Consider the following 72,089-nt stretch of genomic DNA (forward strand, 5'->3'; position numbering starts at 1 on the left):
AAGGGCCATGGAGCATTGTGCTGACAAGTGTCGTGGAGCATTGTGATGACAGGGGTCACGGAGCATTGTGTTGACACGGTTATGGAATATTGTGATGACCAGAATTCTGTAGCACTGTGATGAAAATGGAATGGAGCATTGTGATTACAGGGGTCATGGAGCATTTTGATGACAAATGTTCTAGAACATTGTGATGACAGGGATCATGGAGCATAGTGATGAAAGGGGCCATGGAACATTGTGATGACAGGCGTCATGGGACATTGTGTTGACACGGTTCATGGAGCAATGGGGTGACAAGGCCATGGCGAAATGTGAAGACAGGTGTCATGGGGCATTGTGATAACAAGGGCATGGAGCATTGTGATGATATGGGTCATATAGCATTGTGATAACAGGTGTCATGGAACATTGTGATAACAAGGTTCTTGAAGCACTGTGTTGACACGGTTCAGGGAGCATTGTGATGAGAAAGGCCATGGAGCATTGTGATGACAGGGGTCATGGGGCATTGTGATGACAAGTGTCATGGAACATTGTGATGAAAGGTGTCATGGAACATTGTGATGACAAAGTTCTTGAAGCAGTGTGATGACAAGGGAATGGAGCATTGTGATGACATGGTTAATATAGAATAGTGATGGCAGGGGGCGTGGAGCATTGTGTTGACACGGGCATGGGGTATTGTGATGAGAAGTTATCTACAACATTGTGATGACAAGGGCATGAAGCATTTTGATGACAGGGCCCAAGGAGCATTGTGCTGACAAGGCCTTGGTGCACTGTGATGACAAGTGGCATGGAGCAGTGTGATGAAAGGGGCACAGGAGCATTGTGAGGAAGGGGTCATGGATCATTGTGAGTGGAAGAGCCATGGAACATTGTGATGACAAGGGTCATGGAGAATTGTGATGTCATGGATCATGGACCCTTGTGTTGACACAGTCATGGAACATTGTGATGAAAAGAGTTCTAGAGCATTGTGATGAAAACGGAATGGAGCATTGTGATGAAGGGGGTCTTGGAGCACTGTGCTTATAGGGGCCATGGAGCATTGTGATGACAAAGCCATGGCGCATTGTGATGAAAGGCTTCATGGTCATTGCGATTACAGGTGTCAGGGAGTATTGTGATGATAGGGGCATGGTGCATTGTGATGACAATGGTCATGGAGCATTTTGATGAATGGGGACATGTGGCATTGTAACGACAAGACCCTTGGAGCATTGTGATGAAAAAGGTCATGGAGCATGGTGATGAATGTTGTCATGGAGCACTGTGATGAAAAGCACCAGGGGTCACTGTGATGACAAGGGCCATGGAGCATTGTGATGACAGGTGTCTTGGAGCATTCTGATGACAGGGGCCATGGACCATTGTGATGACAGGGGTCATGGGACATTGTGATGATAAGTGTCATGGAGAATTTGATGAAAAGGACATGGAGCATTTTGATGACAAGAGTTCTGGAGCATTGTGATGACAATGGCAGGGAGTATTGTGATTATTATGGTCCTCGAGCATTCTGATGACAGTGATCATGAAGCATTGTGATGAATGTGGTCAAGGATGATTGTGATGGCAAGTGTCTTGGAATATTGTGATGACACCATTCATGTAGCATTGTGATGACAAAGGCCATGGCGAGTTGTGCTGACAGGTTTCATGGAGCATTGGGATGACAGTGGTCATCTAGAATTGTGAAGGAAGATATCATGGAGCACAGTGATGACAGGGGACATGGAGCATTGTGATGACAGGGGTCTTGGACATTGTGATGACAAGTGTCATGGAGCATTGTGATGACAAGGACATGGAGCATTATAATGACAAGAGTTCTGGAGCATTGTGATGACAATGGCAGGGAGCATTGTGATGCCAAGGGTCATCGAGCATTGTGATGACAGGGGTCATGGGACATTATTATGACAAGGACATGAAGCATTATGGTGACAAAGCCATGGTGCATTGTGATGAAAGGCTTCATGGTCATTGCTATTACAGGCGTCAGGGATTAATGTGATGATAGGGGCATGGTGCATTGTGATGAAAATGGTCATGGAGCATTTTGATGAAAGGGGACATGTGGCATTGTAACGACAAGACCCTTGGAGCATTGTGATGAAAAAGGTCATGGAGCATGGTGATGAATGTTGTCATGGAGCACTGTGATGAAAAGCACCAGGTGTCACTGTGATGCCAAGGGCCATGGAGCATTGTGCTGACAAGTGTCGTGGAGCATTGTGATGACAGGGGTCACGGAGCATTGTGTTGACACGGTTATGGAATATTGTGATGACCAGAATTCTGTAGCACTGTGATGAAAATGGAATGGAGCATTGTGATTACAGGGGTCATGGAGCATTTTGATGACAAATGTTCTAGAACATTGTGATGACAGGGATCATGGAGCATAGTGATGAAAGGGGCCATGGAATATTGTGATGACAGGCGTCATGGGACATTGTGTTGACACGGTTCATGGAGCAATGGGATGACAAGGCCATGGCGAAATGTGAAGACAGGTGTCATGGGGCATTGTGATAACAAGGGCATGGAGCATTGTGATGATATGGGTCATATAGCATTGTGATAACAGGTGTCATGGAACATTGTGATAACAAGGTTCTTGAAGCACTGTGTTGACCCGGTTCAGGGAGCATTGTGATGAGAAAGGCCATGGAGAATTGTGATGACAGGGGTCATAGGGCATTGTGATGACAAGTGTCATGGAACATTGTGATGAAAGGGGTCATGGAACATTGTGATGACAAAGTTCTTGAAGCAGTGTGATGACAAGGGAATGGAGCATTGTGATGACATGGGTAATATAGAATTGTGATAGCAGGGGGCGTGGAGCATTGTGTTGACACGGGCATGGGGCATTGTGATGAGAAGTGATCTAGAGCATTGTGATGACAAGGACATGGAGCATTTTGATGACAGGGGCCAAGGAGTATTGTGCTGACAAGGGCATGGTCCTTTGTTATGACAAGTGGCATGGAGCAGTGTGATGAAAGGCACACAGGAGCATTGTGAGGAAAGGGGTCATGGATCATTGTGAGTGGAAGAGCCATGGAACATTGTGATGACAAGGGTCATGGAGAATTGTGATGACATGGATCATGGACCCTTGTGTTGACACAGTCAGGGAACATTGTGATGACAAAGTTCTAGAGCATTGTGATGAAAAGGGCATGGAGCATTGCGATGAAGGGGGTTTTGGAACACTTTGATTACAGGGGCCATGGAGCATTGTGGTGACAAAGCCATGGCGCATTGTTATGAAATGCTTCATGGTCATTGTGATTACAGGCGTCAGGGAGTATTGTGATGACAATGGTCATGGAGCATTTTGAAGAAAAAGGACATGTGGCTTTTTAACGACAAGACCCTTGTAGCATTCTGATGAAAAAGGTCATGGAGCATGGTGATGAATGTTGCCATGGAGCACTGTGATGAAAAGCACCAGGGGTCACTGTGATGACAAGAGCCATGGAGCATTGTGATGACAAGTGTCGTGGATCATTGTGATGACAGGGGTCATGGAGCATTGTGATGACACGGCCATGGAACATTATGAGGACAAGAATTCTGGAGCATTGTGATAAAAAGGGCATGGAGCATTGTGATTAGAGGGGCCATGGAGCATTCTGATGACAATGGCATGGAGCATTTTGATGACAAGTGTCATCGAGCATTGTGATGACAGTGGTCATGAAGCATTGTGATTAAGGTGGTCATGGATCATTGTGATGACAAGTGTCCTGGAATATTGTGATGACACCATTCATGTAGCATTGTGATGACAAGGGCCATGGCGAATTGTGCTGACTGGTTTCATGGGGAAATGTGATGACAGTGGTCATCTAGAATTGTGAAGAAAGATATCATGGAGCACGGTGATTACAGGGGCCATGGAGCATTGTGGTGACAGGGGTCATGGGACATTGTGATGACAAGTGTCATGGAGCATTGTGATGACACGGCCATGGAACATTATGATGACAAGAATTCTAGAGCATTGTGATGACAACGGCAGGGAGCATTGTGATGACAAGTGTCGTGGAGCAATGTGATGACAGGGGTCATGGAGCATTGTGATGACAAGGTTATGGAATATTGTGATGACAAGAATTCTGTAGCACTGTGATGAAATGTGAATGGAGCATTGTGATTACAGAGGTCATGGAGCATTGTGATGAAAATTGTTCTAGAACATTGTGATGACAGGGATCATGGAGCATAGTGATGAAACGGGCCATGGAGCATTGTGATGACAGGGGTCACAGGGCATTGTGATGACACGGCTATGGAACATTATGATGACAAGAATTCTGGAGCATTGTGACTACAGGGATCATGGAGCATTTTGATGACAAATGTTCTAGAACATTGTGATGACAGGGATCATGGAGCATAGTGATGAAAGTGGCCATGGAACATTGTGATGACAGGCGTCTTGGGACATTGTGTTGACACAGTTCATGGAGCAATGCGATGACAAGGGCCATGGCGAAATGTGAAGACAGGTGTCATGGGGCATTGTGAAAACAAGGGCATGGAGCATTGTGATGATATGGGACATATAGCATTGTGATAACAGCTGTCATGGAACATTGTGATAACAAGGTTCTTGAAGCACTGTGTTGACAAGGTTCAGGGAGCATTGTGATGACTAAGGCCATGGTGCATTGTAATGTCAGGCGTCATGGGGCATTGTGATGACAAGTGTCGTGGAGCATTGTGAGGACAGGTGTCATGGAGCATTGTGATGACACGGTTATGGATTATTGTGATGACAAGAATTCTGTAGCACTGTGATGAAAAGGGAATGGAGCATTGTGATGACAGGGGTCATGGAGCACTGTGATGACAATTGTTCTAGAATATTGTGATGACAGGGATCATGGAGCATAGTGATGAAAGGGGCCATGGAGCATTGTGATGACAGGCGTCATGGGACATTGTGTTGACAGTGGTAATGGAGCATTGTGAAGAAAGGGAACATGGAGCAATTGGATTTCAGGGGACATGAAAAATTGTGAATACATAGGCCATGGAGTATTCAGATGAATGTGGACAAGGATCATTGTGACGACAAGTGTCCTGGAATATTGTGATGACACGGTTCATGGAGCATTGCGATGACAAGGGCCATGGCGAAATGTGAAGACAGGTGTCATGGGGCATTGTGATGACAGTGGTCATTTAGAATTGTGAAGAAAGATATCATGGAGCACTGTGATGACAGGGGCCATGGAGCACTGTGATGACAGGGGCCATGGAGCATTGAGATGACAAGGGCCATGGCGAAATGTGAAGACAGGTGTCATGGGGCATTGTGATGACAGTGGTCATCTAGAATTATGAAGATATGTATCATGGAGCACTGTGATGACAGGGGCCATGGAACATTGTGAGGACAATTGTCTTGGTGCATTGTGATGACAAGAGGCATGGAGCATTGGGATGAAATGTGTTCTGGATTATTGTGAGGAAAGGGGTCATGGATCATTGTGATTACAGGGATCATGGAACATTGTGATGCCAAGTGTCATGCAGCATTGTGATGACAGGGTTCATGGAGCATTGTGATAACAAGGGCATGGAGAATTGTGATGACATGGGTCATATAGCATTGTGATAACAGGTGTCATGGAACATTGTGATGACAAAGTTCTTGAAGCAGTGTGATGACAAGGGAATGGAGCATTGTGATGACATGGTTAATATAGAATAGTGATGGCAGGGGGCGTGGAGCATTGTGTTGACACGGGCATGGGGTATTGTGATGAGAAGTGGTCTAGAGCATTGTTATGACAAGGGCATGAAGCATTTTGATGACAGGGGCCAAGGAGCATTGTGCTGACAAGGGCATGTTGCTTTCTGATGACAAGTGGCATGGAGCAGTGTGATGAAAGGGGCACAGGAGCATTGTGAGGAAAGGGGTCATGGATCATTGTGAGTGGAAGAGCCATGGAACATTGTGATGACAAGGGTCATGGAGAATTGTGATGTCATGGATCATGGACCCTTGTGTTGACACAGTCATGGAACATTGTGATGAAAAGAGTTGTAGAGCATTGTGATGAAAACGGAATGGAGCATTGTGATGAAGGGGGTCTTGGAGCACTGTGCTTATAGGGGCCATGGAGCATTGTGATGACAAAGCCATGGCGCATTGTGATGAAAGGCTTCATGGTCATTGCGATTACAGGCGTCAGGGAGTATTGTGATGATAGGGGCATGGTGCATTGTGATGACAATGGTCATGGAGCATTTTGATGAATGGGGACATGTGGCATTGTAACGACAAGACCCTTGGAGCATTGTGATGAAAAAGGTCATGGAGCATGGTGATGAATGTTGTCATGGAGCACTGTGATGAAAAGCACCAGGGGTCACTGTGATGACAAGGGCCATGGAGCATTGTGATGACAAGTGTCTTGGAGCATTCTGATGACAGGGGCCATGGACAATTGTGATGACAGGGGTCATGGGACATTGTGATGATAAGTGTCATGGAGCATTGTGATGAAAAGGACATGGAGCATTTTGATGACAAGAGTTCTGGAGCATTGTGATGACAATGGCAGGGAGTATTGTGATTATTATGGTCCTCGAGCATTCTGATGACAGTGATCATGAAGCATTGTGATGAATGTGGTCAAGGATGATTGTGATGGCAAGTGTCTTGGAATATTGTGATGACACCATTCATGTAGCATTGTGATGACAAAGGCCATGGCGAGTTGTGCTGACAGGTTTCATGGAGCATTGGGATGACAGTGGTCATCTAGAATTGTGAAGGAAGATATCATGGAGCACAGTGATGACAGGGGACATGGAGCATTGTGATGACAGGGGTCTTGGACATTGTGATGACAAGTGTCATGGAGCATTGTGATGACAAGGACATGGAGCATTATAATGACAAGAGTTCTGGAGCATTGTGATGACAATGGCAGGGAGCATTGTGATGCCAAGGGTCATCGAGCATTGTGATGACAGGGGTCATGGGACATTGTTATGACAAGGACATGGAGCATTATGGTGACAAAGCCATGGTGCATTGTGATGAAAGGCTTCATGGTCATTGCTATTACAGGCGTCAGGGAGTAATGTGATGATAGGGGCATGGTGCATTGTGATGAAAATGGTCATGGAGCATTTTGATGAAAGGGGACATGTGGCATTGTAACGACAAGACCCTTGGAGCATTGTGATGAAAAAGGTCATGGAGCATGGTGATGAATGTTGTCATGGAGCACTGTGATGAAAAGCACCAGGTGTCACTGTGATGCCAAGGGCCATGGAGCATTGTGCTGACAAGTGTCGTGGAGCATTGTGATGACAGGGGTCACGGAGCATTGTGTTGACACGGTTATGGAATATTGTGATGACCAGAATTCTGTAGCACTGTGATGAAAATGGAATGGAGCATTGTGATTACAGGGGTCATGGAGCATTTTGATGACAAATGTTCTAGAACATTGTGATGACAGGGATCATGGAGCATAGTGATGAAAGGGGCCATGGAACATTGTGATGACAGGCGTCATGGGACATTGTGTTGACACGGTTCATGGAGCAATGGGGTGACAAGGCCATGGCGAAATGTGAAGACAGGTGTCATGGGGCATTGTGATAACAAGGGCATGGAGCATTGTGATGATATGGGTCATATAGCATTGTGATAACAGGTGTCATGGAACATTGTGATAACAAGGTTCTTGAAGCACTGTGTTGACACGGTTCAGGGAGCATTGTGATGAGAAAGGCCATGGAGCATTGTGATGACAGGGGTCATGGGGCATTGTGATGACAAGTGTCATGGAACATTGTGATGAAAGGTGTCATGGAACATTGTGATGACAAAGTTCTTGAAGCAGTGTGATGACAAGGGAATGGAGCATTGTGATGACATGGTTAATATAGAATAGTGATGGCAGGGGGCGTGGAGCATTGTGTTGACACGGGCATGGGGTATTGTGATGAGAAGTTATCTACAACATTGTGATGACAAGGGCATGAAGCATTTTGATGACAGGGCCCAAGGAGCATTGTGCTGACAAGGCCTTGGTGCACTGTGATGACAAGTGGCATGGAGCAGTGTGATGAAAGGGGCACAGGAGCATTGTGAGGAAGGGGTCATGGATCATTGTGAGTGGAAGAGCCATGGAACATTGTGATGACAAGGGTCATGGAGAATTGTGATGTCATGGATCATGGACCCTTGTGTTGACACAGTCATGGAACATTGTGATGAAAAGAGTTCTAGAGCATTGTGATGAAAACGGAATGGAGCATTGTGATGAAGGGGGTCTTGGAGCACTGTGCTTATAGGGGCCATGGAGCATTGTGATGACAAAGCCATGGCGCATTGTGATGAAAGGCTTCATGGTCATTGCGATTACAGGTGTCAGGGAGTATTGTGATGATAGGGGCATGGTGCATTGTGATGACAATGGTCATGGAGCATTTTGATGAATGGGGACATGTGGCATTGTAACGACAAGACCCTTGGAGCATTGTGATGAAAAAGGTCATGGAGCATGGTGATGAATGTTGTCATGGAGCACTGTGATGAAAAGCACCAGGGGTCACTGTGATGACAAGGGCCATGGAGCATTGTGATGACAGGTGTCTTGGAGCATTCTGATGACAGGGGCCATGGACCATTGTGATGACAGGGGTCATGGGACATTGTGATGATAAGTGTCATGGAGAATTTGATGAAAAGGACATGGAGCATTTTGATGACAAGAGTTCTGGAGCATTGTGATGACAATGGCAGGGAGTATTGTGATTATTATGGTCCTCGAGCATTCTGATGACAGTGATCATGAAGCATTGTGATGAATGTGGTCAAGGATGATTGTGATGGCAAGTGTCTTGGAATATTGTGATGACACCATTCATGTAGCATTGTGATGACAAAGGCCATGGCGAGTTGTGCTGACAGGTTTCATGGAGCATTGGGATGACAGTGGTCATCTAGAATTGTGAAGGAAGATATCATGGAGCACAGTGATGACAGGGGACATGGAGCATTGTGATGACAGGGGTCTTGGACATTGTGATGACAAGTGTCATGGAGCATTGTGATGACAAGGACATGGAGCATTATAATGACAAGAGTTCTGGAGCATTGTGATGACAATGGCAGGGAGCATTGTGATGCCAAGGGTCATCGAGCATTGTGATGACAGGGGTCATGGGACATTATTATGACAAGGACATGAAGCATTATGGTGACAAAGCCATGGTGCATTGTGATGAAAGGCTTCATGGTCATTGCTATTACAGGCGTCAGGGATTAATGTGATGATAGGGGCATGGTGCATTGTGATGAAAATGGTCATGGAGCATTTTGATGAAAGGGGACATGTGGCATTGTAACGACAAGACCCTTGGAGCATTGTGATGAAAAAGGTCATGGAGCATGGTGATGAATGTTGTCATGGAGCACTGTGATGAAAAGCACCAGGTGTCACTGTGATGCCAAGGGCCATGGAGCATTGTGCTGACAAGTGTCGTGGAGCATTGTGATGACAGGGGTCACGGAGCATTGTGTTGACACGGTTATGGAATATTGTGATGACCAGAATTCTGTAGCACTGTGATGAAAATGGAATGGAGCATTGTGATTACAGGGGTCATGGAGCATTTTGATGACAAATGTTCTAGAACATTGTGATGACAGGGATCATGGAGCATAGTGATGAAAGGGGCCATGGAATATTGTGATGACAGGCGTCATGGGACATTGTGTTGACACGGTTCATGGAGCAATGGGATGACAAGGCCATGGCGAAATGTGAAGACAGGTGTCATGGGGCATTGTGATAACAAGGGCATGGAGCATTGTGATGATATGGGTCATATAGCATTGTGATAACAGGTGTCATGGAACATTGTGATAACAAGGTTCTTGAAGCACTGTGTTGACCCGGTTCAGGGAGCATTGTGATGAGAAAGGCCATGGAGAATTGTGATGACAGGGGTCATAGGGCATTGTGATGACAAGTGTCATGGAACATTGTGATGAAAGGGGTCATGGAACATTGTGATGACAAAGTTCTTGAAGCAGTGTGATGACAAGGGAATGGAGCATTGTGATGACATGGGTAATATAGAATTGTGATAGCAGGGGGCGTGGAGCATTGTGTTGACACGGGCATGGGGCATTGTGATGAGAAGTGATCTAGAGCATTGTGATGACAAGGACATGGAGCATTTTGATGACAGGGGCCAAGGAGTATTGTGCTGACAAGGGCATGGTCCTTTGTTATGACAAGTGGCATGGAGCAGTGTGATGAAAGGCACACAGGAGCATTGTGAGGAAAGGGGTCATGGATCATTGTGAGTGGAAGAGCCATGGAACATTGTGATGACAAGGGTCATGGAGAATTGTGATGACATGGATCATGGACCCTTGTGTTGACACAGTCAGGGAACATTGTGATGACAAAGTTCTAGAGCATTGTGATGAAAAGGGCATGGAGCATTGCGATGAAGGGGGTTTTGGAACACTTTGATTACAGGGGCCATGGAGCATTGTGGTGACAAAGCCATGGCGCATTGTTATGAAATGCTTCATGGTCATTGTGATTACAGGCGTCAGGGAGTATTGTGATGACAATGGTCATGGAGCATTTTGAAGAAAAAGGACATGTGGCTTTTTAACGACAAGACCCTTGTAGCATTCTGATGAAAAAGGTCATGGAGCATGGTGATGAATGTTGCCATGGAGCACTGTGATGAAAAGCACCAGGGGTCACTGTGATGACAAGAGCCATGGAGCATTGTGATGACAAGTGTCGTGGATCATTGTGATGACAGGGGTCATGGAGCATTGTGATGACACGGCCATGGAACATTATGAGGACAAGAATTCTGGAGCATTGTGATAAAAAGGGCATGGAGCATTGTGATTAGAGGGGCCATGGAGCATTCTGATGACAATGGCATGGAGCATTTTGATGACAAGTGTCATCGAGCATTGTGATGACAGTGGTCATGAAGCATTGTGATTAAGGTGGTCATGGATCATTGTGATGACAAGTGTCCTGGAATATTGTGATGACACCATTCATGTAGCATTGTGATGACAAGGGCCATGGCGAATTGTGCTGACTGGTTTCATGGGGAAATGTGATGACAGTGGTCATCTAGAATTGTGAAGAAAGATATCATGGAGCACGGTGATTACAGGGGCCATGGAGCATTGTGGTGACAGGGGTCATGGGACATTGTGATGACAAGTGTCATGGAGCATTGTGATGACACGGCCATGGAACATTATGATGACAAGAATTCTAGAGCATTGTGATGACAACGGCAGGGAGCATTGTGATGACAAGTGTCGTGGAGCAATGTGATGACAGGGGTCATGGAGCATTGTGATGACAAGGTTATGGAATATTGTGATGACAAGAATTCTGTAGCACTGTGATGAAATGTGAATGGAGCATTGTGATTACAGAGGTCATGGAGCATTGTGATGAAAATTGTTCTAGAACATTGTGATGACAGGGATCATGGAGCATAGTGATGAAACGGGCCATGGAGCATTGTGATGACAGGGGTCACAGGGCATTGTGATGACACGGCTATGGAACATTATGATGACAAGAATTCTGGAGCATTGTGACTACAGGGATCATGGAGCATTTTGATGACAAATGTTCTAGAACATTGTGATGACAGGGATCATGGAGCATAGTGATGAAAGTGGCCATGGAACATTGTGATGACAGGCGTCTTGGGACATTGTGTTGACACAGTTCATGGAGCAATGCGATGACAAGGGCCATGGCGAAATGTGAAGACAGGTGTCATGGGGCATTGTGAAAACAAGGGCATGGAGCATTGTGATGATATGGGACATATAGCATTGTGATAACAGCTGTCATGGAACATTGTGATAACAAGGTTCTTGAAGCACTGTGTTGACAAGGTTCAGGGAGCATTGTGATGACTAAGGCCATGGTGCATTGTAATGTCAGGCGTCATGGGGCATTGTGATGACAAGTGTCGTGGAGCATTGTGAGGACAGGTGTCATGGAGCATTGTGATGACACGGTTATGGATTATTGTGATGACAAGAATTCTGTAGCACTGTGATGAAAAGGGAATGGAGCATTGTGATGACAGGAGTCATGGAGCACTGTGATGACAATTGTTCTAGAATATTGTGATGACAGGGATCATGGAGCATAGTGATGAAAGGGGCCATGGAGCATTGTGATGACAGGGGTCATGGGGCATTGTGATGACAAGTGTCATGGAACATTGTGATGAAAGGTGTCATGGAACATTGTGATGACAAAGTTCTTGAAGCAGTGTGATGACAAGGGAATGGAGCATTGTGATGACATGGTTAATATAGAATAGTGATGGCAGGGGGCGTGGAGCATTGTGTTGACACGGGCATGGGGTATTGTGATGAGAAGTTATCTACAACACTGTGATGACAAGGGCATGAAGCATTTTGATGACAGGGCCCAAGGAGCATTGTGCTGACAAGGCCTTGGTGCACTGTGATGACAAGTGGCATGGAGCAGTGTGATGAAAGGGGCACAGGAGCATTGTGAGGAAAGGGGTCATGGATCAATGTGAGTGGAAGAGCCATGGAACATTGTGATGACAAGGGTCATGGAGAATTGTGATGTCATGGATCATGGACCCTTGTGTTGACACAGTCATGGAACATTGTGATGAAAAGAGTTGTAGAGCATTGTGATGAAAACGGAATGGAGCATTGTGATGAAGGGGGTCTTGGAGCACTGTGCTTATAGGGACCATGGAGCATTGTGATGACAAAGCCATGGCGCATTGTGATGAAAGGCTTCATGGTCATTGTGATTACAGGCGTCAGGGAGTATTGTGATGATAGGGGCATGGTGCATTGTGATGACAATGGTCATGGAGCATTTTGATGAATGGGGACATGTGGCATTGTAACGACAAGACCCTTGGAGCATTGTGATGAAAAAGGTCATGGAGCATGGTGATGAATGTTGTCATGGAGCACTGTGATGAAAAGCACCAGGGGTCACTGTGATGACAAGGGCCATGGAGCATAGTGATGAAACGGGCCATGGAGCATTGTGATGACAGGGGTCACAGGGCATTGTGATGACACGGCTATGGAACATTATGATGACAAGAATTCTGGAGCATTGTGACTACAGGGATCATGGAGCATTTTGATGACAAATGTTCTAGAACATTGTGATGACAGGGATCATGGAGCATAGTGATGAAAGTGGCCATGGAACATTGTGATGACAGGCGTCTTGGGACATTGTGTTGACACAGTTCATGGAGCAATGCGATGACAAGGGCCATGGCGAAATGTGAAGACAGGTGTCATGGGGCATTGTGAAAACAAGGGCATGGAGCATTGTGATGATATGGGACATATAGCATTGTGATAACAGCTGTCATGGAACATTGTGATAACAAGGTTCTTGAAGCACTGTGTTGACAAGGTTCAGGGAGCATTGTGATGACTAAGGCCATGGTGCATTGTAATGTCAGGCGTCATGGGGCATTGTGATGACAAGTGTCGTGGAGCATTGTGAGGACAGGTGTCATGGAGCATTGTGATGACACGGTTATGGATTATTGTGATGACAAGAATTCTGTAGCACTGTGATGAAAAGGGAATGGAGCATTGTGATGACAGGGGTCATGGAGCACTGTGATGACAATTGTTCTAGAATATTGTGATGACAGGGATCATGGAGCATAGTGATGAAAGGGGCCATGGAGCATTGTGATGACAGGCGTCATGGGACATTGTGTTGACAGTGGTAATGGAGCATTGTGAAGAAAGGGAACATGGAGCAATTGGATTTCAGGGGACATGAAAAATTGTGAATACATAGGCCATGGAGTATTCAGATGAATGTGGACAAGGATCATTGTGACGACAAGTGTCCTGGAATATTGTGATGACACGGTTCATGGAGCATTGCGATGACAAGGGCCATGGCGAAATGTGAAGACAGGTGTCATGGGGCATTGTGATGACAGTGGTCATTTAGAATTGTGAAGAAAGATATCATGGAGCACTGTGATGACAGGGGCCATGGAGCACTGTGATGACAGGGGCCATGGAGCATTGAGATGACAAGGGCCATGGCGAAATGTGAAGACAGGTGTCATGGGGCATTGTGATGACAGTGGTCATCTAGAATTATGAAGATATGTATCATGGAGCACTGTGATGACAGGGGCCATGGAACATTGTGAGGACAATTGTCTTGGTGCATTGTGATGACAAGAGGCATGGAGCATTGGGATGAAATGTGTTCTGGATTATTGTGAGGAAAGGGGTCATGGATCATTGTGATTACAGGGATCATGGAACATTGTGATGCCAAGTGTCATGCAGCATTGTGATGACAGGGTTCATGGAGCATTGTGATAACAAGGGCATGGAGAATTGTGATGACATGGGTCATATAGCATTGTGATAACAGGTGTCATGGAACATTGTGATGACAAAGTTCTTGAAGCAGTGTGATGACAAGGGAATGGAGCATTGTGATGACATGGTTAATATAGAATAGTGATGGCAGGGGGCGTGGAGCATTGTGTTGACACGGGCATGGGGTATTGTGATGAGAAGTGGTCTAGAGCATTGTTATGACAAGGGCATGAAGCATTTTGATGACAGGGGCCAAGGAGCATTGTGCTGACAAGGGCATGTTGCTTTCTGATGACAAGTGGCATGGAGCAGTGTGATGAAAGGGGCACAGGAGCATTGTGAGGAAAGGGGTCATGGATCATTGTGAGTGGAAGAGCCATGGAACATTGTGATGACAAGGGTCATGGAGAATTGTGATGTCATGGATCATGGACCCTTGTGTTGACACAGTCATGGAACATTGTGATGAAAAGAGTTGTAGAGCATTGTGATGAAAACGGAATGGAGCATTGTGATGAAGGGGGTCTTGGAGCACTGTGCTTATAGGGGCCATGGAGCATTGTGATGACAAAGCCATGGCGCATTGTGATGAAAGGCTTCATGGTCATTGCGATTACAGGCGTCAGGGAGTATTGTGATGATAGGGGCATGGTGCATTGTGATGACAATGGTCATGGAGCATTTTGATGAATGGGGACATGTGGCATTGTAACGACAAGACCCTTGGAGCATTGTGATGAAAAAGGTCATGGAGCATGGTGATGAATGTTGTCATGGAGCACTGTGATGAAAAGCACCAGGGGTCACTGTGATGACAAGGGCCATGGAGCATTGTGATGACAAGTGTCTTGGAGCATTCTGATGACAGGGGCCATGGACAATTGTGATGACAGGGGTCATGGGACATTGTGATGATAAGTGTCATGGAGCATTGTGATGAAAAGGACATGGAGCATTTTGATGACAAGAGTTCTGGAGCATTGTGATGACAATGGCAGGGAGTATTGTGATTATTATGGTCCTCGAGCATTCTGATGACAGTGATCATGAAGCATTGTGATGAATGTGGTCAAGGATGATTGTGATGGCAAGTGTCTTGGAATATTGTGATGACACCATTCATGTAGCATTGTGATGACAAAGGCCATGGCGAGTTGTGCTGACAGGTTTCATGGAGCATTGGGATGACAGTGGTCATCTAGAATTGTGAAGGAAGATATCATGGAGCACAGTGATGACAGGGGACATGGAGCATTGTGATGACAGGGGTCTTGGACATTGTGATGACAAGTGTCATGGAGCATTGTGATGACAAGGACATGGAGCATTATAATGACAAGAGTTCTGGAGCATTGTGATGACAATGGCAGGGAGCATTGTGATGCCAAGGGTCATCGAGCATTGTGATGACAGGGGTCATGGGACATTGTTATGACAAGGACATGGAGCATTATGGTGACAAAGCCATGGTGCATTGTGATGAAAGGCTTCATGGTCATTGCTATTACAGGCGTCAGGGAGTAATGTGATGATAGGGGCATGGTGCATTGTGATGAAAATGGTCATGGAGCATTTTGATGAAAGGGGACATGTGGCATTGTAACGACAAGACCCTTGGAGCATTGTGATGAAAAAGGTCATGGAGCATGGTGATGAATGTTGTCATGGAGCACTGTGATGAAAAGCACCAGGTGTCACTGTGATGCCAAGGGCCATGGAGCATTGTGCTGACAAGTGTCGTGGAGCATTGTGATGACAGGGGTCACGGAGCATTGTGTTGACACGGTTATGGAATATTGTGATGACCAGAATTCTGTAGCACTGTGATGAAAATGGAATGGAGCATTGTGATTACAGGGGTCATGGAGCATTTTGATGACAAATGTTCTAGAACATTGTGATGACAGGGATCATGGAGCATAGTGATGAAAGGGGCCATGGAACATTGTGATGACAGGCGTCATGGGACATTGTGTTGACACGGTTCATGGAGCAATGGGGTGACAAGGCCATGGCGAAATGTGAAGACAGGTGTCATGGGGCATTGTGATAACAAGGGCATGGAGCATTGTGATGATATGGGTCATATAGCATTGTGATAACAGGTGTCATGGAACATTGTGATAACAAGGTTCTTGAAGCACTGTGTTGACACGGTTCAGGGAGCATTGTGATGAGAAAGGCCATGGAGCATTGTGATGACAGGGGTCATGGGGCATTGTGATGACAAGTGTCATGGAACATTGTGATGAAAGGTGTCATGGAACATTGTGATGACAAAGTTCTTGAAGCAGTGTGATGACAAGGGAATGGAGCATTGTGATGACATGGTTAATATAGAATAGTGATGGCAGGGGGCGTGGAGCATTGTGTTGACACGGGCATGGGGTATTGTGATGAGAAGTTATCTACAACATTGTGATGACAAGGGCATGAAGCATTTTGATGACAGGGCCCAAGGAGCATTGTGCTGACAAGGCCTTGGTGCACTGTGATGACAAGTGGCATGGAGCAGTGTGATGAAAGGGGCACAGGAGCATTGTGAGGAAGGGGTCATGGATCATTGTGAGTGGAAGAGCCATGGAACATTGTGATGACAAGGGTCATGGAGAATTGTGATGTCATGGATCATGGACCCTTGTGTTGACACAGTCATGGAACATTGTGATGAAAAGAGTTCTAGAGCATTGTGATGAAAACGGAATGGAGCATTGTGATGAAGGGGGTCTTGGAGCACTGTGCTTATAGGGGCCATGGAGCATTGTGATGACAAAGCCATGGCGCATTGTGATGAAAGGCTTCATGGTCATTGCGATTACAGGTGTCAGGGAGTATTGTGATGATAGGGGCATGGTGCATTGTGATGACAATGGTCATGGAGCATTTTGATGAATGGGGACATGTGGCATTGTAACGACAAGACCCTTGGAGCATTGTGATGAAAAAGGTCATGGAGCATGGTGATGAATGTTGTCATGGAGCACTGTGATGAAAAGCACCAGGGGTCACTGTGATGACAAGGGCCATGGAGCATTGTGATGACAGGTGTCTTGGAGCATTCTGATGACAGGGGCCATGGACCATTGTGATGACAGGGGTCATGGGACATTGTGATGATAAGTGTCATGGAGAATTTGATGAAAAGGACATGGAGCATTTTGATGACAAGAGTTCTGGAGCATTGTGATGACAATGGCAGGGAGTATTGTGATTATTATGGTCCTCGAGCATTCTGATGACAGTGATCATGAAGCATTGTGATGAATGTGGTCAAGGATGATTGTGATGGCAAGTGTCTTGGAATATTGTGATGACACCATTCATGTAGCATTGTGATGACAAAGGCCATGGCGAGTTGTGCTGACAGGTTTCATGGAGCATTGGGATGACAGTGGTCATCTAGAATTGTGAAGGAAGATATCATGGAGCACAGTGATGACAGGGGACATGGAGCATTGTGATGACAGGGGTCTTGGACATTGTGATGACAAGTGTCATGGAGCATTGTGATGACAAGGACATGGAGCATTATAATGACAAGAGTTCTGGAGCATTGTGATGACAATGGCAGGGAGCATTGTGATGCCAAGGGTCATCGAGCATTGTGATGACAGGGGTCATGGGACATTATTATGACAAGGACATGAAGCATTATGGTGACAAAGCCATGGTGCATTGTGATGAAAGGCTTCATGGTCATTGCTATTACAGGCGTCAGGGATTAATGTGATGATAGGGGCATGGTGCATTGTGATGAAAATGGTCATGGAGCATTTTGATGAAAGGGGACATGTGGCATTGTAACGACAAGACCCTTGGAGCATTGTGATGAAAAAGGTCATGGAGCATGGTGATGAATGTTGTCATGGAGCACTGTGATGAAAAGCACCAGGTGTCACTGTGATGCCAAGGGCCATGGAGCATTGTGCTGACAAGTGTCGTGGAGCATTGTGATGACAGGGGTCACGGAGCATTGTGTTGACACGGTTATGGAATATTGTGATGACCAGAATTCTGTAGCACTGTGATGAAAATGGAATGGAGCATTGTGATTACAGGGGTCATGGAGCATTTTGATGACAAATGTTCTAGAACATTGTGATGACAGGGATCATGGAGCATAGTGATGAAAGGGGCCATGGAATATTGTGATGACAGGCGTCATGGGACATTGTGTTGACACGGTTCATGGAGCAATGGGATGACAAGGCCATGGCGAAATGTGAAGACAGGTGTCATGGGGCATTGTGATAACAAGGGCATGGAGCATTGTGATGATATGGGTCATATAGCATTGTGATAACAGGTGTCATGGAACATTGTGATAACAAGGTTCTTGAAGCACTGTGTTGACCCGGTTCAGGGAGCATTGTGATGAGAAAGGCCATGGAGAATTGTGATGACAGGGGTCATAGGGCATTGTGATGACAAGTGTCATGGAACATTGTGATGAAAGGGGTCATGGAACATTGTGATGACAAAGTTCTTGAAGCAGTGTGATGACAAGGGAATGGAGCATTGTGATGACATGGGTAATATAGAATTGTGATAGCAGGGGGCGTGGAGCATTGTGTTGACACGGGCATGGGGCATTGTGATGAGAAGTGATCTAGAGCATTGTGATGACAAGGACATGGAGCATTTTGATGACAGGGGCCAAGGAGTATTGTGCTGACAAGGGCATGGTCCTTTGTTATGACAAGTGGCATGGAGCAGTGTGATGAAAGGCACACAGGAGCATTGTGAGGAAAGGGGTCATGGATCATTGTGAGTGGAAGAGCCATGGAACATTGTGATGACAAGGGTCATGGAGAATTGTGATGACATGGATCATGGACCCTTGTGTTGACACAGTCAGGGAACATTGTGATGACAAAGTTCTAGAGCATTGTGATGAAAAGGGCATGGAGCATTGCGATGAAGGGGGTTTTGGAACACTTTGATTACAGGGGCCATGGAGCATTGTGGTGACAAAGCCATGGCGCATTGTTATGAAATGCTTCATGGTCATTGTGATTACAGGCGTCAGGGAGTATTGTGATGACAATGGTCATGGAGCATTTTGAAGAAAAAGGACATGTGGCTTTTTAACGACAAGACCCTTGTAGCATTCTGATGAAAAAGGTCATGGAGCATGGTGATGAATGTTGCCATGGAGCACTGTGATGAAAAGCACCAGGGGTCACTGTGATGACAAGAGCCATGGAGCATTGTGATGACAAGTGTCGTGGATCATTGTGATGACAGGGGTCATGGAGCATTGTGATGACACGGCCATGGAACATTATGAGGACAAGAATTCTGGAGCATTGTGATAAAAAGGGCATGGAGCATTGTGATTAGAGGGGCCATGGAGCATTCTGATGACAATGGCATGGAGCATTTTGATGACAAGTGTCATCGAGCATTGTGATGACAGTGGTCATGAAGCATTGTGATTAAGGTGGTCATGGATCATTGTGATGACAAGTGTCCTGGAATATTGTGATGACACCATTCATGTAGCATTGTGATGACAAGGGCCATGGCGAATTGTGCTGACTGGTTTCATGGGGAAATGTGATGACAGTGGTCATCTAGAATTGTGAAGAAAGATATCATGGAGCACGGTGATTACAGGGGCCATGGAGCATTGTGGTGACAGGGGTCATGGGACATTGTGATGACAAGTGTCATGGAGCATTGTGATGACACGGCCATGGAACATTATGATGACAAGAATTCTAGAGCATTGTGATGACAACGGCAGGGAGCATTGTGATGACAAGTGTCGTGGAGCAATGTGATGACAGGGGTCATGGAGCATTGTGATGACAAGGTTATGGAATATTGTGATGACAAGAATTCTGTAGCACTGTGATGAAATGTGAATGGAGCATTGTGATTACAGAGGTCATGGAGCATTGTGATGAAAATTGTTCTAGAACATTGTGATGACAGGGATCATGGAGCATAGTGATGAAACGGGCCATGGAGCATTGTGATGACAGGGGTCACAGGGCATTGTGATGACACGGCTATGGAACATTATGATGACAAGAATTCTGGAGCATTGTGACTACAGGGATCATGGAGCATTTTGATGACAAATGTTCTAGAACATTGTGATGACAGGGATCATGGAGCATAGTGATGAAAGTGGCCATGGAACATTGTGATGACAGGCGTCTTGGGACATTGTGTTGACACAGTTCATGGAGCAATGCGATGACAAGGGCCATGGCGAAATGTGAAGACAGGTGTCATGGGGCATTGTGAAAACAAGGGCATGGAGCATTGTGATGATATGGGACATATAGCATTGTGATAACAGCTGTCATGGAACATTGTGATAACAAGGTTCTTGAAGCACTGTGTTGACAAGGTTCAGGGAGCATTGTGATGACTAAGGCCATGGTGCATTGTAATGTCAGGCGTCATGGGGCATTGTGATGACAAGTGTCGTGGAGCATTGTGAGGACAGGTGTCATGGAGCATTGTGATGACACGGTTATGGATTATTGTGATGACAAGAATTCTGTAGCACTGTGATGAAAAGGGAATGGAGCATTGTGATGACAGGGGTCATGGAGCACTGTGATGACAATTGTTCTAGAATATTGTGATGACAGGGATCATGGAGCATAGTGATGAAAGGGGCCATGGAGCATTGTGATGACAGGCGTCATGGGACATTGTGTTGACAGTGGTAATGGAGCATTGTGAAGAAAGGGAACATGGAGCAATTGGATTTCAGGGGACATGAAAAATTGTGAATACATAGGCCATGGAGTATTCAGATGAATGTGGACAAGGATCATTGTGACGACAAGTGTCCTGGAATATTGTGATGACACGGTTCATGGAGCATTGCGATGACAAGGGCCATGGCGAAATGTGAAGACAGGTGTCATGGGGCATTGTGATGACAGTGGTCATTTAGAATTGTGAAGAAAGATATCATGGAGCACTGTGATGACAGGGGCCATGGAGCACTGTGATGACAGGGGCCATGGAGCATTGAGATGACAAGGGCCATGGCGAAATGTAAAGACAGGTGTCATGGGGCATTGTGATGACAGTGGTCATCTAGAATTATGAAGATATGTATCATGGAGCACTGTGATGACAGGGGCCATGGAACATTGTGAGGACAATTGTCTTGGTGCATTGTGATGACAAGAGGCATGGAGCATTGGGATGAAATGTGTTCTGGATTATTGTGAGGAAAGGGGTCATGGATCATTGTGATTACAGGGATCATGGAACATTGTGATGCCAAGTGTCATGCAGCATTGTGATGACAGGGTTCATGGAGCATTGTGATAACAAGGGCATGGAGAATTGTGATGACATGGGTCATATAGCATTGTGATAACAGGTGTCATGGAACATTGTGATGACAAAGTTCTTGAAGCAGTGTGATGACAAGGGAATGGAGCATTGTGATGACATGGTTAATATAGAATAGTGATGGCAGGGGGCGTGGAGCATTGTGTTGACACGGGCATGGGGTATTGTGATGAGAAGTGGTCTAGAGCATTGTTATGACAAGGGCATGAAGCATTTTGATGACAGGGGCCAAGGAGCATTGTGCTGACAAGGGCATGTTGCTTTCTGATGACAAGTGGCATGGAGCAGTGTGATGAAAGGGGCACAGGAGCATTGTGAGGAAAGGGGTCATGGATCATTGTGAGTGGAAGAGCCATGGAACATTGTGATGACAAGGGTCATGGAGAATTGTGATGTCATGGATCATGGACCCTTGTGTTGACACAGTCATGGAACATTGTGATGAAAAGAGTTGTAGAGCATTGTGATGAAAACGGAATGGAGCATTGTGATGAAGGGGGTCTTGGAGCACTGTGCTTATAGGGGCCATGGAGCATTGTGATGACAAAGCCATGGCGCATTGTGATGAAAGGCTTCATGGTCATTGCGATTACAGGCGTCAGGGAGTATTGTGATGATAGGGGCATGGTGCATTGTGATGACAATGGTCATGGAGCATTTTGATGAATGGGGACATGTGGCATTGTAACGACAAGACCCTTGGAGCATTGTGATGAAAAAGGTCATGGAGCATGGTGATGAATGTTGTCATGGAGCACTGTGATGAAAAGCACCAGGGGTCACTGTGATGACAAGGGCCATGGAGCATTGTGATGACAAGTGTCTTGGAGCATTCTGATGACAGGGGCCATGGACAATTGTGATGACAGGGGTCATGGGACATTGTGATGATAAGTGTCATGGAGCATTGTGATGAAAAGGACATGGAGCATTTTGATGACAAGAGTTCTGGAGCATTGTGATGACAATGGCAGGGAGTATTGTGATTATTATGGTCCTCGAGCATTCTGATGACAGTGATCATGAAGCATTGTGATGAATGTGGTCAAGGATGATTGTGATGGCAAGTGTCTTGGAATATTGTGATGACACCATTCATGTAGCATTGTGATGACAAAGGCCATGGCGAGTTGTGCTGACAGGTTTCATGGAGCATTGGGATGACAGTGGTCATCTAGAATTGTGAAGGAAGATATCATGGAGCACAGTGATGACAGGGGACATGGAGCATTGTGATGACAGGGGTCTTGGACATTGTGATGACAAGTGTCATGGAGCATTGTGATGACAAGGACATGGAGCATTATAATGACAAGAGTTCTGGAGCATTGTGATGACAATGGCAGGGAGCATTGTGATGCCAAGGGTCATCGAGCATTGTGATGACAGGGGTCATGGGACATTGTTATGACAAGGACATGGAGCATTATGGTGACAAAGCCATGGTGCATTGTGATGAAAGGCTTCATGGTCATTGCTATTACAGGCGTCAGGGAGTAATGTGATGATAGGGGCATGGTGCATTGTGATGAAAATGGTCATGGAGCATTTTGATGAAAGGGGACATGTGGCATTGTAACGACAAGACCCTTGGAGCATTGTGATGAAAAAGGTCATGGAGCATGGTGATGAATGTTGTCATGGAGCACTGTGATGAAAAGCACCAGGTGTCACTGTGATGCCAAGGGCCATGGAGCATTGTGCTGACAAGTGTCGTGGAGCATTGTGATGACAGGGGTCACGGAGCATTGTGTTGACACGGTTATGGAATATTGTGATGACCAGAATTCTGTAGCACTGTGATGAAAATGGAATGGAGCATTGTGATTACAGGGGTCATGGAGCATTTTGATGACAAATGTTCTAGAACATTGTGATGACAGGGATCATGGAGCATAGTGATGAAAGGGGCCATGGAACATTGTGATGACAGGCGTCATGGGACATTGTGTTGACACGGTTCATGGAGCAATGGGGTGACAAGGCCATGGCGAAATGTGAAGACAGGTGTCATGGGGCATTGTGATAACAAGGGCATGGAGCATTGTGATGATATGGGTCATATAGCATTGTGATAACAGGTGTCATGGAACATTGTGATAACAAGGTTCTTGAAGCACTGTGTTGACACGGTTCAGGGAGCATTGTGATGAGAAAGGCCATGGAGCATTGTGATGACAGGGGTCATGGGGCATTGTGATGACAAGTGTCATGGAACATTGTGATGAAAGGTGTCATGGAACATTGTGATGACAAAGTTCTTGAAGCAGTGTGATGACAAGGGAATGGAGCATTGTGATGACATGGTTAATATAGAATAGTGATGGCAGGGGGCGTGGAGCATTGTGTTGACACGGGCATGGGGTATTGTGATGAGAAGTTATCTACAACATTGTGATGACAAGGGCATGAAGCATTTTGATGACAGGGCCCAAGGAGCATTGTGCTGACAAGGCCTTGGTGCACTGTGATGACAAGTGGCATGGAGCAGTGTGATGAAAGGGGCACAGGAGCATTGTGAGGAAGGGGTCATGGATCATTGTGAGTGGAAGAGCCATGGAACATTGTGATGACAAGGGTCATGGAGAATTGTGATGTCATGGATCATGGACCCTTGTGTTGACACAGTCATGGAACATTGTGATGAAAAGAGTTCTAGAGCATTGTGATGAAAACGGAATGGAGCATTGTGATGAAGGGGGTCTTGGAGCACTGTGCTTATAGGGGCCATGGAGCATTGTGATGACAAAGCCATGGCGCATTGTGATGAAAGGCTTCATGGTCATTGCGATTACAGGTGTCAGGGAGTATTGTGATGATAGGGGCATGGTGCATTGTGATGACAATGGTCATGGAGCATTTTGATGAATGGGGACATGTGGCATTGTAACGACAAGACCCTTGGAGCATTGTGATGAAAAAGGTCATGGAGCATGGTGATGAATGTTGTCATGGAGCACTGTGATGAAAAGCACCAGGGGTCACTGTGATGACAAGGGCCATGGAGCATTGTGATGACAGGTGTCTTGGAGCATTCTGATGACAGGGGCCATGGACCATTGTGATGACAGGGGTCATGGGACATTGTGATGATAAGTGTCATGGAGAATTTGATGAAAAGGACATGGAGCATTTTGATGACAAGAGTTCTGGAGCATTGTGATGACAATGGCAGGGAGTATTGTGATTATTATGGTCCTCGAGCATTCTGATGACAGTGATCATGAAGCATTGTGATGAATGTGGTCAAGGATGATTGTGATGGCAAGTGTCTTGGAATATTGTGATGACACCATTCATGTAGCATTGTGATGACAAAGGCCATGGCGAGTTGTGCTGACAGGTTTCATGGAGCATTGGGATGACAGTGGTCATCTAGAATTGTGAAGGAAGATATCATGGAGCACAGTGATGACAGGGGACATGGAGCATTGTGATGACAGGGGTCTTGGACATTGTGATGACAAGTGTCATGGAGCATTGTGATGACAAGGACATGGAGCATTATAATGACAAGAGTTCTGGAGCATTGTGATGACAATGGCAGGGAGCATTGTGATGCCAAGGGTCATCGAGCATTGTGATGACAGGGGTCATGGGACATTATTATGACAAGGACATGAAGCATTATGGTGACAAAGCCATGGTGCATTGTGATGAAAGGCTTCATGGTCATTGCTATTACAGGCGTCAGGGATTAATGTGATGATAGGGGCATGGTGCATTGTGATGAAAATGGTCATGGAGCATTTTGATGAAAGGGGACATGTGGCATTGTAACGACAAGACCCTTGGAGCATTGTGATGAAAAAGGTCATGGAGCATGGTGATGAATGTTGTCATGGAGCACTGTGATGAAAAGCACCAGGTGTCACTGTGATGCCAAGGGCCATGGAGCATTGTGCTGACAAGTGTCGTGGAGCATTGTGATGACAGGGGTCACGGAGCATTGTGTTGACACGGTTATGGAATATTGTGATGACCAGAATTCTGTAGCACTGTGATGAAAATGGAATGGAGCATTGTGATTACAGGGGTCATGGAGCATTTTGATGACAAATGTTCTAGAACATTGTGATGACAGGGATCATGGAGCATAGTGATGAAAGGGGCCATGGAATATTGTGATGACAGGCGTCATGGGACATTGTGTTGACACGGTTCATGGAGCAATGGGATGACAAGGCCATGGCGAAATGTGAAGACAGGTGTCATGGGGCATTGTGATAACAAGGGCATGGAGCATTGTGATGATATGGGTCATATAGCATTGTGATAACAGGTGTCATGGAACATTGTGATAACAAGGTTCTTGAAGCACTGTGTTGACCCGGTTCAGGGAGCATTGTGATGAGAAAGGCCATGGAGAATTGTGATGACAGGGGTCATAGGGCATTGTGATGACAAGTGTCATGGAACATTGTGATGAAAGGGGTCATGGAACATTGTGATGACAAAGTTCTTGAAGCAGTGTGATGACAAGGGAATGGAGCATTGTGATGACATGGGTAATATAGAATTGTGATAGCAGGGGGCGTGGAGCATTGTGTTGACACGGGCATGGGGCATTGTGATGAGAAGTGATCTAGAGCATTGTGATGACAAGGACATGGAGCATTTTGATGACAGGGGCCAAGGAGTATTGTGCTGACAAGGGCATGGTCCTTTGTTATGACAAGTGGCATGGAGCAGTGTGATGAAAGGCACACAGGAGCATTGTGAGGAAAGGGGTCATGGATCATTGTGAGTGGAAGAGCCATGGAACATTGTGATGACAAGGGTCATGGAGAATTGTGATGACATGGATCATGGACCCTTGTGTTGACACAGTCAGGGAACATTGTGATGACAAAGTTCTAGAGCATTGTGATGAAAAGGGCATGGAGCATTGCGATGAAGGGGGTTTTGGAACACTTTGATTACAGGGGCCATGGAGCATTGTGGTGACAAAGCCATGGCGCATTGTTATGAAATGCTTCATGGTCATTGTGATTACAGGCGTCAGGGAGTATTGTGATGACAATGGTCATGGAGCATTTTGAAGAAAAAGGACATGTGGCTTTTTAACGACAAGACCCTTGTAGCATTCTGATGAAAAAGGTCATGGAGCATGGTGATGAATGTTGCCATGGAGCACTGTGATGAAAAGCACCAGGGGTCACTGTGATGACAAGAGCCATGGAGCATTGTGATGACAAGTGTCGTGGATCATTGTGATGACAGGGGTCATGGAGCATTGTGATGACACGGCCATGGAACATTATGAGGACAAGAATTCTGGAGCATTGTGATAAAAAGGGCATGGAGCATTGTGATTAGAGGGGCCATGGAGCATTCTGATGACAATGGCATGGAGCATTTTGATGACAAGTGTCATCGAGCATTGTGATGACAGTGGTCATGAAGCATTGTGATTAAGGTGGTCATGGATCATTGTGATGACAAGTGTCCTGGAATATTGTGATGACACCATTCATGTAGCATTGTGATGACAAGGGCCATGGCGAATTGTGCTGACTGGTTTCATGGGGAAATGTGATGACAGTGGTCATCTAGAATTGTGAAGAAAGATATCATGGAGCACGGTGATTACAGGGGCCATGGAGCATTGTGGTGACAGGGGTCATGGGACATTGTGATGACAAGTGTCATGGAGCATTGTGATGACACGGCCATGGAACATTATGATGACAAGAATTCTAGAGCATTGTGATGACAACGGCAGGGAGCATTGTGATGACAAGTGTCGTGGAGCAATGTGATGACAGGGGTCATGGAGCATTGTGATGACAAGGTTATGGAATATTGTGATGACAAGAATTCTGTAGCACTGTGATGAAATGTGAATGGAGCATTGTGATTACAGAGGTCATGGAGCATTGTGATGAAAATTGTTCTAGAACATTGTGATGACAGGGATCATGGAGCATAGTGATGAAACGGGCCATGGAGCATTGTGATGACAGGGGTCACAGGGCATTGTGATGACACGGCTATGGAACATTATGATGACAAGAATTCTGGAGCATTGTGACTACAGGGATCATGGAGCATTTTGATGACAAATGTTCTAGAACATTGTGATGACAGGGATCATGGAGCATAGTGATGAAAGTGGCCATGGAACATTGTGATGACAGGCGTCTTGGGACATTGTGTTGACACAGTTCATGGAGCATTGCGATGACAAGGGCCATGGCGAAATGTGAAGACAGGTGTCATGGGGCATTGTGATGACAGTGGTCATTTAGAATTGTGAAGAAAGATATCATGGAGCACTGTGATGACAGGGGCCATGGAGCACTGTGATGACAGGGGCCATGGAGCATTGAGATGACAAGGGCCATGGCGAAATGTGAAGACAGGTGCCATGGGGCATTGTGATGACAGTGGTCATCTAGAATTATGAAGATATGTATCATGGAGCACTGTGATGACAGGGGCCATGGAACATTGTGAGGACAATTGTCTTGGTGCATTGTGATGACAAGAGGCATGGAGCATTGGGATGAAATGTGTTCTGGATTATTGTGAGGAAAGGGGTCATGGATCATTGTGATTACAGGGATCATGGAACATTGTGATGCCAAGTGTCATGCAGCATTGTGATGACAGGGTTCATGGAGCATTGTGATAACAAGGGCATGGAGAATTGTGATGACATGGGTCATATAGCATTGTGATAACAGGTGTCATGGAACATTGTGATGACAAAGTTCTTGAAGCAGTGTGATGACAAGGGAATGGAGCATTGTGATGACATGGTTAATATAGAATAGTGATGGCAGGGGGCGTGGAGCATTGTGTTGACACGGGCATGGGGTATTGTGATGAGAAGTGGTCTAGAGCATTGTTATGACAAGGGCATGAAGCATTTTGATGACAGGGGCCAAGGAGCATTGTGCTGACAAGGGCATGTTGCTTTCTGATGACAAGTGGCATGGAGCAGTGTGATGAAAGGGGCACAGGAGCATTGTGAGGAAAGGGGTCATGGATCATTGTGAGTGGAAGAGCCATGGAACATTGTGATGACAAGGGTCATGGAGAATTGTGATGTCATGGATCATGGACCCTTGTGTTGACACAGTCATGGAACATTGTGATGAAAAGAGTTGTAGAGCATTGTGATGAAAACGGAATGGAGCATTGTGATGAAGGGGGTCTTGGAGCACTGTGCTTATAGGGGCCATGGAGCATTGTGATGACAAAGCCATGGCGCATTGTGATGAAAGGCTTCATGGTCATTGCGATTACAGGCGTCAGGGAGTATTGTGATGATAGGGGCATGGTGCATTGTGATGACAATGGTCATGGAGCATTTTGATGAATGGGGACATGTGGCATTGTAACGACAAGACCCTTGGAGCATTGTGATGAAAAAGGTCATGGAGCATGGTGATGAATGTTGTCATGGAGCACTGTGATGAAAAGCACCAGGGGTCACTGTGATGACAAGGGCCATGGAGCATTGTGATGACAAGTGTCTTGGAGCATTCTGATGACAGGGGCCATGGACAATTGTGATGACAGGGGTCATGGGACATTGTGATGATAAGTGTCATGGAGCATTGTGATGAAAAGGACATGGAGCATTTTGATGACAAGAGTTCTGGAGCATTGTGATGACAATGGCAGGGAGTATTGTGATTATTATGGTCCTCGAGCATTCTGATGACAGTGATCATGAAGCATTGTGATGAATGTGGTCAAGGATGATTGTGATGGCAAGTGTCTTGGAATATTGTGATGACACCATTCATGTAGCATTGTGATGACAAAGGCCATGGCGAGTTGTGCTGACAGGTTTCATGGAGCATTGGGATGACAGTGGTCATCTAGAATTGTGAAGGAAGATATCATGGAGCACAGTGATGACAGGGGACATGGAGCATTGTGATGACAGGGGTCTTGGACATTGTGATGACAAGTGTCATGGAGCATTGTGATGACAAGGACATGGAGCATTATAATGACAAGAGTTCTGGAGCATTGTGATGACAATGGCAGGGAGCATTGTGATGCCAAGGGTCATCGAGCATTGTGATGACAGGGGTCATGGGACATTGTTATGACAAGGACATGGAGCATTATGGTGACAAAGCCATGGTGCATTGTGATGAAAGGCTTCATGGTCATTGCTATTACAGGCGTCAGGGAGTAATGTGATGATAGGGGCATGGTGCATTGTGATGAAAATGGTCATGGAGCATTTTGATGAAAGGGGACATGTGGCATTGTAACGACAAGACCCTTGGAGCATTGTGATGAAAAAGGTCATGGAGCATGGTGATGAATGTTGTCATGGAGCACTGTGATGAAAAGCACCAGGTGTCACTGTGATGCCAAGGGCCATGGAGCATTGTGCTGACAAGTGTCGTGGAGCATTGTGATGACAGGGGTCACGGAGCATTGTGTTGACACGGTTATGGAATATTGTGATGACCAGAATTCTGTAGCACTGTGATGAAAATGGAATGGAGCATTGTGATTACAGGGGTCATGGAGCATTTTGATGACAAATGTTCTAGAACATTGTGATGACAGGGATCATGGAGCATAGTGATGAAAGGGGCCATGGAACATTGTGATGACAGGCGTCATGGGACATTGTGTTGACACGGTTCATGGAGCAATGGGGTGACAAGGCCATGGCGAAATGTGAAGACAGGTGTCATGGGGCATTGTGATAACAAGGGCATGGAGCATTGTGATGATATGGGTCATATAGCATTGTGATAACAGGTGTCATGGAACATTGTGATAACAAGGTTCTTGAAGCACTGTGTTGACACGGTTCAGGGAGCATTGTGATGAGAAAGGCCATGGAGCATTGTGATGACAGGGGTCATGGGGCATTGTGATGACAAGTGTCATGGAACATTGTGATGAAAGGTGTCATGGAACATTGTGATGACAAAGTTCTTGAAGCAGTGTGATGACAAGGGAATGGAGCATTGTGATGACATGGTTAATATAGAATAGTGATGGCAGGGGGCGTGGAGCATTGTGTTGACACGGGCATGGGGTATTGTGATGAGAAGTTATCTACAACATTGTGATGACAAGGGCATGAAGCATTTTGATGACAGGGCCCAAGGAGCATTGTGCTGACAAGGCCTTGGTGCACTGTGATGACAAGTGGCATGGAGCAGTGTGATGAAAGGGGCACAGGAGCATTGTGAGGAAGGGGTCATGGATCATTGTGAGTGGAAGAGCCATGGAACATTGTGATGACAAGGGTCATGGAGAATTGTGATGTCATGGATCATGGACCCTTGTGTTGACACAGTCATGGAACATTGTGATGAAAAGAGTTCTAGAGCATTGTGATGAAAACGGAATGGAGCATTGTGATGAAGGGGGTCTTGGAGCACTGTGCTTATAGGGGCCATGGAGCATTGTGATGACAAAGCCATGGCGCATTGTGATGAAAGGCTTCATGGTCATTGCGATTACAGGTGTCAGGGAGTATTGTGATGATAGGGGCATGGTGCATTGTGATGACAATGGTCATGGAGCATTTTGATGAATGGGGACATGTGGCATTGTAACGACAAGACCCTTGGAGCATTGTGATGAAAAAGGTCATGGAGCATGGTGATGAATGTTGTCATGGAGCACTGTGATGAAAAGCACCAGGGGTCACTGTGATGACAAGGGCCATGGAGCATTGTGATGACAGGTGTCTTGGAGCATTCTGATGACAGGGGCCATGGACCATTGTGATGACAGGGGTCATGGGACATTGTGATGATAAGTGTCATGGAGAATTTGATGAAAAGGACATGGAGCATTTTGATGACAAGAGTTCTGGAGCATTGTGATGACAATGGCAGGGAGTATTGTGATTATTATGGTCCTCGAGCATTCTGATGACAGTGATCATGAAGCATTGTGATGAATGTGGTCAAGGATGATTGTGATGGCAAGTGTCTTGGAATATTGTGATGACACCATTCATGTAGCATTGTGATGACAAAGGCCATGGCGAGTTGTGCTGACAGGTTTCATGGAGCATTGGGATGACAGTGGTCATCTAGAATTGTGAAGGAAGATATCATGGAGCACAGTGATGACAGGGGACATGGAGCATTGTGATGACAGGGGTCTTGGACATTGTGATGACAAGTGTCATGGAGCATTGTGATGACAAGGACATGGAGCATTATAATGACAAGAGTTCTGGAGCATTGTGATGACAATGGCAGGGAGCATTGTGATGCCAAGGGTCATCGAGCATTGTGATGACAGGGGTCATGGGACATTATTATGACAAGGACATGAAGCATTATGGTGACAAAGCCATGGTGCATTGTGATGAAAGGCTTCATGGTCATTGCTATTACAGGCGTCAGGGATTAATGTGATGATAGGGGCATGGTGCATTGTGATGAAAATGGTCATGGAGCATTTTGATGAAAGGGGACATGTGGCATTGTAACGACAAGACCCTTGGAGCATTGTGATGAAAAAGGTCATGGAGCATGGTGATGAATGTTGTCATGGAGCACTGTGATGAAAAGCACCAGGTGTCACTGTGATGCCAAGGGCCATGGAGCATTGTGCTGACAAGTGTCGTGGAGCATTGTGATGACAGGGGTCACGGAGCATTGTGTTGACACGGTTATGGAATATTGTGATGACCAGAATTCTGTAGCACTGTGATGAAAATGGAATGGAGCATTGTGATTACAGGGGTCATGGAGCATTTTGATGACAAATGTTCTAGAACATTGTGATGACAGGGATCATGGAGCATAGTGATGAAAGGGGCCATGGAATATTGTGATGACAGGCGTCATGGGACATTGTGTTGACACGGTTCATGGAGCAATGGGATGACAAGGCCATGGCGAAATGTGAAGACAGGTGTCATGGGGCATTGTGATAACAAGGGCATGGAGCATTGTGATGATATGGGTCATATAGCATTGTGATAACAGGTGTCATGGAACATTGTGATAACAAGGTTCTTGAAGCACTGTGTTGACCCGGTTCAGGGAGCATTGTGATGAGAAAGGCCATGGAGAATTGTGATGACAGGGGTCATAGGGCATTGTGATGACAAGTGTCATGGAACATTGTGATGAAAGGGGTCATGGAACATTGTGATGACAAAGTTCTTGAAGCAGTGTGATGACAAGGGAATGGAGCATTGTGATGACATGGGTAATATAGAATTGTGATAGCAGGGGGCGTGGAGCATTGTGTTGACACGGGCATGGGGCATTGTGATGAGAAGTGATCTAGAGCATTGTGATGACAAGGACATGGAGCATTTTGATGACAGGGGCCAAGGAGTATTGTGCTGACAAGGGCATGGTCCTTTGTTATGACAAGTGGCATGGAGCAGTGTGATGAAAGGCACACAGGAGCATTGTGAGGAAAGGGGTCATGGATCATTGTGAGTGGAAGAGCCATGGAACATTGTGATGACAAGGGTCATGGAGAATTGTGATGACATGGATCATGGACCCTTGTGTTGACACAGTCAGGGAACATTGTGATGACAAAGTTCTAGAGCATTGTGATGAAAAGGGCATGGAGCATTGCGATGAAGGGGGTTTTGGAACACTTTGATTACAGGGGCCATGGAGCATTGTGGTGACAAAGCCATGGCGCATTGTTATGAAATGCTTCATGGTCATTGTGATTACAGGCGTCAGGGAGTATTGTGATGACAATGGTCATGGAGCATTTTGAAGAAAAAGGACATGTGGCTTTTTAACGACAAGACCCTTGTAGCATTCTGATGAAAAAGGTCATGGAGCATGGTGATGAATGTTGCCATGGAGCACTGTGATGAAAAGCACCAGGGGTCACTGTGATGACAAGAGCCATGGAGCATTGTGATGACAAGTGTCGTGGATCATTGTGATGACAGGGGTCATGGAGCATTGTGATGACACGGCCATGGAACATTATGAGGACAAGAATTCTGGAGCATTGTGATAAAAAGGGCATGGAGCATTGTGATTAGAGGGGCCATGGAGCATTCTGATGACAATGGCATGGAGCATTTTGATGACAAGTGTCATCGAGCATTGTGATGACAGTGGTCATGAAGCATTGTGATTAAGGTGGTCATGGATCATTGTGATGACAAGTGTCCTGGAATATTGTGATGACACCATTCATGTAGCATTGTGATGACAAGGGCCATGGCGAATTGTGCTGACTGGTTTCATGGGGAAATGTGATGACAGTGGTCATCTAGAATTGTGAAGAAAGATATCATGGAGCACGGTGATTACAGGGGCCATGGAGCATTGTGGTGACAGGGGTCATGGGACATTGTGATGACAAGTGTCATGGAGCATTGTGATGACACGGCCATGGAACATTATGATGACAAGAATTCTAGAGCATTGTGATGACAACGGCAGGGAGCATTGTGATGACAAGTGTCGTGGAGCAATGTGATGACAGGGGTCATGGAGCATTGTGATGACAAGGTTATGGAATATTGTGATGACAAGAATTCTGTAGCACTGTGATGAAATGTGAATGGAGCATTGTGATTACAGAGGTCATGGAGCATTGTGATGAAAATTGTTCTAGAACATTGTGATGACAGGGATCATGGAGCATAGTGATGAAACGGGCCATGGAGCATTGTGATGACAGGGGTCACAGGGCATTGTGATGACACGGCTATGGAACATTATGATGACAAGAATTCTGGAGCATTGTGACTACAGGGATCATGGAGCATTTTGATGACAAATGTTCTAGAACATTGTGATGACAGGGATCATGGAGCATAGTGATGAAAGTGGCCATGGAACATTGTGATGACAGGCGTCTTGGGACATTGTGTTGACACAGTTCATGGAGCAATGCGATGACAAGGGCCATGGCGAAATGTGAAGACAGGTGTCATGGGGCATTGTGAAAACAAGGGCATGGAGCATTGTGATGATATGGGACATATAGCATTGTGATAACAGCTGTCATGGAACATTGTGATAACAAGGTTCTTGAAGCACTGTGTTGACAAGGTTCAGGGAGCATTGTGATGACTAAGGCCATGGTGCATTGTAATGTCAGGCGTCATGGGGCATTGTGATGACAAGTGTCGTGGAGCATTGTGAGGACAGGTGTCATGGAGCATTGTGATGACACGGTTATGGATTATTGTGATGACAAGAATTCTGTAGCACTGTGATGAAAAGGGAATGGAGCATTGTGATGACAGGGGTCATGGAGCACTGTGATGACAATTGTTCTAGAATATTGTGATGACAGGGATCATGGAGCATAGTGATGAAAGGGGCCATGGAGCATTGTGATGACAGGCGTCATGGGACATTGTGTTGACAGTGGTAATGGAGCATTGTGAAGAAAGGGAACATGGAGCAATTGGATTTCAGGGGACATGAAAAATTGTGAATACATAGGCCATGGAGTATTCAGATGAATGTGGACAAGGATCATTGTGACGACAAGTGTCCTGGAATATTGTGATGACACGGTTCATGGAGCATTGCGATGACAAGGGCCATGGCGAAATGTGAAGACAGGTGTCATGGGGCATTGTGATGACAGTGGTCATTTAGAATTGTGAAGAAAGATATCATGGAGCACTGTGATGACAGGGGCCATGGAGCACTGTGATGACAGGGGCCATGGAGCATTGAGATGACAAGGGCCATGGCGAAATGTGAAGACAGGTGTCATGGGGCATTGTGATGACAGTGGTCATCTAGAATTATGAAGATATGTATCATGGAGCACTGTGATGACAGGGGCCATGGAACATTGTGAGGACAATTGTCTTGGTGCATTGTGATGACAAGAGGCATGGAGCATTGGGATGAAATGTGTTCTGGATTATTGTGAGGAAAGGGGTCATGGATCATTGTGATTACAGGGATCATGGAACATTGTGATGCCAAGTGTCATGCAGCATTGTGATGACAGGGTTCATGGAGCATTGTGATAACAAGGGCATGGAGAATTGTGATGACATGGGTCATATAGCATTGTGATAACAGGTGTCATGGAACATTGTGATGACAAAGTTCTTGAAGCAGTGTGATGACAAGGGAATGGAGCATTGTGATGACATGGTTAATATAGAATAGTGATGGCAGGGGGCGTGGAGCATTGTGTTGACACGGGCATGGGGTATTGTGATGAGAAGTGGTCTAGAGCATTGTTATGACAAGGGCATGAAGCATTTTGATGACAGGGGCCAAGGAGCATTGTGCTGACAAGGGCATGTTGCTTTCTGATGACAAGTGGCATGGAGCAGTGTGATGAAAGGGGCACAGGAGCATTGTGAGGAAAGGGGTCATGGATCATTGTGAGTGGAAGAGCCATGGAACATTGTGATGACAAGGGTCATGGAGAATTGTGATGTCATGGATCATGGACCCTTGTGTTGACACAGTCATGGAACATTGTGATGAAAAGAGTTGTAGAGCATTGTGATGAAAACGGAATGGAGCATTGTGATGAAGGGGGTCTTGGAGCACTGTGCTTATAGGGGCCATGGAGCATTGTGATGACAAAGCCATGGCGCATTGTGATGAAAGGCTTCATGGTCATTGCGATTACAGGCGTCAGGGAGTATTGTGATGATAGGGGCATGGTGCATTGTGATGACAATGGTCATGGAGCATTTTGATGAATGGGGACATGTGGCATTGTAACGACAAGACCCTTGGAGCATTGTGATGAAAAAGGTCATGGAGCATGGTGATGAATGTTGTCATGGAGCACTGTGATGAAAAGCACCAGGGGTCACTGTGATGACAAGGGCCATGGAGCATTGTGATGACAAGTGTCTTGGAGCATTCTGATGACAGGGGCCATGGACCATTGTGATGACAGGGGTCATGGGACATTGTGATGATAAGTGTCATGGAGCATTGTGATGAAAAGGACATGGAGCATTTTGATGACAAGAGTTCTGGAGCATTGTGATGACAATGGCAGGGCGTATTGTGATTATTATGGTCCTCGAGCATTCTGATGACAGTGATCATGAAGCATTGTGATGAATGTGGTCAAGGATGATTGTGATGGCAAGTGTCTTGGAATATTGTGATGACACCATTCATGTAGCATTGTGATGACAAAGGCCATGGCGAGTTGTGCTGACAGGTTTCATGGAGCATTGGGATGACAGTGGTCATCTAGAATTGTGAAGGAAGATATCATGGAGCACAGTGATGACAGGGGACATGGAGCATTGTGATGACAGGGGTCTTGGACATTGTGATGACAAGTGTCATGGAGCATTGTGATGACAAGGACATGGAGCATTATAATGACAAGAGTTCTGGAGCATTGTGATGACAATGGCAGGGAGCATTGTGATGCCAAGGGTCATCGAGCATTGTGATGACAGGGGTCATGGGACATTGTTATGACAAGGACATGGAGCATTATGGTGACAAAGCCATGGTGCATTGTGATGAAAGGCTTCATGGTCATTGCTATTACAGGCGTCAGGGAGTAATGTGATGATAGGGGCATGGTGCATTGTGATGAAAATGGTCATGGAGCATTTTGATGAAAGGGGACATGTGGCATTGTAACGACAAGACCCTTGGAGCATTGTGATGAAAAAGGTCATGGAGCATGGTGATGAATGTTGTCATGGAGCACTGTGATGAAAAGCACCAGGTGTCACTGTGATGCCAAGGGCCATGGAGCATTGTGCTGACAAGTGTCGTGGAGCATTGTGATGACAGGGGTCACGGAGCATTGTGTTGACACGGTTATGGAATATTGTGATGACCAGAATTCTGTAGCACTGTGATGAAAATGGAATGGAGCATTGTGATTACAGGGGTCATGGAGCATTTTGATGACAAATGTTCTAGAACATTGTGATGACAGGGATCATGGAGCATAGTGATGAAAGGGGCCATGGAATATTGTGATGACAGGCGTCATGGGACATTGTGTTGACACGGTTCATGGAGCAATGGGATGACAAGGCCATGGCGAAATGTGAAGACAGGTGTCATGGGGCATTGTGATAACAAGGGCATGGAGCATTGTGATGATATGGGTCATATAGCATTGTGATAACAGGTGTCATGGAACATTGTGATAACAAGGTTCTTGAAGCACTGTGTTGACCCGGTTCAGGGAGCATTGTGATGAGAAAGGCCATGGAGAATTGTGATGACAGGGGTCATAGGGCATTGTGATGACAAGTGTCATGGAACATTGTGATGAAAGGGGTCATGGAACATTGTGATGACAAAGTTCTTGAAGCAGTGTGATGACAAGGGCATGGAGCATTGTGATGACATGGGTAATATAGAATTGTGATGGCACTGGGCGTGGAGCATTGTGTTGACACGGGCAAAGGGCATTGGGATGAGAAGTGATCTAGAGCATTGTGATGACAAGGGCATGAAGCATTTTGATGACAGGGGCCAAGGAGTATTGTGCTGACAAGGGCATGGTCCTTTGTTATGACAAGTGGCATGGAGCAGTGTGATGAAAGGCACACAGGAGCATTGTGAGGAAAGGGGTCATGGATCATTGTGAGTGGAAGAGCCATGGAACATTGTGATGACAAGGGTCATGGAGAATTGTGATGACATGGATCATGGACCCTTGTGTTGACACAGTCAGGGAACATTGTGATGACAAAGTTCTAGAGCATTGTGATGAAAAGGGCATGGAGCATTGCGATGAAGGGGGTTTTGGAACACTTTGATTACAGGGGCCATGGAGCATTGTGGTGACAAAGCCATGGCGCATTGTTATGAAATGCTTCATGGTCATTGTGATTACAGGCGTCAGGGAGTATTGTGATGACAATGGTCATGGAGCATTTTGAAGAAAAAGGACATGTGGCTTTTTAACGACAAGACCCTTGTAGCATTCTGATGAAAAAGGTCATGGAGCATGGTGATGAATGTTGCCATGGAGCACTGTGATGAAAAGCACCAGGGGTCACTGTGATGACAAGAGCCATGGAGCATTGTGATGACAAGTGTCGTGGATCATTGTGATGACAGGGGTCATGGAGCATTGTGATGACACGGCCATGGAACATTATGAGGACAAGAATTCTGGAGCATTGTGATAAAAAGGGCATGGAGCATTGTGATTAGAGGGGCCATGGAGCATTCTGATGACAATGGCATGGAGCATTTTGATGACAAGTGTCATCGAGCATTGTGATGACAGTGGTCATGAAGCATTGTGATTAAGGTGGTCATGGATCATTGTGATGACAAGTGTCCTGGAATATTGTGATGACACCATTCATGTAGCATTGTGATGACAAGGGCCATGGCGAATTGTGCTGACTGGTTTCATGGGGAAATGTGATGACAGTGGTCATCTAGAATTGTGAAGAAAGATATCATGGAGCACGGTGATTACAGGGGCCATGGAGCATTGTGGTGACAGGGGTCATGGGACATTGTGATGACAAGTGTCATGGAGCATTGTGATGACACGGCCATGGAACATTATGATGACAAGAATTCTAGAGCATTGTGATGACAACGGCAGGGAGCATTGTGATGACAAGTGTCGTGGAGCAATGTGATGACAGGGGTCATGGAGCATTGTGATGACAAGGTTATGGAATATTGTGATGACAAGAATTCTGTAGCACTGTGATGAAATGTGAATGGAGCATTGTGATTACAGAGGTCATGGAGCATTGTGATGAAAATTGTTCTAGAACATTGTGATGACAGGGATCATGGAGCATAGTGATGAAACGGGCCATGGAGCATTGTGATGACAGGGGTCACAGGGCATTGTGATGACACGGCTATGGAACATTATGATGACAAGAATTCTGGAGCATTGTGACTACAGGGATCATGGAGCATTTTGATGACAAATGTTCTAGAACATTGTGATGACAGGGATCATGGAGCATAGTGATGAAAGTGGCCATGGAACATTGTGATGACAGGCGTCTTGGGACATTGTGTTGACACAGTTCATGGAGCAATGCGATGACAAGGGCCATGGCGAAATGTGAAGACAGGTGTCATGGGGCATTGTGAAAACAAGGGCATGGAGCATTGTGATGATATGGGACATATAGCATTGTGATAACAGCTGTCATGGAACATTGTGATAACAAGGTTCTTGAAGCACTGTGTTGACAAGGTTCAGGGAGCATTGTGATGACTAAGGCCATGGTGCATTGTAATGTCAGGCGTCATGGGGCATTGTGATGACAAGTGTCGTGGAGCATTGTGAGGACAGGTGTCATGGAGCATTGTGATGACACGGTTATGGATTATTGTGATGACAAGAATTCTGTAGCACTGTGATGAAAAGGGAATGGAGCATTGTGATGACAGGGGTCATGGAGCACTGTGATGACAATTGTTCTAGAATATTGTGATGACAGGGATCATGGAGCATAGTGATGAAAGGGGCCATGGAGCATTGTGATGACAGGCGTCATGGGACATTGTGTTGACAGTGGTAATGGAGCATTGTGAAGAAAGGGAACATGGAGCAATTGGATTTCAGGGGACATGAAAAATTGTGAATACATAGGCCATGGAGTATTCAGATGAATGTGGACAAGGATCATTGTGACGACAAGTGTCCTGGAATATTGTGATGACACGGTTCATGGAGCATTGCGATGACAAGGGCCATGGCGAAATGTGAAGACAGGTGTCATGGGGCATTGTGATGACAGTGGTCATTTAGAATTGTGAAGAAAGATATCATGGAGCACTGTGATGACAGGGGCCATGGAGCACTGTGATGACAGGGGCCATGGAGCATTGAGATGACAAGGGCCATGGCGAAATGTGAAGACAGGTGTCATGGGGCATTGTGATGACAGTGGTCATCTAGAATTATGAAGATATGTATCATGGAGCACTGTGATGACAGGGGCCATGGAACATTGTGAGGACAATTGTCTTGGTGCATTGTGATGACAAGAGGCATGGAGCATTGGGATGAAATGTGTTCTGGATTATTGTGAGGAAAGGGGTCATGGATCATTGTGATTACAGGGATCATGGAACATTGTGATGCCAAGTGTCATGCAGCATTGTGATGACAGGGTTCATGGAGCATTGTGATAACAAGGGCATGGAGAATTGTGATGACATGGGTCATATAGCATTGTGATAACAGGTGTCATGGAACATTGTGATGACAAAGTTCTTGAAGCAGTGTGATGACAAGGGAATGGAGCATTGTGATGACATGGTTAATATAGAATAGTGATGGCAGGGGGCGTGGAGCATTGTGTTGACACGGGCATGGGGTATTGTGATGAGAAGTGGTCTAGAGCATTGTTATGACAAGGGCATGAAGCATTTTGATGACAGGGGCCAAGGAGCATTGTGCTGACAAGGGCATGTTGCTTTCTGATGACAAGTGGCATGGAGCAGTGTGATGAAAGGGGCACAGGAGCATTGTGAGGAAAGGGGTCATGGATCATTGTGAGTGGAAGAGCCATGGAACATTGTGATGACAAGGGTCATGGAGAATTGTGATGTCATGGATCATGGACCCTTGTGTTGACACAGTCATGGAACATTGTGATGAAAAGAGTTGTAGAGCATTGTGATGAAAACGGAATGGAGCATTGTGATGAAGGGGGTCTTGGAGCACTGTGCTTATAGGGGCCATGGAGCATTGTGATGACAAAGCCATGGCGCATTGTGATGAAAGGCTTCATGGTCATTGCGATTACAGGCGTCAGGGAGTATTGTGATGATAGGGGCATGGTGCATTGTGATGACAATGGTCATGGAGCATTTTGATGAATGGGGACATGTGGCATTGTAACGACAAGACCCTTGGAGCATTGTGATGAAAAAGGTCATGGAGCATGGTGATGAATGTTGTCATGGAGCACTGTGATGAAAAGCACCAGGGGTCACTGTGATGACAAGGGCCATGGAGCATTGTGATGACAAGTGTCTTGGAGCATTCTGATGACAGGGGCCATGGACCATTGTGATGACAGGGGTCATGGGACATTGTGATGATAAGTGTCATGGAGCATTGTGATGAAAAGGACATGGAGCATTTTGATGACAAGAGTTCTGGAGCATTGTGATGACAATGGCAGGGCGTATTGTGATTATTATGGTCCTCGAGCATTCTGATGACAGTGATCATGAAGCATTGTGATGAATGTGGTCAAGGATGATTGTGATGGCAAGTGTCTTGGAATATTGTGATGACACCATTCATGTAGCATTGTGATGACAAAGGCCATGGCGAGTTGTGCTGACAGGTTTCATGGAGCATTGGGATGACAGTGGTCATCTAGAATTGTGAAGGAAGATATCATGGAGCACAGTGATGACAGGGGACATGGAGCATTGTGATGACAGGGGTCTTGGACATTGTGATGACAAGTGTCATGGAGCATTGTGATGACAAGGACATGGAGCATTATAATGACAAGAGTTCTGGAGCATTGTGATGACAATGGCAGGGAGCATTGTGATGCCAAGGGTCATCGAGCATTGTGATGACAGGGGTCATGGGACATTGTTATGACAAGGACATGGAGCATTATGGTGACAAAGCCATGGTGCATTGTGATGAAAGGCTTCATGGTCATTGCTATTACAGGCGTCAGGGAGTAATGTGATGATAGGGGCATGGTGCATTGTGATGAAAATGGTCATGGAGCATTTTGATGAAAGGGGACATGTGGCATTGTAACGACAAGACCCTTGGAGCATTGTGATGAAAAAGGTCATGGAGCATGGTGATGAATGTTGTCATGGAGCACTGTGATGAAAAGCACCAGGTGTCACTGTGATGCCAAGGGCCATGGAGCATTGTGCTGACAAGTGTCGTGGAGCATTGTGATGACAGGGGTCACGGAGCATTGTGTTGACACGGTTATGGAATATTGTGATGACCAGAATTCTGTAGCACTGTGATGAAAATGGAATGGAGCATTGTGATTACAGGGGTCATGGAGCATTTTGATGACAAATGTTCTAGAACATTGTGATGACAGGGATCATGGAGCATAGTGATGAAAGGGGCCATGGAATATTGTGATGACAGGCGTCATGGGACATTGTGTTGACACGGTTCATGGAGCAATGGGATGACAAGGCCATGGCGAAATGTGAAGACAGGTGTCATGGGGCATTGTGATAACAAGGGCATGGAGCATTGTGATGATATGGGTCATATAGCATTGTGATAACAGGTGTCATGGAACATTGTGATAACAAGGTTCTTGAAGCACTGTGTTGACCCGGTTCAGGGAGCATTGTGATGAGAAAGGCCATGGAGAATTGTGATGACAGGGGTCATAGGGCATTGTGATGACAAGTGTCATGGAACATTGTGATGAAAGGGGTCATGGAACATTGTGATGACAAAGTTCTTGAAGCAGTGTGATGACAAGGGCATGGAGCATTGTGATGACATGGGTAATATAGAATTGTGATGGCACTGGGCGTGGAGCATTGTGTTGACACGGGCAAAGGGCATTGGGATGAGAAGTGATCTAGAGCATTGTGATGACAAGGGCATGAAGCATTTTAATGACAGGGGCCAAGAAGCATTGTGCTGACAAGGGCATGGTGCATTGTGATGACATGTGGCATGGAGAAGTGTGATGAAAGCGGCACAGGAGCATTGTGAGGAAAGGGCTCATGGATCATTGTGATTGGAAGAGCCATGGAACATTGTGATGACAAGGGACATGGAGAATTGTGATGTCATGGATCATGGACACTTGTGTTGACACGGTCATGGAACATTGTGATGACAAGAGTTCTAGAGCTTTGTGATGAAAAGGGCATGGAGCATTGTGATGAAGGGGATTTTGGAACACTTTGATTACAGGGGCCATGGAGCATTGTGTTGACAAAGCCATGGCGCATTGTTATGAAATGCTTCATGGTCATTGCGATTCCAGGCGTCAGGAAGTATTGTCATGATTAGGGCATGGTGCATTGTGATGACAATGGTCATGGAGCATTTTGATGAAAAAGGACATGTGGCTTTGTAACGACAAGACCCTTGCAGCATTGTGATGAATAAGGTCATGGAGCATGGTGATGAATGTTGCCATGGAGCACTGTGATGAAAAGCACCAGGGGTCACTGTGATGACAAGAGCCATGGAGCATTGTGATGACAAGTGTTGTGGATCATTGTGATGACAGGGGTCATGGAGCATTGTGATGACACGGCCATGGAACATTATGAGGACAAGAATTCTGGAGCATTGTGATAAAAAGGGCATGGAGCATTATGATTAGAGGGGCCATGGAGCATTCTGATGACAATGGCATGGAGCATTTTGATGACAAGTGTCATCGAGCATTGTGATGACAGTGGTCATGAAGCATTGTGATTAAGGTGGTCATGGATCATTGTGATGACAAGTGTCCTGGAATATTGTGATGACACCATTCATGTAGCATTGTGATGACAAGGGCCATGGCGAATTGTGCTGACTGGTTTCATGGGGAAATGTGATGACAGTGGTCATCTAGAATTGTGAAGAAAGATATCATGGAGCACGGTGATTACAGGGGCCATGGAGCATTGTGGTGACAGGGGTCATGGGACAGTGTGATGACAAGTGTCATGGAGCATTGTGATGACACGGACATTGAGCATTATGATGACAAGAGTTCTAGAGCATTGTGATGACAACGGCAGGGAGCATTGTGATGACAAGTGTCGTGGAGCAATGTGATGACAGGGGTCATGGAGCATTATGATGACACGGTTATGGAATATTGTGATGACAAGAATTCTGTAGCACTGTGATGAAATGTGAATGGAGCATTGTGATTACAGAGGTCATGGAGCATTGTGATGAAAATTGTTCTAGAACATTGTGATGACAGGGATCATGGAGCATAGTGATGAAACGGGCCATGGAGCATTGTGATGACAGGGGTCACAGGGCATTGTGATGACACGGCTATGGAAATTATGATGACAAGAATTCTGGAGCATTGTGACTACAGGGATCATGGAGCATTTTGATGACAAATGTTCTAGAACATTGTGATGACAGGGATCATGGAGCATAGTGATGAAAGTGGCCATGGAACATTGTGATGACAGGCGTCTTGGGACATTGTGTTGACACAGTTCATGGAGCAATGCGATGACAAGGGCCATGGCGAAATGTGAAGACAGGTGTCATGGGGCATTGTGAAAACAAGGGCATGGAGCATTGTGATGATATGGGACATATAGCATTGTGATAACAGCTGTCATGGAATATTGTGATAACAAGGTTCTTGAAGCACTGTGTTGACAAGGTTCAGGGAGCATTGTGATGACTAAGGCCATGGTGCATTGTAATGTCAGGCGTCATGGGGCATTGTGATGACAAGTGTCGTGGAGCATTGTGAGGACAGGTGTCATGGAGCATTGTGATGACACGGTTATGGATTATTGTGATGACAAGAATTCTGTAGCACTGTGATGAAAAGGGAATGGAGCATTGTGATGACAGGGGTCATGGAGCACTGTGATGACAATTGTTCTAGAATATTGTGATGACAGGGATCATGGAGCATAGTGATGAAAGGGGCCATGGAGCATTGTGATGACAGGGGTCATGGGGCATTGTGACGACAAGTGTCATGGAACATTGTGATGAAAGGTGTCATGGAACATTGTGATGACAAAGTTCTTGAAGCAGTGTGATGACAAGGGAATGGAGCATTGTGATGACATGGTTAATATAGAATAGTGATGGCAGGGGGCGTGGAGCATTGTGTTGACACGGGCATGGGGTATTGTGATGAGAAGTTATCTACAACACTGTGATGACAAGGGCATGAAGCATTTTGATGACAGGGCCCAAGGAGCATTGTGCTGACAAGGCCTTGGTGCACTGTGATGACAAGTGGCATGGAGCAGTGTGATGAAAGGGGCACAGGAGCATTGTGAGGAAAGGGGTCATGGATCAATGTGAGTGGAAGAGCCATGGAACATTGTGATGACAAGGGTCATGGAGAATTGTGATGTCATGGATCATGGACCCTTGTGTTGACACAGTCATGGAACATTGTGATGAAAAGAGTTGTAGAGCATTGTGATGAAAACGGAATGGAGCATTGTGATGAAGGGGGTCTTGGAGCACTGTGCTTATAGGGGCCATGGAGCATTGTGATGACAAAGCCATGGCGCATTGTGATGAAAGGCTTCATGGTCATTGCGATTACAGGCGTCAGGGAGTATTGTGATGATAGGGGCATGGTGCATTGTGATGACAATGGTCATGGAGCTTTTTGATGAATGGGGACATGTGGCATTGTAACGACAAGACCCTTGGAGCATTGTGATGAAAAAGGTCATGGAGCATGGTGATGAATGTTGTCATGGAGCACTGTGATGAAAAGCACCAGGGGTCACTGTGATGACAAGGGCCATGGAGCATTGTGATGACAAGTGTCTTGGAGCATTCTGATGACAGGGGCCATGGACCATTGTGATGACAGGGGTCATGGGACATTGTGATGATAAGTGTCATGGAGCATTGTGATGAAAAGGACATGGAGCATTTTGATGACAAGAGTTCTGGAGCATTGTGATGACAATGGCAGGGAGTATTGTGATTATTATGGTCCTCGAGCATTCTGATGACAGTGATCATGAAGCATTGTGATGAATGTGGTCAAGGATGATTGTGATGGCAAGTGTCTTGGAATATTGTGATGACACCATTCATGTAGCATTGTGATGACAAAGGCCATGGCGAGTTGTGCTGACAGGTTTCATGGAGCATTGGGATGACAGTGGTCATCTAGAATTGTGAAGGAAGATATCATGGAGCACAGTGATGACAGGGGACATGGAGCATTGTGATGACAGGGGTCTTGGGCATTGTGATGACAAGTGTCATGGAGCATTGTGATGACAAGGACATGGAGCATTATAATGACAAGAGTTCTGGAGCATTGTGATGACAATGGCAGGGAGCATTGTGATGCCAAGGGTCATCGAGCATTGTGATGACAGGGGTCATGGGACATTGTTATGACAAGGACATGAAGCATTATGGTGACAAAGCCATGGTGCATTGTGATGAAAGGCTTCATGGTCATTGCTATTACAGGCGTCAGGGAGTAATGTGATGATAGGGGCATGGTGCATTGTGATGAAAATGGTCATGGAGCATTTTGATGAAAGGGGACATGTGGCATTGTAACGACAAGACCCTTGGAGCATTGTGATGAAAAAGGTCATGGAGCATGGTGATGAATGTTGTCATGGAGCACTGTGATGAAAAGCACCAGGTGTCACTGTGATGCCAAGGGCCATGGAGCATTGTGCTGACAAGTGTCGTGGAGCATTGTGATGACAGGGGTCACGGAGCATTGTGTTGACACGGTTATGGAATATTGTGATGACCAGAATTCTGTAGCACTGTGATGAAAATGGAATGGAGCATTGTGATTACAGGGGTCATGGAGCATTTTGATGACAAATGTTCTAGAACATTGTGATGACAGGGATCATGGAGCATAGTGATGAAAGGGGCCATGGAACATTGTGATGACAGGCGTCATGGGACATTGTGTTGACACGGTTCATGGAGCAATGGGGTGACAAGGCCATGGCGAAATGTGAAGACAGGTGTCATGGGGCATTGTGATAACAAGGGCATGGAGCATTGTGATGATATGGGTCATATAGCATTGTGATAACAGGTGTCATGGAACATTGTGATAACAAGGTTCTTGAAGCACTGTGTTGACCCGGTTCAGGGAGCATTGTGATGAGAAAGGCCATGGAGAATTGTGATGACAGGGGTCATAGGGCATTGTGATGACAAGTGTCATGGAACATTGTGATGAAAGGGGTCATGGAACATTGTGATGACAAAGTTCTTGAAGCAGTGTGATGACAAGGGAATGGAGCATTGTGATGACATGGGTAATATAGAATTGTGATAGCAGGGGGCGTGGAGCATTGTGTTGACACGGGCATGGGGCATTGTGATGAGAAGTGATCTAGAGCATTGTGATGACAAGGACATGGAGCATTTTGATGACAGGGGCCAAGGAGTATTGTGCTGACAAGGGCATGGTCCTTTGTTATGACAAGTGGCATGGAGCAGTGTGATGAAAGGCACACAGGAGCATTGTGAGGAAAGGGGTCATGGATCATTGTGAGTGGAAGAGCCATGGAACATTGTGATGACAAGGGTCATGGAGAATTGTGATGACATGGATCATGGACCCTTGTGTTGACACAGTCAGGGAACATTGTGATGACAAAGTTCTAGAGCATTGTGATGAAAAGGGCATGGAGCATTGCGATGAAGGGGGTTTTGGAACACTTTGATTACAGGGGCCATGGAGCATTGTGGTGACAAAGCCATGGCGCATTGTTATGAAATGCTTCATGGTCATTGCGATTACAGGCGTCAGGGAGTATTGTGATGACAATGGTCATGGAGCATTTTGAAGAAAAAGGACATGTGGCTTTTTAACGACAAGACCCTTGTAGCATTCTGATGAAAAAGGTCATGGAGCATGGTGATGAATGTTGCCATGGAGCACTGTGATGAAAAGCACCAGGGGTCACTGTGATGACAAGAGCCATGGAGCATTGTGATGACAAGTGTCGTGGATCATTGTGATGACAGGGGTCATGGAGCATTGTGATGACACGGCCATGGAACATTATGAGGACAAGAATTCTGGAGCATTGTGATAAAAAGGGCATGGAGCATTGTGATTAGAGGGGCCATGGAGCATTCTGATGACAATGGCATGGAGCATTTTGATGACAAGTGTCATCGAGCATTGTGATGACAGTGGTCATGAAGCATTGTGATTAAGGTGGTCATGGATCATTGTGATGACAAGTGTCCTGGAATATTGTGATGACACCATTCATGTAGCATTGTGATGACAAGGGCCATGGCGAATTGTGCTGACTGGTTTCATGGGGAAATGTGATGACAGTGGTCATCTAGAATTGTGAAGAAAGATATCATGGAGCACGGTGATTACAGGGGCCATGGAGCATTGTGGTGACAGGGGTCATGGGACAGTGTGATGACAAGTGTCATGGAGCATTGTGATGACACGGACATTGAGCATTATGATGACAAGAGTTCTAGAGCATTGTGATGACAACGGCAGGGAGCATTGTGATGACAAGTGTCGTGGAGCAATGTGATGACAGGGGTCATGGAGCATTGTGATGACACGGTTATGGAATATTGTGATGACAAGAATTCTGTAGCACTGTGATGAAATGTGAATGGAGCATTGTGATTACAGAGGTCATGGAGCATTGTGATGAAAATTGTTCTAGAACATTGTGATGACAGGGATCATGGAGCATAGTGATGAAACGGGCCATGGAGCATTGTGATGACAGGGGTCACAGGGCATTGTGATGACACGGCTATGGAACATTATGATGACAAGAATTCTGGAGCATTGTGACTACAGGGATCATGGAGCATTTTGATGACAAATGTTCTAGAACATTGTGATGACAGGGATCATGGAGCATAGTGATGAAAGTGGCCATGGAACATTGTGATGACAGGCGTCTTGGGACATTGTGTTGACACAGTTCATGGAGCAATGCGATGACAAGGGCCATGGCGAAATGTGAAGACAGGTGTCATGGGGCATTGTGAAAACAAGGGCATGGAGCATTGTGATGATATGGGACATATAGCATTGTGATAACAGCTGTCATGGAATATTGTGATAACAAGGTTCTTGAAGCACTGTGTTGACAAGGTTCAGGGAGCATTGTGATGACTAAGGCCATGGTGCATTGTAATGTCAGGCGTCATGGGGCATTGTGATGACAAGTGTCGTGGAGCATTGTGAGGACAGGTGTCATGGAGCATTGTGATGACACGGTTATGGATTATTGTGATGACAAGAATTCTGTAGCACTGTGATGAAAAGGGAATGGAGCATTGTGATGACAGGGGTCATGGAGCACTGTGATGACAATTGTTCTAGAATATTGTGATGACAGGGATCATGGAGCATAGTGATGAAAGGGGCCATGGAGCATTGTGATGACAGGGGTCATGGGGCATTGTGACGACAAGTGTCATGGAACATTGTGATGAAAGGTGTCATGGAACATTGTGATGACAAAGTTCTTGAAGCAGTGTGATGACAAGGGAATGGAGCATTGTGATGACATGGTTAATATAGAATAGTGATGGCAGGGGGCGTGGAGCATTGTGTTGACACGGGCATGGGGTATTGTGATGAGAAGTTATCTACAACACTGTGATGACAAGGGCATGAAGCATTTTGATGACAGGGCCCAAGGAGCATTGTGCTGACAAGGCCTTGGTGCACTGTGATGACAAGTGGCATGGAGCAGTGTGATGAAAGGGGCACAGGAGCATTGTGAGGAAAGGGGTCATGGATCAATGTGAGTGGAAGAGCCATGGAACATTGTGATGACAAGGGTCATGGAGAATTGTGATGTCATGGATCATGGACCCTTGTGTTGACACAGTCATGGAACATTGTGATGAAAAGAGTTGTAGAGCATTGTGATGAAAACGGAATGGAGCATTGTGATGAAGGGGGTCTTGGAGCACTGTGCTTATAGGGGCCATGGAGCATTGTGATGACAAAGCCATGGCGCATTGTGATGAAAGGCTTCATGGTCATTGCGATTACAGGCGTCAGGGAGTATTGTGATGATAGGGGCATGGTGCATTGTGATGACAATGGTCATGGAGCATTTTGATGAATGGGGACATGTGGCATTGTAACGACAAGACCCTTGGAGCATTGTGATGAAAAAGGTCATGGAGCATGGTGATGAATGTTGTCATGGAGCACTGTGATGAAAAGCACCAGGGGTCACTGTGATGACAAGGGCCATGGAGCATTGTGATGACAAGTGTCTTGGAGCATTCTGATGACAGGGGCCATGGACCATTGTGATGACAGGGGTCATGGGACATTGTGATGATAAGTGTCATGGAGCATTGTGATGAAAAGGACATGGAGCATTTTGATGACAAGAGTTCTGGAGCATTGTGATGACAATGGCAGGGAGTATTGTGATTATTATGGTCCTCGAGCATTCTGATGACAGTGATCATGAAGCATTGTGATGAATGTGGTCAAGGATGATTGTGATGGCAAGTGTCTTGGAATATTGTGATGACACCATTCATGTAGCATTGTGATGACAAAGGCCATGGCGAGTTGTGCTGACAGGTTTCATGGAGCATTGGGATGACAGTGGTCATCTAGAATTGTGAAGGAAGATATCATGGAGCACAGTGATGACAGGGGACATGGAGCATTGTGATGACAGGGGTCTTGGGCATTGTGATGACAAGTGTCATGGAGCATTGTGATGACAAGGACATGGAGCATTATAATGACAAGAGTTCTGGAGCATTGTGATGACAATGGCAGGGAGCATTGTGATGCCAAGGGTCATCGAGCATTGTGATGACAGGGGTCATGGGACATTGTTATGACAAGGACATGAAGCATTATGGTGACAAAGCCATGGTGCATTGTGATGAAAGGCTTCATGGTCATTGCTATTACAGGCGTCAGGGAGTAATGTGATGATAGGGGCATGGTGCATTGTGATGAAAATGGTCATGGAGCATTTTGATGAAAGGGGACATGTGGCATTGTAACGACAAGACCCTTGGAGCATTGTGATGAAAAAGGTCATGGAGCATGGTGATGAATGTTGTCATGGAGCACTGTGATGAAAAGCACCAGGTGTCACTGTGATGCCAAGGGCCATGGAGCATTGTGCTGACAAGTGTCGTGGAGCATTGTGATGACAGGGGTCACGGAGCATTGTGTTGACACGGTTATGGAATATTGTGATGACCAGAATTCTGTAGCACTGTGATGAAAATGGAATGGAGCATTGTGATTACAGGGGTCATGGAGCATTTTGATGACAAATGTTCTAGAACATTGTGATGACAGGGATCATGGAGCATAGTGATGAAAGGGGCCATGGAACATTGTGATGACAGGCGTCATGGGACATTGTGTTGACACGGTTCATGGAGCAATGGGGTGACAAGGCCATGGCGAAATGTGAAGACAGGTGTCATGGGGCATTGTGATAACAAGGGCATGGAGCATTGTGATGATATGGGTCATATAGCATTGTGATAACAGGTGTCATGGAACATTGTGATAACAAGGTTCTTGAAGCACTGTGTTGACCCGGTTCAGGGAGCATTGTGATGAGAAAGGCCATGGAGAATTGTGATGACAGGGGTCATAGGGCATTGTGATGACAAGTGTCATGGAACATTGTGATGAAAGGGGTCATGGAACATTGTGATGACAAAGTTCTTGAAGCAGTGTGATGACAAGGGAATGGAGCATTGTGATGACATGGGTAATATAGAATTGTGATAGCAGGGGGCGTGGAGCATTGTGTTGACACGGGCATGGGGCATTGTGATGAGAAGTGATCTAGAGCATTGTGATGACAAGGACATGGAGCATTTTGATGACAGGGGCCAAGGAGTATTGTGCTGACAAGGGCATGGTCCTTTGTTATGACAAGTGGCATGGAGCAGTGTGATGAAAGGCACACAGGAGCATTGTGAGGAAAGGGGTCATGGATCATTGTGAGTGGAAGAGCCATGGAACATTGTGATGACAAGGGTCATGGAGAATTGTGATGACATGGATCATGGACCCTTGTGTTGACACAGTCAGGGAACATTGTGATGACAAAGTTCTAGAGCATTGTGATGAAAAGGGCATGGAGCATTGCGATGAAGGGGGTTTTGGAACACTTTGATTACAGGGGCCATGGAGCATTGTGGTGACAAAGCCATGGCGCATTGTTATGAAATGCTTCATGGTCATTGCGATTACAGGCGTCAGGGAGTATTGTGATGACAATGGTCATGGAGCATTTTGAAGAAAAAGGACATGTGGCTTTTTAACGACAAGACCCTTGTAGCATTCTGATGAAAAAGGTCATGGAGCATGGTGATGAATGTTGCCATGGAGCACTGTGATGAAAAGCACCAGGGGTCACTGTGATGACAAGAGCCATGGAGCATTGTGATGACAAGTGTCGTGGATCATTGTGATGACAGGGGTCATGGAGCATTGTGATGACACGGCCATGGAACATTATGAGGACAAGAATTCTGGAGCATTGTGATAAAAAGGGCATGGAGCATTGTGATTAGAGGGGCCATGGAGCATTCTGATGACAATGGCATGGAGCATTTTGATGACAAGTGTCATCGAGCATTGTGATGACAGTGGTCATGAAGCATTGTGATTAAGGTGGTCATGGATCATTGTGATGACAAGTGTCCTGGAATATTGTGATGACACCATTCATGTAGCATTGTGATGACAAGGGCCATGGCGAATTGTGCTGACTGGTTTCATGGGGAAATGTGATGACAGTGGTCATCTAGAATTGTGAAGAAAGATATCATGGAGCACGGTGATTACAGGGGCCATGGAGCATTGTGGTGACAGGGGTCATGGGACAGTGTGATGACAAGTGTCATGGAGCATTGTGATGACACGGACATTGAGCATTATGATGACAAGAGTTCTAGAGCATTGTGATGACAACGGCAGGGAGCATTGTGATGACAAGTGTCGTGGAGCAATGTGATGACAGGGGTCATGGAGCATTGTGATGACACGGTTATGGAATATTGTGATGACAAGAATTCTGTAGCACTGTGATGAAATGTGAATGGAGCATTGTGATTACAGAGGTCATGGAGCATTGTGATGAAAATTGTTCTAGAACATTGTGATGACAGGGATCATGGAGCATAGTGATGAAACGGGCCATGGAGCATTGTGATGACAGGGGTCACAGGGCATTGTGATGACACGGCTATGGAACATTATGATGACAAGAATTCTGGAGCATTGTGACTACAGGGATCATGGAGCATTTTGATGACAAATGTTCTAGAACATTGTGATGACAGGGATCATGGAGCATAGTGATGAAAGTGGCTATGGAACATTGTGATGACAGGCGTCTTGGGACATTGTGTTGACACAGTTCATGGAGCAATGCGATGACAAGGGCCATGGCGAAATGTGAAGACAGGTGTCATGGGGCATTGTGAAAACAAGGGCATGGAGCATTGTGATGATATGGGACATATAGCATTGTGATAACAGCTGTCATGGAACATTGTGATAACAAGGTTCTTGAAGCACTGTGTTGACAAGGTTCAGGGAGCATTGTGATGACTAAGGCCATGGTGCATTGTAATGTCAGGCGTCATGGGGCATTGTGATGACAAGTGTCGTGGAGCATTGTGAGGACAGGTGTCATGGAGCATTGTGATGACACGGTTATGGATTATTGTGATGACAAGAATTCTGTAGCACTGTGATGAAAAGGGAATGGAGCATTGTGATGACAGGGGTCATGGAGCACTGTGATGACAATTGTTCTAGAATATTGTGATGACAGGGATCATGGAGCATAGTGATGAAAGGGGCCATGGAGCATTGTGATGACAGGCGTCATGGGACATTGTGTTGACAGTGGTAATGGAGCATTGTGAAGAAAGGGAACATGGAGCAATTGGATTTCAGGGGACATGAAAAATTGTGAATACATAGGCCATGGAGTATTCAGATGAATGTGGACAAGGATCATTGTGACGACAAGTGTCCTGGAATATTGTGATGACACGGTTCATGGAGCATTGCGATGACAAGGGCCATGGCGAAATGTGAAGACAGGTGTCATGGGGCATTGTGATGACAGTGGTCATTTAGAATTGTGAAGAAAGATATCATGGAGCACTGTGATGACAGGGGCCATGGAGCACTGTGATGACAGGGGCCATGGAGCATTGAGATGACAAGGGCCATGGCGAAATGTGAAGACAGGTGTCATGGGGCATTGTGATGACAGTGGTCATCTAGAATTATGAAGATATGTATCATGGAGCACTGTGATGACAGGGGCCATGGAACATTGCGAGGACAATTGTCTTGGTGCATTGTGATGACAAGAGGCATGGAGCATTGGGATGAAATGTGTTCTGGATTATTGTGAGGAAAGGGGTCATGGATCATTGTGATTACAGGGATCATGGAACATTGTGATGCCAAGTGTCATGCAGCATTGTGATGACAGGGTTCATGGAGCATTGTGATAACAAGGGCATGGAGAATTGTGATGACATGGGTCATATAGCATTGTGATAACAGGTGTCATGGAACATTGTGATGACAAAGTTCTTGAAGCAGTGTGATGACAAGGGAATGGAGCATTGTGATGACATGGTTAATATAGAATAGTGATGGCAGGGGGCGTGGAGCATTGTGTCGACACGGGCATGGGGTATTGTGATGAGAAGTGGTCTAGAGCATTGTTATGACAAGGGCATGAAGCATTTTGATGACAGGGGCCAAGGAGCATTGTGCTGACAAGGGCATGTTGCTTTCTGATGACAAGTGGCATGGAGCAGTGTGATGAAAGGGGCACAGGAGCATTGTGAGGAAAGGGGTCATGGATCATTGTGAGTGGAAGAGCCATGGAACATTGTGATGACAAGGGTCATGGAGAATTGTGATGTCATGGATCATGGACCCTTGTGTTGACACAGTCATGGAACATTGTGATGAAAAGAGTTGTAGAGCATTGTGATGAAAACGGAATGGAGCATTGTGATGAAGGGGGTCTTGGAGCACTGTGCTTATAGGGACCATGGAGCATTGTGATGACAAAGCCATGGCGCATTGTGATGAAAGGCTTCATGGTCATTGCGATTACAGGCGTCAGGGAGTATTGTGATGATAGGGGCATGGTGCATTGTGATGACAATGGTCATGGAGCATTTTGATGAATGGGGACATGTGGCATTGTAACGACAAGACCCTTGGAGCATTGTGATGAAAAAGGTCATGGAGCATGGTGATGAATGTTGTCATGGAGCACTGTGATGAAAAGCACCAGGGGTCACTGTGATGACAAGGGCCATGGAGCATTGTGATGACAAGTGTCTTGGAGCATTCTGATGACAGGGGCCATGGACCATTGTGATGACAGGGGTCATGGGACATTGTGATGATAAGTGTCATGGAGCATTGTGATGAAAAGGACATGGAGCATTTTGATGACAAGAGTTCTGGAGCATTGTGATGACAATGGCAGGGCGTATTGTGATTATTATGGTCCTCGAGCATTCTGATGACAGTGATCATGAAGCATTGTGATGAATGTGGTCAAGGATGATTGTGATGGCAAGTGTCTTGGAATATTGTGATGACACCATTCATGTAGCATTGTGATGAAAAAGGCCATGGCGAGTTGTGCTGACAGGTTTCATGGAGCATTGCGATGACAGTGGTCATCTAGAATTGTGAAGGAAGATATCATGGAGCACAGTGATGGCAGGGGACATGGAGCATTGTGATGACAGGGGTCTTGGACATTGTGATGACAAGTGTCATGGAGCATTGTGATGACAAGGACATGGAGCATTATAATGACAAGAGTTCTGGAGCATTGTGATGACAATGGCAGGGAGCATTGTGATGCCAAGGGTCATCGAGCATTGTGATGACAGGGGTCATGGGACATTGTTATGACAAGGACATGGAGCATTATGGTGACAAAGCCATGGTGCATTGTGATGAAAGGCTTCATGGTCATTGCTATTACAGGCGTCAGGGAGTAATGTGATGATAGGGGCATGGTGCATTGTGATGACAATGGTCATGGAGCATTTTGATGAAAGGGGACATGTGGCATTGTAACGACAAGACCCTTGGAGCATTGTGATGAAAAAGGTCATGGAGCATGGTGATGAATGTTGTCATGGAGCACTGTGATGAAAAGCACCAGGTGTCACTGTGATGCCAAGGGCCATGGAGCACTGTGCTGACAAGTGTCGTGGAGCATTGTGATGACAGGGGTCACGGAGCATTGTGTTGACACGGTTATGGAATATTGTGATGACCAGAATTCTGTAGCACTGTGATGAAAATGGAATGGAGCATTGTGATTACAGGGGTCATGGAGCATTTTGATGACAAATGTTCTAGAACATTGTGATGACAGGGATCATGGAGCATAGTGATGAAAGGGGCCATGGAACATTGTGATGACAGGCGTCATGGGACATTGTGTTGACACGGTTCATGGAGCAATGGGGTGACAAGGCCATGGCGAAATGTGAAGACAGGTGTCATGGGGCATTGTGATAACAAGGGCATGGAGCATTGTGATGATATGGGTCATATAGCATTGTGATAACAGGTGTCATGGAACATTGTGATAACAAGGTTCTTGAAGCACTGTGTTGACCCGGTTCAGGGAGCATTGTGATGAGAAAGGCCATGGAGAATTGTGATGACAGGGGTCATAGGGCATTGTGATGACAAGTGTCATGGAACATTGTGATGAAAGGGGTCATGGAACATTGTGATGACAAAGTTCTTGAAGCAGTGTGATGACAAGGGAATGGAGCATTGTGATGACATGGGTAATATAGAATTGTGATAGCAGGGGGCGTGGAGCATTGTGTTGACACGGGCATGGGGCATTGTGATGAGAAGTGATCTAGAGCATTGTGATGACAAGGACATGGAGCATTTTGATGACAGGGGCCAAGGAGTATTGTGCTGACAAGGGCATGGTCCTTTGTTATGACAAGTGGCATGGAGCAGTGTGATGAAAGGCACACAGGAGCATTGTGAGGAAAGGGGTCATGGATCATTGTGAGTGGAAGAGCCATGGAACATTGTGATGACAAGGGTCATGGAGAATTGTGATGACATGGATCATGGACCCTTGTGTTGACACAGTCAGGGAACATTGTGATGACAAAGTTCTAGAGCATTGTGATGAAAAGGGCATGGAGCATTGCGATGAAGGGGGTTTTGGAACACTTTGATTACAGGGGCCATGGAGCATTGTGGTGACAAAGCCATGGCGCATTGTTATGAAATGCTTCATGGTCATTGCGATTACAGGCGTCAGGGAGTATTGTGATGACAATGGTCATGGAGCATTTTGAAGAAAAAGGACATGTGGCTTTTTAACGACAAGACCCTTGTAGCATTCTGATGAAAAATGTCATGGAGCATGGTGATGAATGTTGCCATGGAGCACTGTGATGAAAAGCACCAGGGGTCACTGTGATGACAAGAGCCATGGAGCATTGTGATGACAAGTGTCGTGGATCATTGTGATGACAGGGGTCATGGAGCATTGTGATGACACGGCCATGGAACATTATGAAGACAAGAATTCTGGAGCATTGTGATAAAAAGGGCATGGAGCATTGTGATTAGAGGGGCCATGGAGCATTCTGATGACAATGGCATGGAGCATTTTGATGACAAGTGTCATCGAGCATTGTGATGACAGTGGTCATGAAGCATTGTGATTAAGGTGGTCATGGATCATTGTGATGACAAGTGTCCTGGAATATTGTGATGACACCATTCATGTAGCATTGTGATGACAAGGGCCATGGCGAATTGTGCTGACTGGTTTCATGGGGAAATGTGATGACAGTGGTCATCTAGAATTGTGAAGAAAGATATCATGGAGCACGGTGATTACAGGGGCCATGGAGCATTGTGGTGACAGGGGTCATGGGACATTGTGATGACAAGTGTCATGGAGCATTGTGATGACACGGACATTGAGCATTATGATGACAAGAGTTCTAGAGCATTGTGATGACAACGGCAGGGAGCATTGTGATGACAAGTGTCGTGGAGCAATGTGATGACAGGGGTCATGGAGCATTGTGATGACACGGTTATGGAATATTGTGATGACAAGAATTCTGTAGCACTGTGATGAAATGTGAATGGAGCATTGTGATTACAGAGGTCATGGAGCATTGTGATGAAAATTGTTCTAGAACATTGTGATGACAGGGATCATGGAGCATAGTGATGAAACGGGCCATGGAGCATTGTGATGACAGGGGTCACAGGGCATTGTGATGACACGGCTATGGAACATTATGATGACAAGAATTCTGGAGCATTGTGACTACAGGGATCATGGAGCATTTTGATGACAAATGTTCTAGAACATTGTGATGACAGGGATCATGGAGCATAGTGATGAAAGTGGCCATGGAACATTGTGATGACAGGCGTCTTGGGACATTGTGTTGACACAGTTCATGGAGCAATGCGATGACAAGGGCCATGGCGAAATGTGAAGACAGGTGTCATGGGGCATTGTGAAAACAAGGGCATGGAGCATTGTGATGATATGGGACATATAGCATTGTGATAACAGCTGTCATGGAACATTGTGATAACAAGGTTCTTGAAGCACTGTGTTGACAAGGTTCAGGGAGCATTGTGATGACTAAGGCCATGGTGCATTGTAATGTCAGGCGTCATGGGGCATTGTGATGACAAGTGTCGTGGAGCATTGTGAGGACAGGTGTCATGGAGCATTGTGATGACACGGTTATGGATTATTGTGATGACAAGAATTCTGTAGCACTGTGATGAAAAGGGAATGGAGCATTGTGATGACAGGGGTCATGGAGCACTGTGATGACAATTGTTCTAGAATATTGTGATGACAGGGATCATGGAGCATAGTGATGAAAGGGGCCATGGAGCATTGTGATGACAGGCGTCATGGGACATTGTGTTGACAGTGGTAATGGAGCATTGTGAAGAAAGGGAACATGGAGCAATTGGATTTCAGGGGACATGAAAAATTGTGAATACATAGGCCATGGAGTATTCAGATGAATGTGGACAAGGATCATTGTGACGACAAGTGTCCTGGAATATTGTGATGACACGGTTCATGGAGCATTGCGATGACAAGGGCCATGGCGAAATGTGAAGACAGGTGTCATGGGGCATTGTGATGACAGTGGTCATCTAGAATTATGAAGATATGTATCATGGAGCACTGTGATGACAGGGGCCATGGAACATTGCGAGGACAATTGTCTTGGTGCATTGTGATGACAAGAGGCATGGAGCATTGGGATGAAATGTGTTCTGGATTATTGTGAGGAAAGGGGTCATGGATCATTGTGATTACAGGGATCATGGAACATTGTGATGCCAAGTGTCATGCAGCATTGTGATGACAGGGTTCATGGAGCATTGTGATAACAAGGGCATGGAGAATTGTGATGACATGGGTCATATAGCATTGTGATAACTGGTGTCATGGAACATTGTGATGACAAAGTTCTTGAAGCAGTGTGATGACAAGGGAATGGAGCATTGTGATGACATGGTTAATATAGAATAGTGATGGCAGGGGGCGTGGAGCATTGTGTTGACACGGGCATGGGGTATTGTGATGAGAAGTGGTCTAGAGCATTGTTATGAAAAGGGCATGAAGCATTTTGATGACAGGGGCCAAGGAGCATTGTGCTGACAAGGGCATGTTGCTTTCTGATGACAAGTGGCATGGAGCAGTGTGATGAAAGGGGCACAGGAGCATTGTGAGGAAAGGGGTCATGGATCATTGTGAGTGGAAGAGCCATGGAACATTGTGATGACAAGGGTCATGGAGAATTGTGATGTCATGGATCATGGACCCTTGTGTTGACACAGTCATGGAACATTGTGATGAAAAGAGTTGTAGAGCATTGTGATGAAAACGGAATGGAGCATTGTGATGAAGGGGGTCTTGGAGCACTGTGCTTATAGGGGCCATGGAGCATTGTGATGACAAAGCCATGGCGCATTGTGATGAAAGGCTTCATGGTCATTGTGATTACAGGCGTCAGGGAGTATTGTGATGATAGGGGCATGGTGCATTGTGATGACAATGGTCATGGAGCATTTTGATGAATGGGGACATGTGGCATTGTAACGACAAGACCCTTGGAGCATTGTGATGAAAAAGGTCATGGAGCATGGTGATGAATGTTGTCATGGAGCACTGTGATGAAAAGCACCAGGGGTCACTGTGATGACAAGGGCCATGGAGCATTGTGATGACAAGTGTCTTGGAGCATTCTGATGACAGGGGCCATGGACCATTGTGATGACAGGGGTCATGGGACATTGTGATGATAAGTGTCATGGAGCATTGTGATGAAAAGGACATGGAGCATTTTGATGACAAGAGTTCTGGAGCATTGTGATGACAATGGCAGGGAGTATTGTGATTATTATGGTCCTCGAGCATTCTGATGACAGTGATCATGAAGCATTGTGATGAATGTGGTCAAGCATGATTGTGATGGCAAGTGTCTTGGAATATTGTGATGACACCATTCATGTAGCATTGTGATGACAAAGGCCATGGCGAGTTGTGCTGACAGGTTTCATGGAGCATTGGGATGACAGTGGTCATCTAGAATTGTGAAGGAAGATATCATGGAGCACAGTGATGACAGGGGACATGGAGCATTGTGATGACAGGGGTCTTGGACATTGTGATGACAAGTGTCATGGAGCATTGTGATGACAAGGACATGGAGCATTATAATGACAAGAGTTCTGGAGCATTGTGATGACAATGGCAGGGAGCATTGTGATGCCAAGGGTCATCGAGCATTGTGATGACAGGGGTCATGGGACATTGTTATGACAAGGACATGGAGCATTATGGTGACAAAGCCATGGTGCATTGTGATGAAAGGCTTCATGGTCATTGCTATTACAGGCGTCAGGGAGTAATGTGATGATAGGGGCATGGTGCATTGTGATGAAAATGGTCATGGAGCATTTTGATGAAAGGGGACATGTGGCATTGTAACGACAAGACCCTTGGAGCATTGTGATGAAAAAGGTCATGGAGCATGGTGATGAATGTTGTCATGGAGCACTGTGATGAAAAGCACCAGGTGTCACTGTGATGCCAAGGGCCATGGAGCATTGTGCTGACAAGTGTCGTGGAGCATTGTGATGACAGGGGTCACGGAGCATTGTGTTGACACGGTTATGGAATATTGTGATGACCAGAATTCTGTAGCACTGTGATGAAAATGGAATGGAGCATTGTGATTACAGGGGTCATGGAGCATTTTGATGACAAATGTTCTAGAACATTGTGATGACAGGGATCATGGAGCATAGTGATGAAAGGGGCCATGGAACATTGTGATGACAGGCGTCATGGGACATTGTGTTGACACGGTTCATGGAGCAATGGGGTGACAAGGCCATGGCGAAATGTGAAGACAGGTGTCATGGGGCATTGTGATAACAAGGGCATGGAGCATTGTGATGATATGGGTCATATAGCATTGTGATAACAGGTGTCATGGAACATTGTGATAACAAGGTTCTTGAAGCACTGTGTTGACCCAGTTCAGGGAGCATTGTGATGAGAAAGGCCATGGAGAATTGTGATGACAGGGGTCATAGGGCATTGTGATGACAAGTGTCATGGAACATTGTGATGAAAGGGGTCATGGAACATTGTGATGACAAAGTTCTTGAAGCAGTGTGATGACAAGGGAATGGAGCATTGTGATGACATGGGTAATATAGAATTGTGATAGCAGGGGGCGTGGAGCATTGTGTTGACACGGGCATGGGGCATTGTGATGAGAAGTGATCTAGAGCATTGTGATGACAAGGACATGGAGCATTTTGATGACAGGGGCCAAGGAGTATTGTGCTGACAAGGGCATGGTCCTTTGTTATGACAAGTGGCATGGAGCAGTGTGATGAAAGGCACACAGGAGCATTGTGAGGAAAGGGGTCATGGATCATTGTGAGTGGAAGAGCCATGGAACATTGTGATGACAAGGGTCATGGAGAATTGTAATGACATGGATCATGGACCCTTGTGTTGACACAGTCAGGGAACATTGTGATGACAAAGTTCTAGAGCATTGTGATGAAAAGGGCATGGAGCATTGCGATGAAGGGGGTTTTGGAACACTTTGATTACAGGGGCCATGGAGCATTGTGGTGACAAAGCCATGGCGCATTGTTATGAAATGCTTCATGGTCATTGCGATTACAGGCGTCAGGGAGTATTGTGATGACAATGGTCATGGAGCATTTTGAAGAAAAAGGACATGTGGCTTTTTAACGACAAGACCCTTGTAGCATTCTGATGAAAAAGGTCATGGAGCATGGTGATGAATGTTGCCATGGAGCACTGTGATGAAAAGCACCAGGGGTCACTGTGATGACAAGAGCCATGGAGCATTGTGATGACAAGTGTCGTGGATCATTGTGATGACAGGGGTCATGGAGCATTGTGATGACACGGCCATGGAACATTATGAGGACAAGAATTCTGGAGCATTGTGATAAAAAGGGCATGGAGCATTGTGATTAGAGGGGCCATGGAGCATTCTGATGACAATGGCATGGAGCATTTTGATGACAAGTGTCATCGAGCATTGTGATGACAGTGGTCATGAAGCATTGTGATTAAGGTGGTCATGGATCATTGTGATGACAAGTGTCCTGGAATATTGTGATGACACCATTCATGTAGCATTGTGATGACAAGGGCCATGGCGAATTGTGCTGACTGGTTTCATGGGGAAATGTGATGACAGTGGTCATCTAGAATTGTGAAGAAAGATATCATGGAGCACGGTGATTACAGGGGCCATGGAGCATTGTGGTGACAGGGGTCATGGGACAGTGTGATGACAAGTGTCATGGAGCATTGTGATGACACGGACATTGAGCATTATGATGACAAGAGTTCTAGAGCATTGTGATGACAACGGCAGGGAGCATTGTGATGACAAGTGTCGTGGAGCAATGTGATGACAGGGGTCATGGAGCATTGTGATGACACGGTTATGGAATATTGTGATGACAAGAATTCTGTAGCACTGTGATGAAATGTGAATGGAGCATTGTGATTACAGAGGTCATGGAGCATTGTGATGAAAATTGTTCTAGAACATTGTGATGACAGGGATCATGGAGCATAGTGATGAAACGGGCCATGGAGCATTGTGATGACAGGGGTCACAGGGCATTGTGATGACACGGCTATGGAAATTATGATGACAAGAATTCTGGAGCATTGTGACTACAGGGATCATGGAGCATTTTGATGACAAATGTTCTAGAACATTGTGATGACAGGGATCATGGAGCATAGTGATGAAAGTGGCCATGGAACATTGTGATGACAGGCGTCTTGGGACATTGTGTTGACACAGTTCATGGAGCAATGCGATGACAAGGGCCATGGCGAAATGTGAAGACAGGTGTCATGGGGCATTGTGAAAACAAGGGCATGGAGCATTGTGATGATATGGGACATATAGCATTGTGATAACAGCTGTCATGGAACATTGTGATAACAAGGTTCTTGAAGCACTGTGTTGACAAGGTTCAGGGAGCATTGTGATGACTAAGGCCATGGTGCATTGTAATGTCAGGCGTCATGGGGCATTGTGATGACAAGTGTCGTGGAGCATTGTGAGGACAGGTGTCATGGAGCATTGTGATGACACGGTTATGGATTATTGTGATGACAAGAATTCTGTAGCACTGTGATGAAAAGGGAATGGAGCATTGTGATGACAGGAGTCATGGAGCACTGTGATGACAATTGTTCTAGAATATTGTGATGACAGGGATCATGGAGCATAGTGATGAAAGGGGCCATGGAGCATTGTGATGACAGGGGTCATGGGGCATTGTGATGACAAGTGTCATGGAACATTGTGATGAAAGGTGTCATGGAACATTGTGATGACAAAGTTCTTGAAGCAGTGTGATGACAAGGGAATGGAGCATTGTGATGACATGGTTAATATAGAATAGTGATGGCAGGGGGCGTGGAGCATTGTGTTGACACGGGCATGGGGTATTGTGATGAGAAGTTATCTACAACACTGTGATGACAAGGGCATGAAGCATTTTGATGACAGGGCCCAAGGAGCATTGTGCTGACAAGGCCTTGGTGCACTGTGATGACAAGTGGCATGGAGCAGTGTGATGAAAGGGGCACAGGAGCATTGTGAGGAAAGGGGTCATGGATCAATGTGAGTGGAAGAGCCATGGAACATTGTGATGACAAGGGTCATGGAGAATTGTGATGTCATGGATCATGGACCCTTGTGTTGACACAGTCATGGAACATTGTGATGAAAAGAGTTGTAGAGCATTGTGATGAAAACGGAATGGAGCATTGTGATGAAGGGGGTCTTGGAGCACTGTGCTTATAGGGGCCATGGAGCATTGTGATGACAAAGCCATGGCGCATTGTGATGAAAGGCTTCATGGTCATTGTGATTACAGGCGTCAGGGAGTATTGTGATGATAGGGGCATGGTGCATTGTGATGACAATGGTCATGGAGCATTTTGATGAATGGGGACATGTGGCATTGTAACGACAAGACCCTTGGAGCATTGTGATGAAAAAGGTCATGGAGCATGGTGATGAATGTTGTCATGGAGCACTGTGATGAAAAGCACCAGGGGTCACTGTGATGACAAGGGCCATGGAGCATTGTGATGACAAGTGTCTTGGAGCATTCTGATGACAGGGGCCATGGACCATTGTGATGACAGGGGTCATGGGACATTGTGATGATAAGTGTCATGGAGCATTGTGATGAAAAGGACATGGAGCATTTTGATGACAAGAGTTCTGGAGCATTGTGATGACAATGGCAGGGAGTATTGTGATTATTATGGTCCTCGAGCATTCTGATGACAGTGATCATGAAGCATTGTGATGAATGTGGTCAAGGATGATTGTGATGGCAAGTGTCTTGGAATATTGTGATGACACCATTCATGTAGCATTGTGATGACAAAGGCCATGGCGAGTTGTGCTGACAGGTTTCATGGAGCATTGGGATGACAGTGGTCATCTAGAATTGTGAAGGAAGATATCATGGAGCACAGTGATGACAGGGGACATGGAGCATTGTGATGACAGGGGTCTTGGGCATTGTGATGACAAGTGTCATGGAGCATTGTGATGACAAGGACATGGAGCATTATAATGACAAGAGTTCTGGAGCATTGTGATGACAATGGCAGGGAGCATTGTGATGCCAAGGGTCATCGAGCATTGTGATGACAGGGGTCATGGGACATTGTTATGACAAGGACATGGAGCATTATGGTGACAAAGCCATGGTGCATTGTGATGAAAGGCTTCATGGTCATTGCTATTACAGGCGTCAGGGAGTAATGTGATGATAGGGGCATGGTGCATTGTGATGAAAATGGTCATGGAGCATTTTGATGAAAGGGGACATGTGGCATTGTAACGACAAGACCCTTGGAGCATTGTGATGAAAAAGGTCATGGAGCATGGTGATGAATGTTGTCATGGAGCACTGTGATGAAAAGCACCAGGTGTCACTGTGATGCCAAGGGCCATGGAGCATTGTGCTGACAAGTGTCGTGGAGCATTGTGATGACAGGGGTCACGGAGCATTGTGTTGACACGGTTATGGAATATTGTGATGACCAGAATTCTGTAGCACTGTGATGAAAATGGAATGGAGCATTGTGATTACAGGGGTCATGGAGCATTTTGATGACAAATGTTCTAGAACATTGTGATGACAGGGATCATGGAGCATAGTGATGAAAGGGGCCATGGAACATTGTGATGACAGGCGTCATGGGACATTGTGTTGACACGGTTCATGGAGCAATGGGGTGACAAGGCCATGGCGAAATGTGAAGACAGGTGTCATGGGGCATTGTGATAACAAGGGCATGGAGCATTGTGATGATATGGGTCATATAGCATTGTGATAACAGGTGTCATGGAACATTGTGATAACAAGGTTCTTGAAGCACTGTGTTGACCCAGTTCAGGGAGCATTGTGATGAGAAAGGCCATGGAGAATTGTGATGACAGGGGTCATAGGGCATTGTGATGACAAGTGTCATGGAACATTGTGATGAAAGGGGTCATGGAACATTGTGATGACAAAGTTCTTGAAGCAGTGTGATGACAAGGGAATGGAGCATTGTGATGACATGGGTAATATAGAATTGTGATAGCAGGGGGCGTGGAGCATTGTGTTGACACGGGCATGGGGCATTGTGATGAGAAGTGATCTAGAGCATTGTGATGACAAGGACATGGAGCATTTTGATGACAGGGGCCAAGGAGTATTGTGCTGACAAGGGCATGGTCCTTTGTTATGACAAGTGGCATGGAGCAGTGTGATGAAAGGCACACAGGAGCATTGTGAGGAAAGGGGTCATGGATCATTGTGAGTGGAAGAGCCATGGAACATTGTGATGACAAGGGTCATGGAGAATTGTAATGACATGGATCATGGACCCTTGTGTTGACACAGTCAGGGAACATTGTGATGACAAAGTTCTAGAGCATTGTGATGAAAAGGGCATGGAGCATTGCGATGAAGGGGGTTTTGGAACACTTTGATTACAGGGGCCATGGAGCATTGTGGTGACAAAGCCATGGCGCATTGTTATGAAATGCTTCATGGTCATTGCGATTACAGGCGTCAGGGAGTATTGTGATGACAATGGTCATGGAGCATTTTGAAGAAAAAGGACATGTGGCTTTTTAACGACAAGACCCTTGTAGCATTCTGATGAAAAAGGTCATGGAGCATGGTGATGAATGTTGCCATGGAGCACTGTGATGAAAAGCACCAGGGGTCACTGTGATGACAAGAGCCATGGAGCATTGTGATGACAAGTGTCGTGGATCATTGTGATGACAGGGGTCATGGAGCATTGTGATGACACGGCCATGGAACATTATGAGGACAAGAATTCTGGAGCATTGTGATAAAAAGGGCATGGAGCATTGTGATTAGAGGGGCCATGGAGCATTCTGATGACAATGGCATGGAGCATTTTGATGACAAGTGTCATCGAGCATTGTGATGACAGTGGTCATGAAGCATTGTGATTAAGGTGGTCATGGATCATTGTGATGACAAGTGTCCTGGAATATTGTGATGACACCATTCATGTAGCATTGTGATGACAAGGGCCATGGCGAATTGTGCTGACTGGTTTCATGGGGAAATGTGATGACAGTGGTCATCTAGAATTGTGAAGAAAGATATCATGGAGCACGGTGATTACAGGGGCCATGGAGCATTGTGGTGACAGGGGTCATGGGACAGTGTGATGACAAGTGTCATGGAGCATTGTGATGACACGGACATTGAGCATTATGATGACAAGAGTTCTAGAGCATTGTGATGACAACGGCAGGGAGCATTGTGATGACAAGTGTCGTGGAGCAATGTGATGACAGGGGTCATGGAGCATTGTGATGACACGGTTATGGAATATTGTGATGACAAGAATTCTGTAGCACTGTGATGAAATGTGAATGGAGCATTGTGATTACAGAGGTCATGGAGCATTGTGATGAAAATTGTTCTAGAACATTGTGATGACAGGGATCATGGAGCATAGTGATGAAACGGGCCATGGAGCATTGTGATGACAGGGGTCACAGGGCATTGTGATGACACGGCTATGGAAATTATGATGACAAGAATTCTGGAGCATTGTGACTACAGGGATCATGGAGCATTTTGATGACAAATGTTCTAGAACATTGTGATGACAGGGATCATGGAGCATAGTGATGAAAGTGGCCATGGAACATTGTGATGACAGGCGTCTTGGGACATTGTGTTGACACAGTTCATGGAGCAATGCGATGACAAGGGCCATGGCGAAATGTGAAGACAGGTGTCATGGGGCATTGTGAAAACAAGGGCATGGAGCATTGTGATGATATGGGACATATAGCATTGTGATAACAGCTGTCATGGAACATTGTGATAACAAGGTTCTTGAAGCACTGTGTTGACAAGGTTCAGGGAGCATTGTGATGACTAAGGCCATGGTGCATTGTAATGTCAGGCGTCATGGGGCATTGTGATGACAAGTGTCGTGGAGCATTGTGAGGACAGGTGTCATGGAGCATTGTGATGACACGGTTATGGATTATTGTGATGACAAGAATTCTGTAGCACTGTGATGAAAAGGGAATGGAGCATTGTGATGACAGGAGTCATGGAGCACTGTGATGACAATTGTTCTAGAATATTGTGATGACAGGGATCATGGAGCATAGTGATGAAAGGGGCCATGGAGCATTGTGATGACAGGGGTCATGGGGCATTGTGATGACAAGTGTCATGGAACATTGTGATGAAAGGTGTCATGGAACATTGTGATGACAAAGTTCTTGAAGCAGTGTGATGACAAGGGAATGGAGCATTGTGATGACATGGTTAATATAGAATAGTGATGGCAGGGGGCGTGGAGCATTGTGTTGACACGGGCATGGGGTATTGTGATGAGAAGTTATCTACAACACTGTGATGACAAGGGCATGAAGCATTTTGATGACAGGGCCCAAGGAGCATTGTGCTGACAAGGCCTTGGTGCACTGTGATGACAAGTGGCATGGAGCAGTGTGATGAAAGGGGCACAGGAGCATTGTGAGGAAAGGGGTCATGGATCAATGTGAGTGGAAGAGCCATGGAACATTGTGATGACAAGGGTCATGGAGAATTGTGATGTCATGGATCATGGACCCTTGTGTTGACACAGTCATGGAACATTGTGATGAAAAGAGTTGTAGAGCATTGTGATGAAAACGGAATGGAGCATTGTGATGAAGGGGGTCTTGGAGCACTGTGCTTATAGGGGCCATGGAGCATTGTGATGACAAAGCCATGGCGCATTGTGATGAAAGGCTTCATGGTCATTGTGATTACAGGCGTCAGGGAGTATTGTGATGATAGGGGCATGGTGCATTGTGATGACAATGGTCATGGAGCATTTTGATGAATGGGGACATGTGGCATTGTAACGACAAGACCCTTGGAGCATTGTGATGAAAAAGGTCATGGAGCATGGTGATGAATGTTGTCATGGAGCACTGTGATGAAAAGCACCAGGGGTCACTGTGATGACAAGGGCCATGGAGCATTGTGATGACAAGTGTCTTGGAGCATTCTGATGACAGGGGCCATGGACCATTGTGATGACAGGGGTCATGGGACATTGTGATGATAAGTGTCATGGAGCATTGTGATGAAAAGGACATGGAGCATTTTGATGACAAGAGTTCTGGAGCATTGTGATGACAATGGCAGGGAGTATTGTGATTATTATGGTCCTCGAGCATTCTGATGACAGTGATCATGAAGCATTGTGATGAATGTGGTCAAGGATGATTGTGATGGCAAGTGTCTTGGAATATTGTGATGACACCATTCATGTAGCATTGTGATGACAAAGGCCATGGCGAGTTGTGCTGACAGGTTTCATGGAGCATTGGGATGACAGTGGTCATCTAGAATTGTGAAGGAAGATATCATGGAGCACAGTGATGACAGGGGACATGGAGCATTGTGATGACAGGGGTCTTGGGCATTGTGATGACAAGTGTCATGGAGCATTGTGATGACAAGGACATGGAGCATTATAATGACAAGAGTTCTGGAGCATTGTGATGACAATGGCAGGGAGCATTGTGATGCCAAGGGTCATCGAGCATTGTGATGACAGGGGTCATGGGACATTGTTATGACAAGGACATGGAGCATTATGGTGACAAAGCCATGGTGCATTGTGATGAAAGGCTTCATGGTCATTGCTATTACAGGCGTCAGGGAGTAATGTGATGATAGGGGCATGGTGCATTGTGATGAAAATGGTCATGGAGCATTTTGATGAAAGGGGACATGTGGCATTGTAACGACAAGACCCTTGGAGCATTGTGATGAAAAAGGTCATGGAGCATGGTGATGAATGTTGTCATGGAGCACTGTGATGAAAAGCACCAGGTGTCACTGTGATGCCAAGGGCCATGGAGCATTGTGCTGACAAGTGTCGTGGAGCATTGTGATGACAGGGGTCACGGAGCATTGTGTTGACACGGTTATGGAATATTGTGATGACCAGAATTCTGTAGCACTGTGATGAAAATGGAATGGAGCATTGTGATTACAGGGGTCATGGAGCATTTTGATGACAAATGTTCTAGAACATTGTGATGACAGGGATCATGGAGCATAGTGATGAAAGGGGCCATGGAACATTGTGATGACAGGCGTCATGGGACATTGTGTTGACACGGTTCATGGAGCAATGGGGTGACAAGGCCATGGCGAAATGTGAAGACAGGTGTCATGGGGCATTGTGATAACAAGGGCATGGAGCATTGTGATGATATGGGTCATATAGCATTGTGATAACAGGTGTCATGGAACATTGTGATAACAAGGTTCTTGAAGCACTGTGTTGACCCGGTTCAGGGAGCATTGTGATGAGAAAGGCCATGGAGAATTGTGATGACAGGGGTCATAGGGCATTGTGATGACAAGTGTCATGGAACATTGTGATGAAAGGGGTCATGGAACATTGTGATGACAAAGTTCTTGAAGCAGTGTGATGACAAGGGAATGGAGCATTGTGATGACATGGGTAATATAGAATTGTGATAGCAGGGGGCGTGGAGCATTGTGTTGACACGGGCATGGGGCATTGTGATGAGAAGTGATCTAGAGCATTGTGATGACAAGGACATGGAGCATTTTGATGACAGGGGCCAAGGAGTATTGTGCTGACAAGGGCATGGTCCTTTGTTATGACAAGTGGCATGGAGCAGTGTGATGAAAGGCACACAGGAGCATTGTGAGGAAAGGGGTCATGGATCATTGTGAGTGGAAGAGCCATGGAACATTGTGATGACAAGGGTCATGGAGAATTGTGATGACATGGATCATGGACCCTTGTGTTGACACAGTCAGGGAACATTGTGATGACAAAGTTCTAGAGCATTGTGATGAAAAGGGCATGGAGCATTGCGATGAAGGGGGTTTTGGAACACTTTGATTACAGGGGCCATGGAGCATTGTGGTGACAAAGCCATGGCGCATTGTTATGAAATGCTTCATGGTCATTGCGATTACAGGCGTCAGGGAGTATTGTGATGACAATGGTCATGGAGCATTTTGAAGAAAAAGGACATGTGGCTTTTTAACGACAAGACCCTTGTAGCATTCTGATGAAAAAGGTCATGGAGCATGGTGATGAATGTTGCCATGGAGCACTGTGATGAAAAGCACCAGGGGTCACTGTGATGACAAGAGCCATGGAGCATTGTGATGACAAGTGTCGTGGATCATTGTGATGACAGGGGTCATGGAGCATTGTGATGACACGGCCATGGAACATTATGAGGACAAGAATTCTGGAGCATTGTGATAAAAAGGGCATGGAGCATTGTGATTAGAGGGGCCATGGAGCATTCTGATGACAATGGCATGGAGCATTTTGATGACAAGTGTCATCGAGCATTGTGATGACAGTGGTCATGAAGCATTGTGATTAAGGTGGTCATGGATCATTGTGATGACAAGTGTCCTGGAATATTGTGATGACACCATTCATGTAGCATTGTGATGACAAGGGCCATGGCGAATTGTGCTGAC

The sequence above is a fragment of the Eschrichtius robustus genome, chromosome 8 (assembly GCF_028021215.1).
Source record: "Eschrichtius robustus isolate mEscRob2 chromosome 8, mEscRob2.pri, whole genome shotgun sequence".
In the NCBI taxonomy this organism is placed as follows: domain Eukaryota; kingdom Metazoa; phylum Chordata; class Mammalia; order Artiodactyla; family Eschrichtiidae; genus Eschrichtius; species Eschrichtius robustus.